The following is a 58,722-nucleotide window of genomic DNA, read 5'->3' on the forward strand; positions in this document are numbered from 1 at the left end:
CAGCGGCACTCGGTGGCACGGGGAGGGGAAGCCGGCGGGGGAGCCGCTCTGCTGCCCGCGCCGGGGATGGCCACAGGCCGCCCTTCCCGCGCCGCCTGCGGTGCCGTCGCCATGGCCACCAGGCGCGCAGCCCTTGGCGGTGTCCGCCTCCCCTGCGGCCCGGCCCGGCCCGGCCCGGCCCGGCTCTGCCTGGCCAGCCGCCGCGGGACGCGATACCTGGTGCTCCCGGCCGCCTCCGGAGCCCCCACGGGCAGGAGGAGGAGCCCTCCCCGGGCTCCGCGCCCCCTCCCCGGCAGAGGTGTGGCGTTTGAAGCGGTGCTGCGGCCGCAGCCAGGGCCGGAGCGGCTGCCGGGGACGGCGAGGGCCCGTCGGAAGGAGCAGGAGAATTATTTCCCTCACGCAGACCGCACCTTCCTCCCACGGCGACGGTCTTTTGCTTTGAGTGGTCAGTAACAGAGGTAGGGTGGCCCAAAAGAAAATCTCGACTGCCTCAAGTTCTTTGAATCCTTGGCAGATCCTCATGGACTATGTGCACATGGGAGGCACGGTATGAAATGGCTCGGTACCAAACCCACAGATTTCCTAAAGCTTTTCTTATGTGTTATTCTCTAATATTATTTATTACAGGGACACAGTCCAGAGCAACTTCCCCAGGAGAACTCTGCTGGGAGTGTTTTGGCTCTCCCCTGCCATGCCTCTCTTGAAAAATGACTATTCAGTACCCAGTAGCCAGCACAGAGCACAAATGTGACATTGCCCATAATGCTTTATGCGGCAGAAGTGTGTCTCCTTATCAAAATCAGAAATTCGTCCTTATGAACAAATTAGCTTCCTTTCACACATGCCGTGGCATCTATAAAAACCTCTTCATTGAAGTAGTTAAGTCAAAATCTCACAAGTTTTCAGAGGATTAATAATTGTACGAACTAAAGTCTAAAAAGTTTATCATACCTACATGTTTTCTATAACATGCCCTTCGGACAAATTAGTTTTTCCTACTATCTACATATTGGGTTTGCACAGCAAGATTTTGGTAGCGGAGGGGGTGCTGCAAGGGGTGGCTTCTAGAAGCTGAGAAGCTGATAGAAGCTTCCCCCATGTCCAATAGAGCCAATGCCAGACAGCTCCAAAACAGTCCCACCAAGGCCGAGGCCAAAGGTGACAGTGGCAGCGCCTCTGGGATAACATATTTAAGAAGGGTTAAAAACTGCTGGGCAACAGCAGCTGGAGAAAGGAGTGAGAACATGTGAGAGCAACAACTGTGCAGACACCGAGGTCAGTGAAGAAGGAGGGGCAGGAGGTGCTCCAGGCACCGGAGCAGATTCCCCTGCAGGCCGTGGGGCAGCCCGTGGTGAGGCAGCTGTGCCCCTGCAGCCCACGGAGGGTAACGGGGGAGCAGATCTACACCTGCAGCCCAGGGAGGAGCCCTCGCAGGAGCAGGTGGATGCACCCAAAGGAGTCTGTGACCCCGTGGGAAGCCCACGCTGGAGCAGGCTCCTGGCAGGAGCTGTGGCCCCGTGGAGAGAGGAACCCATGCTGGAGCAGGTTTGCTGGCAGGACTTGTGACCCTGTGGGGGACCCACACTGGAGCAGTTCATAAAGAGCTGCAGCCTGTGGGAAGGACTCATGCTGGAGAAGTTAATGGAAAATTATCTTCAGTGGGAGGGACCCCACGCTGGGGAAGGGGAAGAGTGTGAGGAGTCCTCCCTCTGTGAAGGAGCAGCAAAGACAATGTGTGATGAACTGACCACAACTCCCATTCCCCAACCCTCTGCATTGCTGGAGGGCAGGAGGTAGAGAAATCCTGAGTGAAGTTAAGCCTGGGAAGAAGGGAGGGGTGGGGGGAAGGTGTTTTAAGATTTAGTTTTTATTTTCCCATTATCCTACTCTGATTTGATTTCTAATAAATTAAACTGATTTCCCCAAGTCAAGTCTGTTTTGGCCTTGACAGTAATTGGTAAATTATCTCTCCCTGTCCTTATCTCAACCCATGAACTTTAGTTATATTTTCTCTCCAGCTGAAGAGGGGGAGTGATAGAGCACCTTTGGTGGGCACCTGGCGTCCAGCCAGGGTCAATCCTCCACAATGTAGTATTTCACTATGTATTCAAGAAGAAAAACTTTACACCTTCTCAAAGTGTTACGCCATTTCCTTGAACTATGACAAGAGGGTGATTTGAACTATTAGCACTAGTGCTTTTAACTGAACATTTCTGCAAAGCTGTTACCAACTCCAAATACATTTAATATCTAGGCTTTTTTAGTTATTTGCAAGTGTTCTAGCTAAAAATGTTTGGTTTTTCCAACCTCTTTTGTGATACAGAAAATACGCCTACTCAGGATTTTTTAAGTGAAATAATTTTATTAACTACAACTATTCACAACAATTATTTGGATTATAAATACTGGCAAGCCTAACTTCAGTTATTGTAGATAAATTCAAGTTTTCAGTCACTATGTTTCAATACCATTTTCAGTTCTGACACCCAGTCCGGATCATCTTCCTCAAAGTCCCTAAAAATAAATGCAAAAATGTTATTTTGCAAAGCAAAATACAACTTCATTTATCAAATCTTTATTTGCTTTTTTCCCCTGAAATTACCCTACAACTAGAAGAAATTATGTTAAAAATATCAACACGAGACATATTTTCTGCACCACTGTGATTAAGGAAGCAATAGATGCTCTCTTTTCAATTTATTCAAATAAGTTTTATCAAAAGCAAAAATAAATACATACACTAAGAGACTGCAGATGTGTTGATATTAACAGCTTGCAGCTGAACTGCAGTAATACATGCCCGAGCAGTTCATCTCCAAGTGCCACAAAAGAACCTGACATAACCCGAGATTCTGAGAATCCAAGAACCACCCCCAAAACATACAGACATCTGTAAAATACAGTATTTCTGTTCAGAATGTGTTGATGTACACTCTGCTCTTTCAAAACTAGAAGCGGGTCACTGACAGAACACAGAAGTTAAAAAGTTTCTACAAGTATGTCTCAATAAATAGGTACACCAAAGTGATTTTATTCCACTATGCGTGAAAGATGAGCAAAAATAACACAGAAATACAGTAAACATAACACTAGACAAGCAGATTTGCCACTGGTTATCTGATTTCAACTTCAGTGTACAAAGATGTTTCATGCAAGGTTTTGCACTTTGCTGTGGATCTAATTTCACCTCCTGCTTTAATTTTTGCAGTCATCAGCAAATTATTAGCATATCTGCTCATAACAAGCAACCTGTTTAATCTCAACACCATCAATAACTATAAATATAGCAACAAAAACCTGTAAAATATCAAATGCTAGTAGATGTTAACGTCATTATGTAAGAGAGGGATGGATTTAAATGCTGAGAAAAACATTTTTTTTCAGGAGAATGTCTTTTTGGAAGAATCACTTTGAGAACCAAAGAAAACAAAAATACGAGGATGTCATTTGGACATACGTGTCATCTTCATCAGATCGAGGCTCAAGTCTCTCAGAATCTATAACAGCTTCATGTTCACCATCTACTTCATCAGATGCTTCCGTTTCATGAGAAAGTGGACCTCTAAATATATTTTTGGAAGCTTTGAAAGTGTAAAAATGAAAGTGTCATCAAAATCCTTTAATTTTAAAAATAAAGTTACTAAAAATATAAATACAATATAGCCTTTCTAATTTGTCTCCAGATCTCAGCAGATTCCACTACAAGCTGTTACCTATTTTAAGTGGGGAGATAAATTAATAACGCAACTGAAGCGCAGAACAAGTATTTGTGACTGTGGCTGTGCAGCTCTATAGCCTCCAGTTACCTTTTGCTGTGCCACCTTACCATGCTGTCTTCAAAACAGGGCACCACCGACGTAGTGAAGGTGCATTTACCTGATGGGGCTACAGCCTATTTACTGCACCTCCCTCACGCTTACAGCAGGCTGCTTAGCAGGATGGAGACTGCATGGCTCTGCAGTCGCTGCCTTTTTGTTACAACCTCATTCAGCTACTGAGCTGCAAGTGAAAGTTCTTCATAAAGAGATGTAGTGGAGATGTAAAATCGTTCATGAATTCTCAGCTCACATTTCTGTAATCCCACATTTCATCTGGCAAACTTTAAAAAAACAAAACAGCCTGTTGTGACATGAACTCAAGTGCACAAGCTCTATACATAGGGGCTATGTATGTAAAAAAGTCTTTATTAATAAACCCGTTTGCAAAAATATTTACCCACAAAGTGGGGATTTACCTGGTTTATAAATTGTGTATGTTTTAAATGCTAAGCTGACATCTGCGTTACTGAGAATGTTCATCAGGGTCTGAGGAGTTTCCTTGTTCCACTGCTTACGTGGCTTATTTTCACTGTAGTTTATAACACAGCCACCTAGGTATAAAATCATTAATAAATACTAAGACAAAATTCCATTAGCAGTGTGGATTACAAAGATCACATTCAAGAGAGAAATAGAGGAAGAAAAGAATCCAGATATTTCCATCTTTAGCACTGCTAACATCTCAACACGCTGAAGTTGATGCTATCAGCATTAAGAGGAAAGAAAATTACAGAAGGCCACAGTGGAGCCTTCTGCTATCAGGGAGCCGGCAGAAACGGGCTGAGGGGCATGGGGTGTCCGAGCCTCTGTAAACTTATTTGGTGGCTCTATAAATCTCACAAAACAGAGCCTGTGGCCATTTTTGTGCCTTTTAATAGCAGGGCACCTAAATACATCTGTTCTTCTGCTCTCTTCCTTTGCCCTGCATATAATTATCATGTAATGCTCCTATCACAGCTTGGGAATTTTCAGACTACTCATATCTTGATTATTTATTTCAATAGCTTCTATCACATTTACTTAGAATACATATCCATAATCACATGAAATAATTCTAACAGTCACATACAGTGCGGGGCATTCTAAAATTGAAACATTTTTCAGAAGAAACTCCATGTTAAGTGTTATAATTAAAAGCTGTTGATGTGGAAAAAAAATCTCTGCCTCCTATCTGAGGTACATCATTAATAGTTCTTGTCATTGGCATTATCTGTGTGTTAAATAACAACAGAATTAGAGGTACAGATGTTACATGCTCCCAATAGTATGCTGTACTTGACAGGCAGCTGCATTCTGCATCAAACAAATTCCTCAGTGTTACCCCCACAAATGGCATATTAAGAGGAGGGATAGTAGGATAATTTCTTAGCAATGATTATAATTTTAGGGTTGCTAATGTTATCTGTAACTTTCATCACTCTTCAGTCCTGTCACACAAGAACACTAAGAAATTCTCTTCAGCACAGTGGACTTTTGAGTGTTAATAAAATATTTTAAAATTATTTTTACATAATATTAAATATGCCCTGTAAAGGGTTTTTTGCTTTAAAAATCTGTAAAGAACCACTGGTATTTCTTGAATTAAACCACATTTAATTAAATCTTACTTTTAGCCTCTTCAGATGTAAAACTGGAAGAAAGTAAGGATGCATTTTCCAGGACATCCACTACAGTATTGGAAATCCTCTTTTCCCATTGCCTCCTATGGGGACGTGGCAAATTAGTAATTCCTGGGAGGATGTCAGAAGTTTCTACTGTAATTGCAACAACAACAACAACAAAAGATGATAATCAGCATCTAACTTCATTCTCTGTCCATGCAAACTAGTTCTAAGCATAAAACACTTCACTAACAGTGATGTTTGATTCTGTGGGTGCAAGTCTGAACTTGGTAAGAGTACCCCATACATTTACTCTATACCAAATGTTTTCAGTCATTTTTTAACACTTTGGCCAAGATTTTTTTTTTTTTTAAATCTCAGATGAACCATATATATATATATAATCAATATAATTACAGAAGTAACAGGCAGTGGCATGGTTTTCTATAGGTACAGACTTGTATACTCTACCTGTTTAAATGGCTGGATCATTGATATTTAGATATCTCTAGAGAGAAGGAAATGCATCGGCCTTAAAACGATAAAACTTACCCTCTTCATCAGATTTCCTTTGTTCCTTTGTGCTTTCACTCAAATCCTTAGTAATATTTTTCTTTTCTAAGGGGCTAGGCTTGCTTTCATCTTTACTTTGCTTTAAAACAATAAAGACTGCGTTAATCATTATCCTTCTTGTTGAGAAAAAAAAAAAAAAGCAGTAATATTAAAGTCATTAAATATTTTAGTTTTGCTATTAAATGGCTAGCCTAAAGACCTGAAAACTAGACTACTGACACCATGAAGCCAATTGCAATTGCACTGTATCTATTACTGCACTGCATTTCACACTGCATGCCCTTTTATGACAATCTGGTTTTGAAGCTAAGCACATATGTGGTTACTTGATGCAATTTGTGGTTTTATTTTTTTACATTTAAGGACAATAGCAATATAAAGATAAATGAGTTATATTCCAGGGAAAACAAGATGCACCCAAATATAAGCTGCTCAGATTGACAGGTCTATTAAGAGGGGGGAAAAAAAAAAAGCCCTACTGGCAACATGTTTTGAAAAATATACTGAGTATGGCTGAGCCAGGCTGCGTACCATGTACCCACAGGTGACTTCTTGGCCACCTGTGACTTAATTCTCCTCACCTGAAATCTCACATGGGCCCTAAAACCTGGTGAGAATTCAGACTAGAATGTTTCCATAGCAGCCTGTTCGAAATGTGTCCCTAGAGCAAAGAAAATGCACCAGTTTTTGCAGTATCCCAAAACTCAGAAAAACAAGAGAGGGTTTTTTTTAGGGGGTTGGGGTTTTTTTTTGACAGGGCTATATGAAAATCCACTTTGAAATGAAACTAAATGTGGGAACTATCAAAAAGTTACAGTGGTGGGAAATGCCCAGGAAAACTGCAGTTTTAACACAGATGACCTAGTAGGCTGATCTATGTTTTAGCATACTAATAATTTTCCATATGAATTTTTCTGCAATACAGAACATTCTAAATTACTGAAATACAAATACTGTATTTATATTTGAATACTTACCCTGTTTTCTTTCATATTATTTGAGCCTCCACCAGCCATGATGTTACCTGATACATTAAGGAACAGGTTCAAGAGTTAATACTTTTAGCAAACATTTGTGCTAAATTGGTATTCCAGAGGTGTGACAGCAACACCACTGAACCAAGCAATGAAAATGATGTGAAAGCTTCTTCACACTTCTACCAACGTAGCTCATTCTCAGCAGGGAGTCCCTCTACTATTCAGTTCCAAATGTGTACAACTTTTGGTGTAGCTACATTTATGCAGAAGAAGAAGATCCAACATTCTCTCTAAAGATTAAATAATGAAAATAACTTGCTTCACCATATTCTGGGAAAGAAAGCACTGTCATATTTAAAATATATGCAACAGCTAAAATTTTTGCTAATTTTAAAATTCAGAGGTTTAATTCTAGCACAAGTCGTAAGACTAACAATGCATGTATTGTAGCTCTGCACTGTACTTCTCATGCTGGAATATAATTTACACCCTTCAGGCATTTTTCCATTCAGGTTCAACAATATTAGATTTTGAAATAATTAAAAATAGATTTGAACATATAATACTAATGTTTTATTGCTGTATTTAAGATCTTACAATGCCCAGTCATTTTGTCATTCCTTAGATGAAGAAAAATGTTGCTGACTTACCCTCTGGTCTTGCTGCATTGCCTTCATGTTTTGTGGTTTCCTTCAACACCTGCTCAAACTCATTTGTCATCTGGAATGTGTATGAAGAGATGCAAGTACCGCACCATTTTAAACTTTCACAAGTTACTGTATATGTTATTTGTTAAAAGCAGACAGCACAGAAAAGCACTGTTACGGCTAACAGCTAACAATATCTAATTTTAGCAGCACCATGTCAATAGTCAACTTCTATTTTCAAAACAAACCCTCCTAAAAACTCAGTTTTCTGAGAAGTCTAGAACTGTATTTATGGCTTTTAGAGTAGAACCTACACAACACTGCATTCATATTATTATACACTAACAAACTACAGAAGAAACTGATTTAGTGTCTAAAATGTGGTTACTACTGTTTAAATCTAGAGGCAAAGAATATACTGTACCTCAGAAGGCAAACAATTTTTGATAAGTTTGGTTAAGCACCCTCTTGCAAGAATAGTACTGGCTGATGGACGATTCTTGGGATTTCTCTTAAACATCTGTTTTATTAAATAATGAAGTTCATAGGAATAGTGAGATGGTAGTGGATTGTAGGACCCTTTGCATATCTTAAGGATGAGATGTTTCCAGCTATTGGCTTGAAACTGCATTAAAAAGAAATGAACATTAGAGCATGGAATTTAAGTGTAAGGTAGAAAGAAGCTGACAGAATTTAAGAGCAACTTTAACATTTTTTTATATAAAAATGCATGGTATGTATCTGTGTAGGCTCACTATTACCATATTGATTTGGCTCCCAGTTTGACCATTTCAGGGCTATAACTCAGGTGTGGAATAATGACCCTAAGTGAACACATCAGTAACTTTCCTTTTATGTTTTGCACAGCTATTACATAGGCATTTATATATGTTAACAATGACAGAAATATAATTTGCTGAGAATGAAAACATCACAGTTTGTATAAAAAGTTTGACTAAAACCAGATCATTAATGGACACTGCAAATAATAACCAGTACAACTGGAAATGAGGCGGGAGTTACTCCTATAAATTTAGGATTGTTCAAATTTTATTTTTGTAGGAATAGAGCATTGTGAAAATTTGGATCACCTTAGCGTCCTTCACTTCATATACTTGAGATCAGAATCAAACTGCAAGAGTGAAACTGTAAGCCAGGAAAGATGCAGACTTTGATTAAAAAAAAAAAAAAAATTTAAAAAATCCATCTACATGAAATGGCTGAAGTTGTTACTTTCCTCAGCTGCCTGTTAACCAGTCTTCAGTCAGGAATTACTGCTTCCAAGCAGAAGTCATCGGACGACTGCAGTATCAGCAGGGACAGTTATAACCACGGCTGGCAACAGCCTGAGCAAAAACAGCTGAGGATTCCTATCTCCGTGCAGATTTTTCTTACAGTACACCCCACTGGCTTGGCTCCAGAGTGCCAAGCATCTACAGCATGCAGCACCTTTTATATCACCTCTGATAGATTATGTAATAACATATGTGACCATCGCATAAAACCACATACATAACATTTCACTGCTGCTAAAAAGGAAGACTCCTCTCCTTGGTATCCCAGCTCTGAGCACTGCCTGAATAGCTGTGACACTGCCAAAGCCTTGCCACAGACCTACTTAGGCTAACACACACCTGTGAGCAGACTCCTTTATCACACAGTCACGTACAGTATAAACTTCTAAACTCTTATACTGCCTGTCAGTTGCAGCTGCAGAGAAGCTTTTGCTGATACACCGATTTCAATGTATAGTATTAGCTCAATGAAAGGAAACTGCTGCTTATAAAAAACTAAGACAAAATGACCTTAAATTAGCATAATCTCATTGTCTTGCAAAACAAACGTATGCTGATAAGGGCTCTAGTGTTAGCCATGTGTATATAGAAGCCAGAGGAAGTTAACACATAAGCAGCATAGCATCAACATTGTAAAAGTGTCCCAGAAATGACAGAAAGACAGAACTATCCATCAGGGTTCCCGCTACACCAACAGCAGGATACTGCTTGGACAGTGACTTCTTTGATTTGAAGAATAAGCAAATAGGTAAATCACTGATGTGAGGTACAAAACTGCTTATTGCTCACTATATTTTGCTATACTCGCACACAGTATATACTCATTAGCAACGATTTTGCATGTCCTTGCCTCCATCTTCTGTGATCATCTCGATCCTGTAAAACACAATGCTCATCGCAACATCCCTGCAGATATCTGGAACCAGCCTGTCACCTGCTGGACTACTTAGTAAGCCCCACATCACCTCTCTGATACTGAGGAAAATTAACCAAGAAGGAAAAAAAGAACTGTTTCCTAAGAATTTAGAAAACTGAGTGTTTTACAGAAGGGTCCAGTACATCCCAAGAGCTGCTGAAAAACAGAAGGCATAAAATGAAGGAGGGTGAGAAGGATGGAGTAACGCTTCCCTTATTCAGGAGCAGCAGCAAAAACGTCAGTCAAATATATAATTGACTGTGAATACATCAAACTACAGCTAACTGCTAATTAAATTTTAAGGAATTCCAAAACTTTTCTGATAGCAATAAAGCTATACTTACTGGATGTCTAAGAGTGCACAGCTCATATAGAATACATCCCAGAGACCATATATCACTGTCGGTATAGAGAAAGATGAGACATTTTGAGACAAAAAATACAATTTAATATCCTGCCTAGAAAAAGTAAAATTATATTATGTATACATAACTGAACAAACTAAAAGTGAATATAAGTAACCATAAAAGACAATACAATTATGTGTTTAACCTCTCCAGTGGAAATGATCTTATTTTCTCCCACTCTGATGTAAAAAAGGATGAATATCATACAGTTGTAGTTGGCTTTTTATTCTCAGAATGTCTCCTAAGCAATTTGCTGCAGTAATCTTTATACTTCCCCACTTCAAAGTCTTGTATTCCATGTCCCTTAGCATCACATGGCAGACACACAATCCTAATTCTGGGAGTTGGAATTCTGGCCTTGCCAATGAGAATTCTCTCACTGAGAATGAAAACATCAACTTCTGCTACCTGCAGAAGAAGCAACAGATGCCCTTCTTGCAAGAGGAACAGAAAAAACTTAAGCACTAGAAGGTTTCTTCTCTCCTCTGAAAATGAGTCACTTGGTTCAGGTACAACTAGGGTCACAGAACAGATCTACGGGAGGAGATGTAAAATGACTTAGTATTTTGGAGTCTGGAAGGAAGCTGTAAACACCATACTACCCAGATGCTCTCTGAAGTTCTTGCATAAGGACCAGAATAACTGGGCTCTGTAAATTTAAGTAATCGGTTCTGTAGCCATTATCTCTGCATTATCAGGGCTGGCAAGAGCTTAAAAAATAAGACCAGCCAAAAGACAGAAACACGTAGATATGTATGGGCATGCATACATATATACACGTGTGTATGTCTGTATGTATATGTTTACTCTCCCAAGTCTGCTCACCAGTTTTCAAACCTTTAAGACTAAAAGTAATGTACACTCAGTTACCTAAGTAAAGAGAAATTTAGGCCATTTTATCTTAAAAAACCCTGTAATTACCTCTTTCTAAATATTCCTCAGCTCAGTATCTTCTCCAAACCAAATACAGATAAGCAACAAGGACAGATTGAGACAATAAAAAGACGTACATCAGTCAGGCATTATTTGTGACCACTGAAAACACGACTACCTTTTGTTGTTGTATGGCATGCTTTCCCATATTTCTGGAGGTACGTAATAAGGAGTTCCCACATATGTGCAAGCATATGACACTGGACTATTGAAACAACAGAGAAGAAATGCCAGATGAAAGGTAATTATTTAAGAGATCTGTACTATTTATCAGTGATAAAATAAAACTTTACACCACTGAGATCAGTGGAGATATCCACATACTGTGCAAGAAGGCGTGCAGATCCAAAATCTCCCAGTTTGACTTTTCCATTTTGAGTGAGGAAAACATTCTGCATTTCAAGAGAAGGACAGATTTACATACTTACATATTCTTCTAGGAAACATTTCTGTAGTTTGTATATACCGAAAACACAGTGATAATCACTTCTGCTATTTTATCTTTCTATTTCCTTTCACTTGCTTCTCCTAATACTTCTACCAAAAAAAAGTGAAGAACTATGTTGTTTTTAAAGAGAGGTGGAAAGGTTATATGGGCCTAAAGCCCCAGCATCAGTAGCAGAGGAAGAATGAGAGCTCAGAAATTACTTAATCTCTATGCTGTACTCAAACTACTTAAATCACACACAAGCAATTGGTGCTACCAGCAGTGTGGATATAAAGGGTATAGCTATACTTAGACGATGTTTACACCCACAGCATTACATCATTCCATATACTCAAAAGTTTCATTTACCTAATATTCTTAAACCTAAATGAAAAGAACACCATGTAGCAGTAACAGGAAATTATGAAAGGGAGTTGAACTTTTGCATGCAGAAGAGAGTTTATTAATGGCAACGAAACTTGCTCTGCTCACCTTGGATTTGATATCCCTGTGCAACACACGTTTATCATGAATGTGCTTCACACCCAGGCACATCTGCACAAACCAGTGAAGAATCTGAAAAGAGTTACTAGGAGTTATAACAGCTCAATGCTGTATGCAATAAATACTTTACTAATAGATAGAAAAACGTTAAGAAAGAGAAAAAGAAACCATGTTCAGAGTATCTGGGAGTTAAAAGTAACTTTAGTGTAATGGCCTCCAGTCAGCATGAAAGACCGAATTCTTTAAGATAAAGCATATTTTAACATGGCAGAAGGAATGTTTGCTGCCTGTGTCTAGAAAACCCTAATGATATACAACAATAAGGAAGCTAGGGAGTCACTACATGGCACTTTATAAGCATGCCAATTACGCTTTCATAGTAAACTAGCAAATTAAAATACCAAAAAACCACACCGAGATAACATACTGTTTCTAAAAGAAATGTATTCTTTTTAAAAGTACAAAATAAAGTTTTTAGAGATGCTTGGCCAATCCAAATATTAGATGAGGTGAGGATTCTGGTCTTTTCATTTTAACTAAGATGATGCTTCTAACTGTGACAGGAAGTTGTTTTCAGTCACTACAATGTCACTTTGGACTGTCTCCTAAGTAATTTTATAGCCTCTGTGACTAAAGGAGTTAATGCCTGATGAATGATTTAAACAATTAATCGCTACATAACACGTAGGCATTTAGTTTCCTGGCTAGTTTCATTTATCTCACCAGAGTGCTTTATTTACTTTTCATTTGCGGTATCTCTTACTGTGCTTTAAATTCTGCAGGCTGAAGTATGTGTTAAATTCTTACTTAATTTCATTAAATTTATGCATGCAAACCTGACTGTACTTTTCACATAGCCTGCACAGATACAGATGCAGACAGCAGTTTCTTTCTTATCCCTTTCAGTCCAACTTTCATCTTCTTTGCTGGAAACTATCAAAGAAATAATGCTTCTATTTTATCTATAACTGACTTTGTTTCATTTAAGGTACTTTAAGGTGTTTGTATATCTGTAATTTGTTTTATGTGGTGTAGGGTGCTTTAGTTTACATGAAAAAGGATTCCTAAGTCCTTGGTTCAAAACAATGTCTTTTCTTACCGTATCTTCAGGAAACAACTTTCCTCTTTGGTGTTTAATCTTTTGCATTAGATCTCCATCATCACAATATTCCATCACTATATACAGATGTCCATCAGCTAAATTTTAAGTAATTTAAGAATAAACAGTCATTTTATTAGCAAGATAAGTATATTATTGTTACTATAAAGCTCTGACTGCATGCTATGTATTATGTATTATAATAAACATGCATTTTGTTTATAACACTATTATAAACAGACACAAAAAGTAATCTTGATCCCTCAGGAGCATGCAATTTTAAACAAAATAAAGATAATCTAAGTTTTTGTATTTACCTTCAAATGATTCTTTATAGGCAACGATATTTGGATGTTTCATTTTAGCCAAAAGAACTGCTTCCTTCCTAGAGTTCTCTACATCAGATGAAGACTGAAAATTTTAAGTACACTTATATAAATGTCGCACTCACGGATTTTCATATATACACATGATGCACCTCACTTTCCAAAATGAAAGTATTTTTAAGAATTGTTCTTCAGCTATTTTAAAAAGTCATTTAGAAACTTGAAAACTCACATAATTTTTTAATCTATGGTTTATTACTAGTTGAAAATGTCATTGGATTTTTTGGGGTGTTTGGTTTGTTTTGTTTTTTTAATTTGAGAGGATATTTTCCTTCTTCAATTAATAATTTTTTTCTATTTTAACAATGCAGAACCTATGTAACAAAGCAGCATGCCCTGACTTTGGAACAGCTGACAGTCTATATTGCATGAACTCGTATAAAAGCAGGTATTAACAGAGCTTCAGCCTCAATAAGGCTGGTGCCTTGCATTTTGTGATTTTTTTGTTAGCTAAGTGCAGAGAAGGTAACCTGCATAACATTACCACCAATAATATGATGCCAATTTCCTCATTAGGTATTGAAGATTAAATCTGTGTTCTAGGGAAAACAATGGGAATCCAGCCTGGGGCATCAGGAGAACAGGCCTTTAATTCTAAGTGTCTTCCCTATGTGCCACACCTTCCAAAACGTAACCAGACACCTTCCGAAACAGATCAGATTTTGCTACTTTACTTATTATCAACATGAACTCAGTCATAATTATGTAGATACCATGCAACTGTCATAATAACAAAGCTCTCAGCAAAAGTGTTCAGCGTTTCGAAAATATATCCAGAACTATGATTTTTTAAGATATTTTTAAAGTGGTGGATGAGAAGATGTACATGTCACGCTTACCATTGGAAGTCTTATCTCCTTCATTGCATACTTCTGGTCACTGATTTTATGATGAACTAGGAGAGCTCTGCCAAAGGATCCCTCTCCTAGTACTCTCAACACTCTGTATTCTTCCATTCTTTATAAGCCTAGGTTAAACACTTATCTTCAAACACTGACTTTCACAGGATGATCTTCTAAACTTTGTCATGACCTTGATTCATTTTTTGAAATTTGTTGTTAATATAATCTGCATGAGAAAAAAAAACCACCAAATAACGAGAACAACTGATGTGGGTACCTAGAACTCTTCAGCATTACCATAAACACAATCCCAACCGCTGTTACTGTGATTTTGCTGAAAATGAGGCCTTCGGGAAGTTTAACTCAAAATACCATAGTGTATCTCTGCCTTTTTAAATTTTGAATATTAAAGCTCTTTGAAAATGTATCTTCATTACCAGCATTTCTGCAGGTGGTTTCATAATGCTCATAACATAACTTTGAAAACAAAATTCACAGGCACAATAATATAAAAAATAAGCTTCAAGCTTCCAGTGACAATTCTCACCTAAACCAGCGTAAGCACAGGATCAAAATTGAGAGTTACTGGTGTTCATGTACGAAGACCTCATTAACTTGCAGGATAGGATAGGATAGGATAGGATAGGATAGGATAGGATAGGATAGGATAGCATAGCATAGAATAGAATAGAATAGAATAGGAATAGAATAGAATAGAATAGAATAGAATAGAATAGAATAGAATAGAATAGAATAGAATAGAATAGAATAGAATTTCAGTTGGATGGGACCCACAACAATCATCTAGTCCAACTGCCTGACCACTTCAGAGCTGACCAGAAGCTAAAGCATGTTCTTAAGGGCATTGTTCAAATACCTCAAACACAGACAGGCTTGGGGCATCAACCACCTCTCTAGGAAGCTGTCCTAGTGTTTGACCACCCTCTCAGCAAAGAAATGCTGCCTGATGTCCAGTCTAAACCTCCCCCGAGACAGCTTTGAACCAAACACATCACTGGATTTACAGACTATGTGCTTTCTTCAAAGCGCTGGTATTTTAAAGCTAGTTATCTGTGATTCAAACATTGCTTTATGTGTGCACTGTATTTTAATGGGCCAACGAGTTGTTTTCAGAAGGCACCTCGAGGCTTGTTTCTGCAACAATAAAATACCGATTTACTCAGAGGCTGGAAAACCAACACGCTCATTAATTTACTTGAAAACTCTGAAGGCACTTAAGTGGCGACTGAGGATGGTGTTTTTCAGGGCAACGGGCACACTCCCTGTGTGCTTCACGTTAACAAGAGTTACACCTCCCCTGAGGAGGGGAAGCCGAAGCCCGCCCCCAGTCCCTCAGGCACTCAGCGCGGGAGGCGGTACTCACCTCAGAGGGCCGCCTAAACCGTCAGGGCCTCCACTCGGCCTGTGGAAAGGCCCTCGGCCAGGCCCGGCGCTTGCTTCCAGCCGGGCCGGGCAGCGCCGCCAGCCTCCCCACGGCGGCCTGGGCTGAGGACAGGGGGGATCGGGAAGGAACACGGTGCTGATTCAGAGGACGGGCGGGACCAGGGGGCGCGGGCGGGGCTTTGCCCCGCCCGCGCCCCCTGGTCCCGCCCGTCCTCTGAGGCCGCGCTGCGTGGAGTCATGGCGGTGCGGCCTCTTCCGTAGAGGCTTTCCCGCAGACTGTTCCTCAGAACATCGCTAATTGCACTTATACCTGGTGTTTATTAACAATAAACAGCCCCACACACACACTTCGCCCAGCACCTCGCGAGGGGAGACCTGCTAATACTTGGAGAACATCTTTAGACTCCACGCTGCACAAGAAGTCAGGATGTAAGACCCCGTTAACAGTTTTGCAATCGGTTCCTTCACTGTAGCGAGAGACTAATTTGTGGGGAGCTTGGCACTAGTGAGTGAAAAACTTAAACTACAAAATAACTAACAAAAGATAAAGGAAGTGTTTCAGGACAAGCAAGAACAGCTAAATCTGCTTGCAAATTATAGAAGTCTTAGGCAATGAGGGTGGCAGAATGATTTCCACCATTTTGTTTTTCATGCTGGAAAAAGCATTTCCACTTTACAGACTTCTAGGTTAAAATTTTTATTTTATTTTATTTTTTTTTTTAAATCCATGCAGCCCCAGTCAGTGCCCATGACAGGGCAGAAGCAGCACAACACAGATGCTCCAATCAGCTTATGATCTACAAGATGCAGCAGAGTTAGATCCTATTTCCAGAGAACCAAAGCTGCCTGCCTAGACCGTGTCCAAACTGGGACTTGCTTGATCCTACATTACTCTTCATAGTACATGTGGACTTGCTTATTAGTCAGAAGGAGGGTTTCACAGGGTTTCCCTCAGATAAGAGTACACTTAATCAAACTTTTATTAGATGCAAAGATCACATCTGTTCTGCAGACATGATTTAGCTGAAGTCTGAATGCAATGTTGAGTTACAGTTCATATAAACTCCACCTACTGAAGATACGGAAACAGCTTCTGCTGAATGAGGAAAATTTCAGTGTCTGCTCTGACAGTTCTTCCAAGAACAGACTGAAATATCTGAATCTACCATTAGTTTCCCTCCTAAAGTCCGTAAATAAACAAACACAACTCAGTTGATTAGTTTAATAAGGCTACCATATTACAGACTACTGCAAACCAACATTAGAATAGTTACATAGTAATTAGTGTATCAGATCTCATCTAAGGGAGATTATTCAGTCATGAATAAACCCAATAGCTAAGGGATTAGAAATATTAAATTATTTTGTTGAAATAACCCATAAGAATGGATACAACTGTTCAAACTTGGTATACACCTTACTAGCTGCCTTCTGTCTTCAAAACTAATTGTTGCTGTAGTAAACACTGCCCTGTTGGAATGCCTACGTTAATTTCTTAAACTAAAAGGTAGATCATGCAGTTCTAAAGAATCTATAGGAATTGCAACAGGAAAACAGTAGATTAGCAATATACAATCAAACTGTTTTAGGAAGTGTTAAACCTAGTCCTTAATTCAATATTTAAGGAATCATTTAACATAAAGTTACTAATGTTTTGTGAGTACTGAAACAGACCAGGTTTACCACAATTTTGAAAAAAGGCAGAAGCTTATAAATTCATAAATTTAGTAATTCAGGCAAGTTAAGCCATCCATGCAAGTTTTAGGTAGCTCCTCTCTCAAAAGTTGCTAAAAACCAAACACCCACCCAACGTTAAAAAAATCCAGTCTTTAACCACATCTCATTAATGCTGGTTTTCACTCTTCTATGTCAGCACTTGTTTCTTTGAGCGTATTGCTCTGGTTGAGGATAAATGCAGTGGCTTTTGATTCCAATTCTCCCAGCTGTTCAAATGAAAGGACACATGGATCTTGGTCTTTAACAGAGTCCGACAGCTTGCACATCTTCTCCCGAAGGCGTTGAGAGTATCGCAAAGGGGTTACAATTTTCAGGTCTTTGGCACTGGAGTCATTTGCCTCATGATGCATCTTAACACTTAGGAAGATAGGAAAAATAAGTCAGTAAACATAGGCACACCATCATACAGATTACCTCTGTTACATCTATCAGAAATGGCAAGTCATAATTCCTGTTCAAATCTGATTCCCATATCTAAAGGAAACAGGCCCATTCCCATTCATACAGTTAAAACTAGATGTACAATCCTTTTCTTGGGCAAAAGATTTTAGTCTGGAGAACCTCCTGAAAATAGTTTCCAGAAGGAAAATTCCACCCTGTTTCATCAGGGGGAAACTGTTCTTCCTGCTATGAGGGAGAGCAGACAGCTGCCAGGAGCCCAGCTTCAACAGATGCCAAAACTGAGCACAACTTTCTGAAGTCTGATATCTTAGAAGAAACCTTATGGCAAAAAAATTGATTTAGGTGTTATCTGTTCTGTAGATTACTACACAGAATTTTTGCCTCAAGATACAATCAAGATAACCTTCACAGAACAGTTACATCTTGCTCACTTCTCCTGTTTTGTACAACATACAACCACAACTATATTTGAAAAAAGGAGGACTGGAGACAACTACTTTCTCTTTACCTAGCTGAGTGTGGAACTGCTACTGCTATGCAGGGTCTGGGAGGGGATCTTAAGCATGGAATTTATACCTCTGCCAAAGAGGTTTAATGACTCTGTAGTGAGGCATTCAAAAAGCAAAGCACTGAGTAAATAGAGAAACTTATTTAAAAAAATCCTTCTGAAGGAAGTAAGAGGAAGCAATCCTACAAAACTAAGATCTTGAGAGATTTTAGCTAAGTGTTCATAAGTGCAGTGCCTCCCAGTTTCAGCAGGGCACAAACATTGCTGTTACCCCAGACCCTACAAACTTTCCATTGTTATCTAAAGAAATCTTACCATTCCAAGTATGATGTCATCGATGGATTGTGTCTCATTAAATAAGATGTATCGTTCCCCTCAGGAGAATTAACTGCTTGGGCTGTATCTTTTACCCCATCCTCATTCTGCTCTTCTCTTTCACATTTTCCTTTCTTTTTTGTACGTACTTTAGTCTTGTGCTTTTTATTCTTTTTTAGCAAGATCTCATCTCTTGGTTTTAGGTTTAAATCCACTTCTTTTTTTATCAATTCACTGCTAGTCTCCACCTCCTTGTCATTACTGTCTGCTTTTTGGTCATCAGAGCTGAGATCCTTGAAGGCCTCCTGAACCTTCTCTACAGATGAATTTGATTCTTTGTTGACTTCTACTACCTCACTTAAATGAGCTTCTTTCACAGTTTCCCCTAAAATTGAAATATTGAATAAAGTACAGATGTGATTAATTACAACAAAAGAAAAGATAATGTTTTAGAGAGATCTCTAAAGTCTTAAAGCTTTATATGAGAATGAAAGTTAAGTATGTGTTGAGTCTGAGCCACAGAAACTTAAGTTACTAATAATTTTACCCACCTTCAAGAACCTGCAACCTGAAAATTCAGGCTAAGTACATACTGAGAAGTCATTCTCTTTCTTCCCAAGCGCAGCAGCTCTGAACAAGTATTTCAGTCATTATCTGGGATCAAATACTTGTCAGGTTATATTATATTGAACAGGAATGTATATGACTACTTTGCTTGAAAAACTGCAATATTTACTGCCTTTAATTGACACTATGCCATAACACAACTATGCATCTGCTATTGAAGGAGTTTGTGTCAGAGGCAACTGATTCCTAGCTCAAGAACTTTATTTACTCTTTGATTATCAGGCTAAAATAGCTGGACGACATTGCTTTGATAGAGTTTAAGTAGAAAGTTTGAATATGAAAGTATCTCCACTACTCATTTTCAGTTGTGGGCATGTTAAAAAAATTAGTTTAGTCAAAGTCATTTGGAAAGACAACTGAGTACAAAATAATCACAGATAAGTTTCCATTAAATAGAATTTAATATAGGCACAACAGTTAGCTCGTGTTGCCTGTCAAGGCAGACATTTAACTAGAATACATTACTCCAACTTACCATCCTCAGACTTAAAAAGGCTTTCAGTATTTTTCATAGTATTTATTAGTGTGTGGCGTAGTTCATCTTTAGGCTGGAAAAAAATTTGTATTTTTTTAGAAAAACAATTCCAGAGTTAATCATAATTTCATCTTCTTTGGTGTAACAGTTAAAGCAGTACAGACCACATGATGTTCACATTACAAACCCTTTATTTAATGTTGTTCAGCGACATGTCAGAACAAGTGAACGCTGTATTCTCTGTATTTGGTGCACTAAGGCTGTATTTGATGTCCTGAAACCTTGTTGATATTAAAGCACAGGAATTAAGTCCATCAATAAATATAAAAATAAGTTCCGTTTGGGGTTTCTAGTGATACTGTAAGTCTCAATCCTTAATTTCTTCTAGGCAGAACATCATATGAAAATTTGATGATCCTAAACCTTTCATCTTGGAAGTAGTATCTACAGTGGTTATGGAGCAAACCAAATCCAGTTTATGTTCAGGTGGGTCACATGGCTCTCTTACTCTAGAAAGGACTTATGAAATACAACTATTTCTGTTTTCCATATACTGTATTAGCCTGCCTTTATATTTAATCTCAAACTTCAAGACAAGCTGCTCACCATTGCTCCTGCCAAAATGGCCTCCTCATAGACAGCAATAAGCTTTTCAAGAGGGCTCATCTGTTCAAGACGAATACAGCAGATCCAATATTTCGCAAGCTTTTTAGCCCCAGGAATGCTCTGTGTCAGATCATCCAACATGGCACGTACTTCATCACCTTGACATCCCTGAAGTCAACACAAGAGCAGAGATTTAAATGCAGTGAACATTTTGAGGTGCTGTATTTTAGCTGGTTTTGAACTAGAAAGCAAGGGTTTTTCTTTTTTGGAAAGTAACGCTGAAATTTGAAAATGGCAGGTATTTCCAACTGAACTATGATCTTGTATAAGTGAATGACAGTTCTTTTACCCTTCCAAATTAGATTTATACAGTATTGTAAGTAGAAGGGATAGTAGAAAGCATAGACATCTTTAGAACTACTTTAAACCCAACTTTTTCAGAAGTCCAGGCAAGTTTCTACAAATGCAAACTTGTTTTAAAATAACTACTTCATAGCTACTTTCCTTACATTATAGCTTTTCTACTTTATTATGTTACCATTATTGCCTAATCTTACTGGGTAGTTCAGTAAGTTAGTGAAGCTTAAGGAAGAACTAATTTCTTCAGGTATTGACAAAAAGCTATACTATTGCTTAACTTGGGGAGCTATTAGTCCTCTGCATCTGATTCACAGGTCCAGCACACCCATAGGACTTGCATGTTGTAGCAACCTGTATGATTAGAACTTGGTAGGCAAGGAACTGAATACCTGTTCAGTTAACTGCAGACATTCCGAGAGAGTCTTGTTGACCTTTTCACTATGTAATACATGCTCTAAAGAATCACCAGAAGAGAGTTCATGTTCTTCATTTTTAGACTGGGGTCCCAGAAGCACAGATATAGGAGGTCTCCTCATTACTTTTCCTCTAGATACCCTCCATTCATCCAGGCGAGCTCTGCATTTAAGAATATTATTAGCTGAAGTGACAGATTTTTTTTTTTTTTTTTTTTTTTTTTTACACTGAACAACACTAACTAGGGTAAGGCATACAAATATGTACTTTCCAGATAATCCTTGAGTCCTCAGGCTTTAATCCTAAAAGGAACACAGCTGCCATTCAGACTTGCATGGACATTTCAGAACAATGCATATCTATCTGCTTTAGGTTTCTATCAGGTCAGAACACTTTAATCTCTCAACTTCCAGCAACAAGAGACTTAAGCTACAGACCATTTTTTTCAAGAGAGGGTAAAAAAATGCTTTGATTTATTCATCTGTGCCACCTCTCTTCCCTAATCCCACTTCAAACCAGAAAACTAGAAGCCATCTCTAAAGACAGAAAGCATGGAAAGCAGCCCAGAACAAACCTATTGCACAGCTTTTAAAACCTGAAAGTGATGCATGTGTACTTCAGTCTTAATTTATGTTTAATTTCAACCCCAACCCACTAAATCACCAATTTTTAGTAAGTGTGACTTTCTATAAGGAACTCTACCAAGAATACTAAATAACTTCTAAGTGATGAATCTTCACCCCATCATTTAAGCTGCATTCACCAAGTTGAAAAAAACATAATTGACAAGTTCTCTCCTTCAGTCCATAAACATGCTCACTCCTATATACATCCTACAGTGGTTTGTTTTGTTTTTTTTTTTTTAAGCAGTGGCATGCACATACAATTCACTTACAGGATTATCTGTCATGATTAAGGCTGTCACGACCCTTGCCTAAAAGCCAAACAGCTCAAGCAATATACGTTTTTACTTTATAAGTAAAGGGGGCTTACAGCACAGGGCAAGCTGTAAGCCTGAAGAGCTGCTACAATTCTTCCAAATCCTGATTTCTCAACATTAAGTCTACAATTTTAGTCTGCTATCCTTAGGCATAAAGTTCAAACACTCAGTTTTCTTATTTTTCAATGCATCTACAGCAAAAAATAGATATTCTTGGAAATAAGGTCTAAATACCTCCCAAGGTCAAGCTATAACAGTAACTCAGTTACCTCCTCTCTTCTGCTGACTCTTTTGGCAGAACAGATTTTCTGTTGCCATTAGTTTTAGAATCCTGTCCTGACTTTGTACCAGGAACAACAGAAATTGGTTTTGATGGAGCTTCTGTTCTTGCATCTTCATAAAAATCTGCACATTTTTTCATTCTTAGTACTCTGTGGTCAGAATTGTTAGAAGTAGCCTTCAGTGGCTGTGGTGCCCTTCCACCAATCATTTTCTGGACTGTTACTTTCTTTGGTGCTACAGCAGATGTTGCTTGCCATTTCTTCAGACAGGACTGTGAGTTAAGAGCAGCTTTGTCAGATGGTTTGCTCTGGAATGGGAGGACACCAGTTGGTTTTACAGAATTAGGGTTGTTTGTGACTTTGATGGTCTTCTGAACTACACCACAGCTGCTCATGGATAAGGAACTTGGTGCTGGTTTGGTGGCAGAAGGAAGAATCTTCTTGTCTGTCAAAGAACTATTTTCTCCCTCATTTTTTGGTGCTTTTCGGAAGGAGTTTATCTTGGATTGGATAACTTTGCCACGATACGTACCAAGCGCTGGTTTCTTTGGTAGGCTAATACTTGAATTTTGTTTATCTCCAATCAACTGCTTCTTTTTTATGCTTTTTATTTGCAAGAAAGACTTGGTAATTGACACACGCTGAGATTTTATTTCAGTAACTTCATCCTTGGAAGCACAATCTTCAGGATTATAGTTTGTCCCTGATATGGAATTTGTCAGTCTGATTGTGGAAGAGTTTAAAATAACATTTTTTTTGGAGGTTCTGCTTAGTTGGCCCCATGACAGTTTATTGGAATTCTCTTTATTTTCCTGAAATCAAAAGCATATCCACGGAGATGTTAGAAGTACATTCATGCTGCATGTTACTTACTTCCAAAGAGGCTTTCACTCACTTACAGGACTAAAGTGTTTAACAGTAAATTCCACTTTAAAAGTATCTACAAGAGTAATGTATATATACCGAGTAGAATATTTGTCATCTATTACAGCAGAATTCACATTAAAAAAGTCAAATAAGGATTCTTTAAACTCTGCTTTAGAAGTAAAAAGGCTTAACCTGAGGGCTACACTCTTCTTACAGAAACACCACTCTCAAAACAACTGCTGGCTTTTAACTGCCAAAATCCCCTTCTAAGAGTCATAAAGTAGAAGTGTGCTTTAGGATGTATATAGTCAAAAGCAGCAGTATCTCAGTTTGCATACCCCATCACTTAATGGCAGCACTATTTCTCTACTTAGTGTGGATAGCCTACTAACACAAGGTAGTAAAGCCTTTAATCGGGTATTAGGATATGTTTCCAGAAGAGGGAGATTTTTCTTCTTACTAATGAGTTGTAGGATGCCATAGTTAAGAATGGACATGCATGTTTTATATGGGCTTACTACTCCGTGGAACTCTCAACCATGTGTTCTTAGCATAACCCTAGCCAAGAGTCCACAAGAAGCAGGACCTAGTCTTTTCTGCCAAAGATGCTGCTCTACAGCAACTAATTCAACGTTGTCCAAGCAGCAGCTTATGGAAGAGGGAAAGATCCAAAGGCAGGGAAAAAAAAGTGAATGACACATGGAAGTCTGCAGAAGCTGATATTCTCCTTTGAAGAAGATGTCCTTGAACTGTAAGAAAACTACACTGCACTCAATTCCTGGTCTGTCATTCAGCCTTAGAAGTTAGATTTGAGCAAGCCAATAACTAGAGCTTCTTGGGTACAAGGGCTGTTATTTCAGGAAGGTATGCAGTTTAGCTCAAATTTAAAGTCACATGAGACATTAACACAGACCAAAATATCTCCCTTCAGGAAATTTCTAAAAACACTTTGTTCTCATTCTTGGAATTTTTCCCCACACTACTCAGTTTTGAAGTTTTAAGGGTTTTGCTTTCCTCAAAGAATACTATGTGCCTCAGATCTTTGAGTACCCAAACTCAAAACCATCTAACATGAACACAGGTCTGTGTCTAGGTTTTTTCCCCTCATCTTTACCTGAGAGCAGGCATGGAGAAGAATCTGTATGTCACTATTTCTAAACAGAACAACCATGTGCATCTTAATTCTGGAAAAGTGACACAAAGTGTTATAGGGAAGACATTCCCTTGAACTCTGATGAGGTATTAGCATCTACTGACTATATTAGATTTGCCACCATCGCAACTGAAAAAAAAAGCCACACACATGCAACAGCTACTGTTGTTTGGAAAAAACAAAAAAACTAACAGAGTACAGTAGAAGAATTGTACTCTGTTAGAGGACAGAAGACCTTGCTCAGATTGTAGATAACTTTCCCCAAAGACTATCAAAAGAGTTCTGGGAGTCCTAAAAAAGTTGTTAAAATGTAATCATTATTTCAGCAATAACAGTATTCTCTTTAACACCCATTCCAATCAGGTACAAACTGAGTATCAATATGATCCATTACATACAGTAACGCAACAGCTCTCCAAGGAGCATATAATAAGCAGTCACTGAATGAAGTTTTAACAAACTGCACCTCTTTATCTGCAAGCTTCTTGTGCTCTGGAAATCGTATACCGTAAATACGGCTTGAGTGGAATGTTGTAGCCAGAGAAACAGAGTGCCATCAGTATTTGAATACAGTCAAAAACTTACCATTTCTGGCTTTGAAGATATTGAGAGCTGTATTTTGGCTTGCAGTTTATTGCTAGTTGCTCTCCTGGTTTTGCTACGGCTTAAAAAAAAAAAAAAGGCATTTTAAGTTATAGAATCATTTAAGAAGGAAGAGACCTTTAAGATCAAGTCCAATGATAAACATAACACTGCCAAGTCTACCACTAAACCATGTCCTTATGTGGCACATCTAAAGGTCTTTTAAATACCTCAGGGACAGCGATTCAACCACTTCTCTGGGCAGCCCGTTCCAGTGCTTCGTAACCTTTTCAGTGAAGAAGTTTGTCATAATAACCAATCTGAATCTCCCCTGGCACGACTTGAGGCAATTTCCTCTCATCCTATCACTTGTTACTTGGGGGGTAGGGGGGTGGGGAGGGGAAAGGCAGACACCCAACTCACTACAACCTCCTTTCAGGTGGTCAACAGTGTAGAACAGCAATAACTCCGCATCAGCTGCAAACTAAAAGCATTCATCATCCCCACATACATGATGGCTCTAAACAATGAGCTAAACAAAGACCATGAAAACCTCTGGAATTTAATAGCTGGAGAATAAACTGAGAGCAAGAAAAAGTAAAGTAGATCAAATGCTAAATTGAGAGTATTGCTACAATGAAAGTAGTTGGCACTGATTTTTTTTTAACACAAGATAGTTCTCTACAACACAAAAGCACTTGCCTTTTCCTGCTACACAGAACAAGTCTTTGACAGATTTATCCTTGTCATTTATGTGTATTTTATATTCAAAGGTCATTGTTCAGTTAGATTTGTACTACCAAGTGGTTCTGTACTACTGACACAGGCCCATGCTACCTCGAGTATACAAAATGTCAAGCAAGACTTCCTTCCCATTTAGATTGGAACAAATTTGAGATTGAAATTTACCATTTGCAAAAACATTGCTACACCATGAACTAATGTTAAGAGTTAGAACCTTCTGTACTCCTTCACACCACTGTCATCTCTAGAGAAACTCCTGTTATTAGGTTTTATACTACATGTCTAGACTTTAGAGTGGAAGATTTAAATACAAGTCAATAAAAAGAAGCACTACAAATTGTTGATAAGTGCCCACATGCTCTTTACAGAACATTATGCCTACATGCTCTTTACAGAACATTATGCCTACGTGATGAACATCACATGTTCTGGGTTTTATAACAGTATATTTGTTTATAGCATAAAATAATGAATTAATAACAACAAAACCACAATGAAGCTTGATCAGGTGGATTGTGAACACATGTAGCATAGCCTGAGTAGAAAGAAGAGAAAAAAATTTTATTTGCAGAAGGAAGGTTATAGAGGCAAAGTGGCATCTGAAATAAGAGCTCTGCCATGAAGGTATCCTGTCCTGTCTCAGTCTCTAGAGGAGCACATAATATCGTCCATGAATCGGATCTATTATGCATTTGGTTAACAAAAACTTTCAGTATTTGCTGACAATAAAAGGACTTTAGGAAATTCATGTGGTCACCAGTCTTGTTGTGTGGTCTCACTTTTTGGTTGAGGTTCTCTGCAAGAACAGCTATTTGTCTCTTCCATCAAATATAGACCTTTCTAAAGGAGTATAATCCATAGCAGATACACTACCTGATCGATGCCTGGTTTTCTTGACTGAGCACACCAGAAAAAGTCTTTTTTCTTGATAGATATTCTTCAACTTTTTGTCGTCTTTGTTCTAGTGAGTTTAAAAAAGACTTATTAAGTTTTCAGCTAAAACAGTAATTCCAAATTTTGTCACTTAGAAAAAAAGGCAATTAAAATAGCATCAAGACATTATGAAACAGACACTGTAGATATAATAAAATGTTAATATTAAAGATTTTCTTAGTTTTAGACATTCATTTCTTGAGAAAGACTATATTCAAGGAGTGGTTGAATGCAATTTCACAGCTATACAAGATGACTATTTTGCTGCATTAGGCTAAAAGAAACACGATTTTGCAATGGGAAGAAGTCAAGCTTACTCTTCCGGGTGCCTGTGCAGTATTTCGCATACTTGGCGCGTTGGTTCAGCAAGCACACTTTTCACTTGTGACAGTAGTAAGATATGTCTAGCACATGTGAAAAACACCATGCACGTGAACCCAACTGACCATCTGCAAAATCATTTGCTTCCCTTCCATTGTCATCTGCACAAATGTTGGGACCAACAGCAGCGTTAATAACAGCACAAGATGATCGCATCCTCACAGTCAGTCTAGACAGTTAAGACTCCAAGTCTTACAATTGTTTCACATGCAGTGGAGTGTTAAGCAAGAAGTTAAAGCATAATCTTTGACTCAGAACAATTCCTTCATGGCATTGCACCATCATCCATCAGACAGGCTTATTCAGCAGTGGAAGTCTTCAATGCACTCACATATAGAACCCAACTTCTGTCCCTCCTAGGCCGGCATAAATCCCCTTTTGAATCTCTTTGCACATGTTCTTTATCTTTCCTATTTTGACTTGCCCATTGTTCTTGATTCATGCTTCAGAAATCTCTGCAAGGTCCAACAACATGTCCCCTCAACACCGAGATATTTCTGTATTACAGAAGTTGAGACTGTAGGAATTGCTAAAACATTATTGCTTTTGAGGACCTGAACGTTAATCCTTGATTAGGCACTTGATTGCACACACTCCGTAAAGGTGAAGAGGTGTACAGAGATGTGTGTACCTTCCAAGAGATGCTGCACAACAGCAAACTCAGCGTGCATCCTAGAGCCTCCCAGGCACCTTCCGCTCCAGAAACTCGGGTCTTACAGCACAGCCCCATTAAAACAATTCAGTTCGTTTAACTTGCAGAAGCCAAACCGTTCAAAAAGTAACAAACTGAAGAGCGCAGGCGTAGATACGAGCATTCGCTTGTTTCGACAGAATGGTCTGAAGTTGATGCGTGCCTTTTGTCACGAAGAAAGGCTTTCACTTCAGAAGCCCTGCCGAGGGGGCAGGGGGAGCAGAAAGCACCGGCCCCAGCCCTTCGAGGGGAAGGTGAAGTCTCACAGACCCGCTCACACCCACCGGTCAGAAGCTCTAAGGCCACGGGCGCTGCTGCCAGGACCTGCCCAGTCTCCGACCCCGGCTGAGGCTCTTGCCCTTATCTCCCGCTTCCCGGGGAGAGCGACCAGCTCCGCTGTCCCACCAGCTCCTGCCCTACCCTCCGCGGCCTAGCCCGGAGCTACGCGGGTCGATAACGACAGGCAGCCTCGGCTTGACACGACCGGGAGAGGAGAGCGGCTCGGCCCCTTGGGTGTCTCCCGGCGCCCCCCCGCCCCGCAGCCTTACCTCGGTACTCCGGCTCGGACCTGCGGCTGGCCGAGAGCTGTAAGGGAGGCCGCGCCGCCATGCCGCTGGCGGGGAATGGCTCCCACGGGCCGTTTGAATCACCCGCCGCACCGCGCCTCCCTGATTGGGCCAGCCGCGGCGCTTGAACTGGCCAATGGCGAGCGGGGGGGGCGGGGCCGGCTGCGCCCGGTGCGGCGGCCGCGCCGGCAGGGGGCGCGCGGGGGCGGGCGCGGAGCGGCGAGGGGCGGGGCGGGGCGGGGCGGGGCGGGCCTCCTGCTGCGGCGGGAAGATGGCGGCCGCTCCTTGGGCCGCCGCTAGGGGGCGCCGGGCGGCTGGGCATGGGGCCTGGTCTGCCGGCGGCCGCGGGCGGGGAGCGGCGGCTGCGGCCTGGTCTGCCGGCGGCAGCGGGGACGGGGAAGGGGCTGCGCGCCTGCCATGGACAGGTTCGCGTGGACCAGCGGGTTGCTAGAGCTGGGGGAGACGCTGGTGGTCCAGCAGCGCGGCGTGCGCCTCTGCGACGGGGAGGAGAAGGTGACGGGAGCGGCCCCGCGCGGGGCCTGGGCGGCGCGGCGGGGCCCGGGGGGCCGGGGCCGGGCTGGGGGAGGGGGGAAAGGGCACGGCCGTGGGCCCGAGCCAAGGGGGGCGGCAGGGGACGGGACTATGGGCGGTATCGGGCGAGAGGAGGGCTATGGAGGGGCCTGGGCTGCAGGCGCAGCATCGGTCAGAGGTGCGGGAGGACGAGTGTATTTTGCTCCGGGGTCTGGCAGGGTCTGACTCTGTGAGGTTGCCAGGGAGGATCTGGGCTTTGTGGGACCGAGAAAGGCCTTGGACGGTGTGTGCCGCATGGAGGGAGGGTTGGCATCCCCACAGGGCGTGTGTAGCTGGTGTCACTGGCATGAAACTTGATGTCCCCTGCTTGGGCTGTCAACTTCTTGTGTCGGGGGCTAAGCGCTCCCCCGCGCTGCTCTGCGCAGCGGGCCGTGCTCTTTGGCTTTGGTGCCATGTACAGGCCGTGCCATGCAATTCACACTTGAGTCATCCTGGTAGCTGTAAAATACTCTTTAGCTCTGGGCGTGAAGGGTGCTCTCTTGCCCCCTGTTCTCTCTTGAGCCTATTCAGTTATTGCTTTGCAACACGGCTGGAGTAACTCTTGATCTCTCCTCATTTCTCCTCACCAGAATAGGTGCATGTCCTCCTAAAAAGCTGCAAAAATGTGCCCCCAGTTTTACAAGTAGGGACCAATTTGGTAACACAGATTTTTCCAAATACTGATGGCTGTCTGATAACTTTTCAACAATAGAATGGATAGAAGTGGTACCCCTGTGTGATAGGCCCTAAGATTTCAGACTGCGTAGCATCTGCTGCTTTGCGTTTCTGCATAACTTTTACTTTCTTGTCAGCAAATAGTGTTCTACAGCCAATAGCCCTGTTTAAAACATGGTATTTGGGAATGCCTGTGTATCTTGCACAGCATATGGAGGGAGGATCCTTCAGGATTTCCTGGGGGAAAGTTTATACAGTTGAAAAAGGAAGTTTGTGTATATCCATCTAATCTTTTTATACTAATTTTCTCCATTGTTTCCTAAACTCCATTTATTGTGTTTTCTGAAAAAAAGAAAGCATTCTCAAAATATTGGCTTGTTGAATTTGATTGCTATGTTGTGGTAATGTGTAATGTTTCCAAGACCAGTATTTATGCAATTTATTGCTTAAATTTGTTATTGATCTGTTTTATTTTTTCCTGTTTAGGTGAAATTTGATAGTGGAGTATTACTGCTTAGTACCCACAGACTAATCTGGAGGGATCAGAAGAATCATGTAAGTCCCACTTTTGTCTCTTTTATGTCATTCCATTATAAATTCCATAATAAAAAAAAGGTAGCTTGCAGTGAAAAGGCAGCACACAGATTTTCCTTTCCTTTGTGTGTGTTTCGTCTTACAAGTTTAGTCCATTTTTTCGCTCACAATGGAAAGTTATGTACAAGGAATGTTCTCTCACCCAATTCTGCTTTAATAAATGATCATGCAAAGTTGAGGAAGGATGGGAATGAATCATATGAATTTTCCTTTTCTGTGGCACAGAAATGGAGGAGAAAAGAGTCTGGTATTGTGCACTAAAAACAGTTGGTTTTGAGACGTGTCAGGCAAATCATAATGTGAAGTCCTCTCCCATGCTCCTTGTCTAGTGAGACCTTTTCTTCCTCACTGTGTTTTCAAGTCCCAAGTTTCCCTGTCATCTGCTCACAGAATGTAATCCCAGACCATGATTTGCTAATAGAATGTGTTTGTGGCAGTATTATTTTGTACAGGTTTTACCTTCCCAACTGCATGTTCTTGTGCTGAACCACCCCTTCAATAACCTAAAATATTTGTACTGCTGTGGCGAATTAATTCAAGGTTTAAGTGGCAGTGATATTGCTGCTGAAAGCTTCGTGTCATCAAACCACACCCTGAGATTGCGGGCTAGAAATGGGAGGGAAAGACTACAAACACATACGAAGCTCTAAGCACAGACTGTGACAAGGTGCACCACTTTGCAGCTGCAATTGATGGAGAAGTCCTCCTCAGAACAAAGTTGGATTATGCTCATTTTAGACACAACCTTTTAGAAATTTAGCCCTGGAAGCCAAAGTTTAGAGCATGTTCAAATGACAACTTTTCAAAGGCCTATTATATTCCACTGGACTAGCTTTGCATAAGGTTAGGTGAAGCACCTCTTGTAACCAAAGGCCATTCCCTACCAAATAGCATGTTCTTGCTCCAAAACAGAGAGCTACCAAAAGATAAGGTCACCAAGGATGTTATTAATTTGGCAAAACGATATGGGGTTTTTTTAGGGATTGTTTGCAGGAACAGCAGAACTATTTTTAGTACAAATTTTTCAAAATGTTTTGAGAGCTGGTCCCCAGGGTGGGGTTACTGTTAAACAAGTCAGGGGCTGATTGTCTAAACCATGAGCTATTCTATAGAAATTAACTTTGTTTTTGGCACAGTCAGCATAAGATAATTTAGCTGTGCTAAAATATCTGTGTTAATGACTTTTTATTTCTTCGTCAGCACCTCTTCGTGAGAGGTGGGTATGTACTGCAATATGCACTGCTTCTAATCTTCTTACTTAGACTTTTTGCTTGCTTGGAGTAACATTAAGCATCATGGTTTATCAAGTCTTATGTCCATATCTGTGTTCTGTCCTTCCCAACAGAAGGATGACATTTTTGTCTCTTTCCCATGACTTCTTCCCCTGCTCCTAGGCCACATGCTTTCTTGTACTCTTCCAAGATCATTGAATTTGTTAAATCAGCAGAGAAGAACCTTGGAGAATAAGAAAAAGAGTTTTATTTTAACACATTAATTTAACTCAGCAAAGATTCTGTCAAGCTTCAGGCTTGATTAACAGAAGGGACAGAAACATGCGGCCAGGAGATTGGCAAAAATTACCCAGTTCTGATCAGGGGGATATAAATATAAGTAACTTTGTTAGTGTGGTAAATAAAGCTGATTCTTTTTCAAGCTGTTCGGACTGAAACATGGGGAGTACAGTGCCTTTTGCATTTTCATAGTGAGTTGTTGGCTAAGCTCAACGGTGACGTAACATCAGCCTTAGAAACTTTAGTAAGATTACCTAGAACAAACTTGTAAAGAGAGTCCCCTTTCATTGTGTCAGCAAACTTTAGTAATAAACGGAGCACTTGTCATTAGGTTAATGTAGCAAACCTTTTTGCAAAAACAGACATCTGTGTTTTACAACTGCTGTTGTTACATACATCTGCAGTTGAACAGTATAGAAAATAGTCATTTCCAAAGGGAAAAAACCCCATCTTTTAAGTTTGTTACATAGGTAGATTTTTAGAACATCTTAAATTGTAAAATCATGCATAATGTGAGCATGAGACATTAGGAAAAAATACCCAAATAAACTTTCAGCATTTTTAACACACCTTTCTTTTTGTATCCTTTCCTCTTGCTTCTCTCACAAGGCGTGATTCTAAGTCCTTGTGTTTACAATAAGTTCGTAACTTTCTGGCTGTGTGCTAAATGAATCAATCATTTTGGCAGTGTACATACTATATATAGTTGGACTCTTTTGTCATTTTCAAAAACTTTTTTTAACAGAAGTATCGCTTTGTCTATATTTAAAGTGTCTAAAGCTATGTGGGGATTTTACAAACAGTAACTGTTCTGTGTAACGGCTGTAGAATCTGGAGCCCTAGATGAAATCTCAATAGCTTGTATTAAGCATTTTTAGAACAGGAAGTACAATCCATGTTTTTTCCCAATGAGAGATTTACTGATTAGTCAGAGTTCCTGCATGTATACTTTCCTAATCTCCAACTTCATGAGGATTTAATTATTCCATGCAAAGATGAAAAATTCTGGTAGAAGGCCCCCTAACAGTGTTCATTGTACCCTGGTGTTAGGGGCGCCCTTGTGGCAGATGGAAGAGAGAGGTTCAAAGAGGGAGAGTAACCTGTGTTTCTTGTATTCTGGGTGACTGTGTCAGCCACAGGGGCATTGTGCGGAAGACATTCACTAAAGGATATTCACCAAAACAAGACCAGGTACCTAATTAGATGCTTTGAATTGCTCCCTTGAGCAATTTCTGTCTAAAATGCATGTAGAAAGGGTTTAGCCTGGGTAGGTTAGTCTCCCACAGATGGATACAGTCTTGATTCTTACTCTGCTTTGTTTTGTCTAAAGCACAGTCCAATGAATTTGTGTTGAGATGCATCAACTGCTGGATTAAGTCCTTGGGTGTGGGATACATGGAGAAATTCCTGTTTCACTCTGAGGATAGTCTGGTATTTCACATGTTCAAACACTCAAGACTGGTGGTTTTGGATATTGTTTTAGCTTTCAAAGTAACATCAATGCAAAAATGTTAAAAACCTATGAGCATTGTTCATCTACAGGGATAAGATGTAGTAGTGTGGAAATTTTAGTGTTTAAATTTTGAACTTAGATACTAAAATTTGTTAAATTCCTGAGTCCTTCTATGAAACTAGCTTGAAGTGTCTAAAGTTGAACAACTGACACTTAAGTTTGGGTTTTTTTGATAATCTAGAAGTCAGTTTCAACTTTGTATTAAGTTTTCCACTCATATTTTTCTTTAATAGATGGTTTCTATTGTTACAATACCATCATATTTCATATGGAGTGCCTCAGGGAACACCCTTGGAAATCCATATGGTTTGTGAAATGAGGAAAGAGACTGCACTTGGTTTTAGAGAATGGATTGTCAGGATATGGCTTTAACTTCACTTGTGTTTGCATCGATTATTCCAGGAGTGCTGCATTGCTATACCTCTGTCTCAGATTGTCTTTATTGAAGAGCAAGCAGCTGGGATAGGAAAAAGGTAAGGTGATAGTCACTGTCTTTTTCAGATGGTTAGTTTGCCTATGCATGTTATGTGAGGTGCCCAAGATTACATGTTAATTTATGGTAGGTTCCATTTGCAGTCCATGTTTCGAGATTGACAGCTACAAGGACCTGCTTTCCTCACTTGAGGTCCAATGTGTAAGAGAGTCATGACAAAGCAGTGTTTGATGTGATTTGTTAAATAACTGTCTTGTAATCACTAAACAAGGATGTGTTTAGTTTGCTATTTTCATTTGATTAGTCATAAATTACAACAGTGATTTTGCTGGATCTGAACTTGAAAGCTAATTTTAGTCTTTTGTGCTGCAGAACTGGTTGAGGATAGAAACTCTGCCAGATCCTGTATTATACAACTTTTCATGACCATGTGATTGATTTTTAACTTGGAAATGCTAGCGACGGTTAGGAGGAGCTCAAGTGTTTCCACTCACTTGAATAACTAATTCAGTATAGTATAAGTATAAAGAAGTTTCACAAGGAAAAAAAAAAATCAACTGGAGAAATACATAGGTAGTTGACATCTGCTTGCAGCCTGCAGTCAGATGGGTAAGGTATAATATGCTGGGAGTATCAAGAAAAAATCAGGTAATTCACTATTGCTGGAGAAGTCAACTGAGTAAAAATGAAAGGGGAATGGCAAACTTGCAGTCATGCTGTGATAGCAGTCTGTTATGTTTCTAAAATACTGCTATCTCAAGGTTTGTTTTGGTCATAGGTGTCATTTTAGACTGTTATTTCCATGCATGGTACTTTGAATGTTGGTTTTGGACAAATACACATACAATGTTTGCAAGTGACATATACAAGTGGCTTAGATTAAACATCATATTGAGACCTTTTGTTTTCCTGTGACAAAGACAGTGTATTTTGGCAGTAGTTATTGAAAGTCAAAAGCCAAATCAAATGACTACTTGACTGTTATTTTTTTTATCTTAACTAAAAGATTTTTCAGAAATTAGCTTGAAATATTAACATTTATTATGTTTATTTCTTAGGAAATCATGATGGGTACATTTTAAAATTGTGAGATGTTGCTGTTTTAGAATTTATAGTAGTTTTTATGCAAGCTCTAATATAATATAGAGTGAAAATACCTAAATATTGATGCACAAATGTAAGACATTATTTAATGTACTTTAGCTCTTAGTTGAGATAAAGTTAATAGAGATTTTGATTAAATGGTTAACTTTGTAGAAATAATTTTTTTTAGATATTACAGAAAGCTGCCTCTTCCCTTTAACTTTTTCTTAGTGCCAAAATAGTAGCTCATCTTCATCCTGCTTCTTCAAACAAAGAGCCTGGTCCATTCCAAAGCAGCAAATATTCCTACGTCAAACTTTCTTTCAAAGAGCATGGGCAGATTGAGGTAAGTTTTGTACTATGCAAGCCCATCACATCAGATCTTTGGACGTGTTTTTCTTCCTCTTGCTGCGTTAGGGATAATTTTCCATGATCTTTTCATGTTTACTTTTGAGGTGGAGCTTTTTCAATACATCCTTTTTGAAGACAAACACTATGAGCTTTCAGGGTTCTATTCTTTGGTTAAATAATGCAAATAGAGTTCCAAAAATGTCAAGAGGCATTACTAGGCTTTGTCCTTATTTTAGTACTTTAATATATTCTTATACTTCCTTTTTTTAATCTTTTAAATTGAACACAGGATTTTCCAAAATGACGTCTCTGGAATCTGTTAAATGTTTAACAGAGTAGAAGACATTTCTTTGTAGCTAACCCTCTACTGAACAGGAATCAAGCAACTTATTCCTTAGTCATCTCTCTCATGTTATTGCTGAACACATTTTGTTGTTTCAGAGATTTGTTTCATTTTATGTTTTATAAATCTTTACGTTTTTTACCTACACCAAATCTCAAAGGCTTTGAGCATTCTGAAAAAATATATTTTTACAAGAAGGCCTATGCTAAAAAAACAAAAGAAATTGCACTCTGTAAAGAAATTTCATAGTATAAGACTCTCACTTAAAGAGACTGAGAACTTTATCTTTGAACAACGAAAAAAGCTGTATCTATTCACTGCAGAAAATCAGATTTTTCAACTTGAATTAGTTATATAAGACTTATAAATGCAAGTGCTTGATCAGACTCACTTTCATTTCTTTGTGAGCAGTTTTCATCTTAGAATGAGTGTAGATTTATGCCTAGTTGTTGCAGTTGTTTTGCCTAATCATAACCTTAATTATTTTAATGTTCACGTCTGAAAATCAAACTTACTATGCTTATTCATTATTGGGCATATCAATTACACTCCAGATATTTTCTTTATGACTTCACAATGCTTTCTTGTGAACTCTGAACAGCCATAAGAATGGAGTAGATTTTCTTTCTGGATTTTGATCAGTGGAATACACCTACTGTTAACTAATTAACTAATGCCACGTTCTGATATTGACAGTAAATAAATGCAATTGATCTGTGTGTTTGTCTTTATATTGTTAATTAACAGCTCAACAGTAATTGGATTGTTCGTTTCCTTCCTTTTAAAAGCATGCTTTTGAGCAAACCTCAACGTTTTTACTTTAGCATGTTTGGGAACATTTTGAATATCTGAAAAAAATGTTTTATGATAGAAGTACTCATGCAAATTTAAATAGTAACTACATGGCTCCTCTTCTAGTGTGTATATTTCTGAAGACTGAGCATTAAGAATTTCCAGATGATTAATGTTATACTGTGGATGTGTACATGTTACCATGTGGATGTGTAGATGTTACCATGTTTTGTCTTACAGTGAAGCTTTTTTCATCTACCACCAAGATGCTAAAAACACCGAGAGGTACTCTGCACAGTTTATGAAATGTTTGTTGTCATCTTTAATATTTGCAGTTCTATAGACGATTATCAGAAGAAATCACACAAAGGAGATGGGAGAACATGCCTACTGGTCAGACCATTCAAGTTAACAAGGATCCACAGGTATGTGCAGAGTTTCTGAGCAGAATCTGTATGTAATGTCTTGTTTCCACTTCTTGCTGCCCCCATATACTGCATCTGGCATGCCTCTCTAACAAACACTATGGGCACATGGCGGAACTCAGCTTTACTTTGCCTGTTTCTTCACTGGCATAAATGCGCTTCTCCTTTGTAGTTTTCACCCAATACAGAGCACTGTGGCCTCTTCGTTGAGTGGGTTTAGACTTGATAATGAGCTCCGTTTTATTTATATAGTCAGACACAGACACACTATTATGCAAAAATTATATATATTTGCATATAATTTTATTCAACATGAGAGATCTAATGAACCTGAAAGACTTTTGTTCTTAATTGTGATTTCTGTTTCATTTTTAATGTCTGGAAGTCAAATATATAATATGCAACTTTTATATAACTCTTTGGAACCTATATATGTTTGATTTAAATGTATATTCTAAATGGAGGTTGTTGTGGAGTTGTTATGGAGTATCTCTTTGTCATATGTCAGATTACTGCCTTTATCTGTGTGCATACTTCTAGTTTATAAACTCTGACAAACATGTAGATGTTTATGTATACAAATATGTTGAATATATGAATATATTGAACATACAGTATTATATGAATGAAATAGGATGAAGATTGTTAAACATCAAATCAGATATGTCCTCCTTTGTAAATGTATTATCTATAAACATTGTTGTATTTGGACTAATGGGGAGGCCTGAAGTCTCAAGAGTTACTTAATGAAAATGCCTTACCTCCTTATTCTTAAGTCATAGGAAATAATTAACACCAGTGCTAAGCTTTGCAGTCAGAGATTTGAGGGTTCGTCATCACCTCCATTCTCATACTTCTCAGCAGGGTAAATTAGACTGCACTTAGCATTGTGTTTCTGAGGCTATATTTACTTCAGGCTAGATTTCTTGAGGTAATCATGTTTAGATACACTCACCATTTCCAGAGTTCTAGTATAGATGTTCACATGGACTTGGAAGGCTTTAATTAAGATGAGCTGGAATGCTCTATTTACTTCAGGCTAGATTTCTTGAGGTAATCATGTTTAGATACACTCACCATTTCCAGAGTTCTAGTATAGATGTTCACATGGACTTGGAAGGCTTTAATTAAGATGAGCTGGAATGCTCAGACTGGATCAGGCTATTAAGCATCTTCATATTAATAGCTTCAGTATAATTATTTTATTATCTGTCTACTACAACAAATTCCCACATGCTTTACACTTAATGTTTATTTTTTTACGCTGGTTTAAAAAATACTTCCAAAAAATATATGAAATATTGTATGTATGATATCAGCTCTTTGGGGGAATGTTTCCTGTCTTCCAATGTTAAGGTTTTTCATGGTGCAGCGGATGAGAAAACTTAGCATTTCCTATTTTGATTCCTTTCATTATTTTCTTTTGCAGGCAGGAAGAATAAGGGCTGTAGGAATTGTAGGGATCGAAAGGAAGTTAGAGGAAAAAAGAAAAGAGACTGACAAAAACATTTCCGAGGTAAATATTACTAAAGTTTCAAGGTCAACCACCTGTCTGAGCCATTTCTGTTCATTCACGCTTTCTTTAAGGGGCAGCTTGGTTTTGTTGAGAAGTCTGAACTGATTAAGAGTGTGTAATTTACAGTTATTTACTTTGTTTAACTGGCTTTTCAGTATATGTAAAGGTACTTCCTCTAAACAGTTCCTTTCAAGAAGACTGTTCTCTGAAACTAATGGTGTATATTTACAAAATTAGTTTTGGTAGAATTAGAAATCTGAGTTCAGCAGCTTTTCATCAAGGGAAACAGAACACAAAGGCATCAGCAGAAAGAAACTGTCACAAGTTGGGTTTTTTTCCCTTCTTTTTTACAGCTAATTTTGGTTTCAATTGAAAATTTAATATATAGTAAAAAGAATACACTGATCTAAGTGTCTGCACATAATTCTGGTGGTTAGGTTTTCATCTTATAATACTCATGTTAGATTTAGGCTTATAATTACAGTAAAATGTTCTGCAGTCCAGGTATTGGCAAGATGTTAGAAGTATCTTTGCAAAATACCTGGGCTAGAGACAATCCTTTTCCCCAGAAAGGCGCAATAGTTGAATTCCATATATCCATACTGATGTACAACAGAGGCAGTTAATTTCTTCATTACGTACCTGGGAGCAATAGCGTCAAAAATAGTCTGGTTCTCTCTTGGTAGTAGAGATTAACACAGAAGTACTGATGAACTACATGCAACAGATTTGTTCTTGTGGCAAAGCTTTACGCAATTCATCGTGCCACAATAAAAAAGACATTCACTGCTCTGATACATAAGAAAATTATAGTACCTTTGCAAGCTGCACGCTGTTTCAGATACCAGATACTTTCTGTTTATGAGGAACATAATGAATGAAGTTCTGCTTGTAGCTCAAAAAGTATTGTGATTACATACATGTGTACATAGTTCAAAAGGTATTGTCTGGTTATTTTTTCCCTTAGTAGCTTTGTCAGAGAGTGAAAGAAAGCCATTTATACATGTTGTATGAACGGAGGAAAACCATGACTTGTAAAATCCTGCCTTCCTCCAGCTTTAAATGTTATAAATGACTTAATTTAAAAAATAGTGCTCTGGCTTCCAGGAAAAGGCTTCCTGCATCTGCTGTTCACTGCTGATAAGAATCCAGTTCTTTAGCCTTTTGTTTATCTGAGGAAGTTCCTGTTAGGTGTGTGCACATTCCCCTTTGTTTCCAGGCCTGCCCTCCGTGAGTCAGGCGGAGGAGGAGTTAGACTCAGAATGCTGTTTATTTAGCTAAATCAAGGGTTCTTTTGATGAATGATGTTTTCATGCAGGTTATAGAGATTAGAAATAAGCTGGGAAAAGCCTTGTTAGAAAACGTTTTGTTGATATCATATACAAGTACAGTAGAAGGACTTTGATTTACACTAGAGATTGGGAAATCTATTGTAAATTACTGATTTGGCAGATAAGGAAGGAGAAAGAAATATTCCAAAGAGAAGCTTTTGTTCCGATAGTGGTATATTATTGTTATACGGTGGTATATTTTCTTTTCTTCCCTTGGACCTAGCTTTGTCCATTTAATTTTGGATACCTAATTTAGGTACCAAGTGTTAAGAGGCTAGGCTTCTCCAGTTAGTGGAGAAACAGAGGCACGGTTAGGAAGGATTCAGTTGAAAAGCAAGCCTTGTCCTTTCCTGGAGGCATCTCTTTCTCTTCTTGGCATGTTGAATCTCAGACCAATAAGCTTCTATGTAAGGTGCCTAAATGTAGGTGGGAGCAATTGGGTCTTCCTGTGCAGATTCTGCTAAAATGTCTCTTTCTAGTAGGGGGTTAGTCAGAATAAGCTAGGAATCACATAGAAGAAATGGCCAGAAGCTGTAGGCAAGATGTACCTCTCAGCATTTGACATGCTAACTGAACAGCCTTCTTTCCTTGTAGCTGGAGGGATTGGGTGCTGCCGTCAGGCAAGCTTTAGCTGAAAAGGTTCAGGAATTTTTCTCATATCTGTTCAAAAAAAGGCTGTCTGAAAAGGCTGACCACCTGGACATGCTGTCATGTGTTTGAGAGAAGTGGATGAGAAGGTTGAATATGTGTTGCTGAGGATGGGAGAAAGAAGAGTTGCTTTTTAATGTAGTTGCAAACTTTTAAAATTATTTTTTTTAATGCTAGTTGGTTATCATTACTAAAACTTTTTGAATTTCAGTATACCTTCAGCTTTTTAAAAAGTTTTATTTAAACCTAAAAATGCCCTTTGTGGGTTGTTGTAGAATTGTATTTGAGAACGTAGCAGTTCACTAAGCTTAACAGTCTTGATAGAATTGTGGTCCTATGATGGATGTACAGTTTATTATATATTTTTTGTGGAAACAAAATAAAAGGTTTCTCAGACTAGAAAAACATAATTTTGTATGAATAATTTTTTCCCTTGCGCTAGCAAGTAATTTGGTTTTTAGGTCCAACAACTAGAGTTTTCAGAGGGTGCTTTTTGTTTCACTTTTAATTTATTTAAATCTGATAATTTGTCTTTTACACCTTATTTCATTCATTTTTTAACTGTTTTTTTGTTTATTATGGTAGTGCCACTGTTCCTATGTATGCAATACTTAAAAGAAGGTTTTAAGTGGACTGTCTCTTCAGTTAAATGGAGGTTTTTGTCTCTTCAGTTACGTATTCATGTGAAAGCATATACCTTCTTTCTTGTCATTTGCAGTGCCTGTTTCTTACTAACTTTGTCACATCTACTGGTTAAATTATTTTGTCAGGAGGAGTACTTTTGTAGCTTTACAGCTGGCTTGCTGCTGTCCAGAAACAATAGGTCTTGACTGAGGGTTAAATGTTGGAAGAAAACCTACCATCACCACCAAGAAACCTTCCCCCATCTTTTAGGAGAGCATAATAAACTTGGACAGTTTAATCTTTTCTGGGCCTCAGTATCTCATTGTTCCTTCCTATCATGTGGACTTCATAAATCATATTGAACTAGTGTTCACATACTAAAGTGTGTGATTGTTTTCTTCATTCTTTGTTGTTTATGGATTGTATAATTTTAAGGCCTGACATAAAACAGATATATCAACCAAGTATATATAATATCTCACACTGTAGCATACTAGTCTAAAGGGACAGCTGCTTTTACGTAGCTTGGATAGGTGAACAAAGGCAGCTCACTGTATCCATTAAGCCAAAGGCTCTAATTATACTGATGTGCAATGTTTGCTTTTGATTTCAGGCTTTTGAGGATCTTAGCAAACTGATGGAAAAGGTATGGCATGTGTCACTTATCCAAGTAGACTTACACTTATTTTCTTAGTTTTAAGCATATTTTTCTCTGTTGAGCTGAAAGTTGACTTATCTGTGTGTCTTTCTTGATAGGCTAAGGAAATGGTGGAGTTATCCAAGTCAATAGCTAATAAGATTAAAGAAAAACAAGGTGACATCACTGAGGATGAGGTAAATGAATTTTGTTTTTAAAGTCAACAGAAACGTTCCTATGAAAAGGAAAAACCTATCTGTTTAATACATGTAATGTTAATAAAGAACACTTCATGGTTGGTTTTTTTTGTGTTTTAATTCTATGTAGATTAAAAGTGACTTACTTATTTAGGGTTAGCTTTTCTTTTGACCCTGTCTTAAAAGCCAAGATTTTACTGCTTTTGTGTAAATTTTTGTATTTTGACCTCATACATGTCAAAATTAAATTGTATTAAGTCTTGCCTTCTCTTCACTAGTTAATTTACGTTATTGGTAGCAAACTGAATGGATTTATTCACCAAAACTGTCTTACAGTAATGAAATAAAAGACTTTTAAACCCCAGAATCATTCACTAGCTGATGTACTTTTAAATTTATTTATTTATTTGTTTAGACTATTAGGTTCAAGTCCTATCTCCTAAGTATGGGTATAGCTAATCCAGTTACTAGGGAAACCTACGGATCTGGTACACATTACCACATGCAACTGGCAAAGCAACTCGCTGGAATACTGCAGACACCATTAGAGGTAAAGTACCTAATTTTGCACCAGCATTTTCTGTGCGTTGCTGAATTTTGATGTAAATGTGTTTTGACTGTAGTACTGTGCCTCTTTTTAACGTCTCAGATTTAGCAGCACAACCTCATATTCAGTGTTAAATATAAGTAAGAATTTTACATTGGAGTAATGGCATCTCAACTTCTAATTTGTGAAATATCAGTGATATTTAGAAAAATCATACAAGCAGTCTTTCTTCTATTTGAACAGTCCTTTATTTATCTTTGCTGCAGAATATTATTTTTTAAAGAAAAAGTGAAACAGCACTGACTTTGAAAATATAAGTAGTCAGTCTTTAAGCTGCTTAAAAATTATATATTTGGTAAACATAGCATAGAGTTATTACATAGATTACCCACCTTAGTTGTATCTCATATTTAAATTTATCTGAAGCTATTAAAGAATTCAGGATTCTCACCAAAAAGTTAGATTTCATGTTGCAACTTACATGTGCTTTCCTAGTAGACACATAGCCTTATAGTACAATATTTTTTTGAAAGCTGTGTGCTACGTACTTTGATTGGAATGGAAAATGGAGTGTGTCTGAAAAGTAAAAATGGTAAATTGATTGCTAAATTTAGTATATTCAAATTCCTTGTTCCTGTGGTGTATTCTCTGCTTTAAAATCAAAGTAATTCAGAGTCCTTGGATGTAGTATCAGTGTTCTGCATTTTACAATTGTTAGATAAAGATATAATACAACTTATCTCTCATGATAGAAATACGTGGTATTGCCTGGGTAGTTTTTTTACTTAAAGCTCATCATTTAGCTCCTCTGTTTTACTTGTTTAATTGGTCAAGTGCAAGTTGAGATACCGTGTTTACTAGATTAATGCTATTTCTCTTACCAGTCTTGTGCTTAACACAGGAGCGAGGAGGGATCATGTCACTCACAGAAGTGTACTGTCTGGTAAATCGCGCCCGAGGATTAGAGGTGAGAAATTGGTTTTATTAAGTATTTTATAAAATGTACTTCATTGATAAGGTAATGAAAAAAAGGGTAAAAATGTTCCCTACCAATTGCTTACCCTACCTGTCTAACCGCATGAGGTGATCAACCCTTTATTAAAGTTAAGGCTTTTACCTTTTTCTTTTCTCCTTCTTCATGTAACGTTTATGTATCTTTTGTGAGTTGTCATTATGTACGCTGCTTTTGTAATGCCATATAAAAGGGAAAATCCATCCTTACCTGGAAAGAAAACTGAAAGGATACAGAATACTAAAGAATGGTGAATGTGTTTTTTTAAAAAATACATAAATTCTTTCTGTAAACAAGGCAAAAAGTATTATAGAATGCATAGTAAAGGAACAGAAAACATAGAAGCCAAGAAAATAGACGGCACAATAGCAAGGAAGAAAATTAACAATATTGTGCAGGCTGTTGTATTTTATAGCTGTAGTTACTAAAACTGTTTTGATGTTATGCTGTATACTTGAAATACAAGCTGTGAATAAATATGTTTTACTATTTTAATAGTTGCTGTCACCAGAAGATTTAGTAAATGCTTGTAAGATGCTGGAGTCACTGAAATTACCACTCAGGTAAGACCTTTACAGATGTATTTATAAAACATGGCACTCGCAAGTCAGACCATGGTGTTTGGATGACTTAATATTTTACCTGCAGTAGATGTTTTTGTTTTTTTAAATGGAGTCATCCTTTCGTTAAAGGGTGTTGCTGTATGCACCAAGATCCACTCTACATTAAAATATGAATTTTTAACCATGGTTCACTTTGTTAGGAGGACAATATTATTTTCACTTCCAATATAGTTTCTTCAGACTGGGAAAAGTGTTTAACTAAGCACAGACGTATGCCCTGCTCTTTTCAGTCTCTTCAGATTTTGAAGATGCTTTTAACATTAGGTTCATCTCGCAGAGCATTTATTTTTTCTTTTGTAATGTGGTTATAGGTGTGGATGCATTAGAAATGTGACCATAGGTGATGTGCACAGGGTTTTTAGTTACTTTGACTCTTTCTTTTGATTTTAGGCTTCGGATATTTGACAGTGGTGTGATGGTGATTGAACTCCAGTCTCATAATGAAGAGGAAATGGTAGCTTCTGCTTTAGAGACAGTAAGTGTACTTCATTTCCTTCAGTGTTCTGACTGTGCTGTGGAAATTTAAACACATTAGGTATAAAAACTTGAGGTACAGGATTTCCTTTTGAAGTTTTGAAATACAAAATATTCCACTTCCAAATCTTCTAACAGTAATACTTAAATAGCACTTTTCATCTTCAAAGTGCTGTGCAGGCAATAATTGTAGTCATTGCTTTCTCCTTAAGGAATAAATCACTTTTCCATCTCTTTTCAAACTTCATTAACCTTTAACCTTCTTCCAAACCTTTTGCGCTGTAGGATGAAATTCATGGCATGTATTAAGCACTTAATTTAACAGAAGTGGACTTCAGACACTGTACACATTGTGCTTGAAGGCAGTGAAAGTAGCTTTTAAATGTTGATATAGATGGTTGTTTGGTTTGGGTTTATTTCATAAAATAGCACATTGTATGTGTAGCATCTTGTACGCAGATTGCTGCCATGAGGAGTGCTCAGTTGGAAAGCAGTGTTTATAGAATTAAGCTAGCTTCATCAGGAAAAAAAAAGTATAAATTGCTCAGTGTGGTAAACCTTCATGGTCTTGCTACCTCTGGACTCTTTAAACTCCTGCTATTCCATCATTTGATGAATTTTCCTGTGTCTTTTTCAGTGGGATGTATTTTTTGGTTTTCATAAAGCTGATTCAGTGTATCCAAAGTTAAACATCAGAGTCAAAGAGGACTTTGACTTGGACAGTCAAGAAAAAGTAGAGCTACCCCAGACACCTCACATGAGTTAGAGATCCATGGGTTAGACTCTTCAGTGCATTTTACATGATTGTTACCATATAGCTTTCTTTCATCAAAAAGATTTTTAGATAAGAGAAATGTATATAGCTGTCTAAAAGATTCCAGCCTAAACTGTCAGAACTAAAATACTTAAATCTTTCAATATATATTAATCTTTTCAGTTTATTTTCTTACATTTACAGAAAAATACGTAGTCTGTTTTACCTTTTTTCCTGATAATTTTTGGTTTCTAATTAATTTCTTGCCTTCAGTAAGAGTGCTTATCTCTTTGAGAAGAAAGGAAAAACCTTTTCTTGATAACAAATGAGGTCAACTGCAAAAAGCAACAGATGGTGGATTTATTACCAAAATGCCTTTTTTCTTTTATTTTTGTAATATGAGACTTTGACTCCATAGAAAAATGTAAGAGGGAGGCTTTGAATGAAGAAGGCTAGCCCATAAGGGAAAGGGAAGTTTGAGATCAGACTTGAGGCCAAAAGCACCCTGTACTTAATGTATAATGTACAGTAACATGAAACTTCTGAGAAGTGAAAGGAAGTCACAGAGTTTCAAACAGGGGAGAGATGTGGTTTTGAAGGGCTGATGAAGACGGGAAATGACATGGAAGTCAAAGGAACCCAAAGTCACCCTTGATGAGAGGAGTGGTTTGGGAGGGAAAGATAATTAATCACCCGTATGCATATTAGATTGTATAGCTGACTTCCATTACTCAGATTTGATCACTTAGCTTCAAGTTAGAACTAATTTAATCTGAGTTTCTGTAAAAAGACTGCAGCTGAGAATGATGCCGAATAGAGCCCTCCTCACCCAGTTATGTGGGAAGCAGGAAATGGCAACTGCATCTGGATTTACACATTTGCTTGAATCTGAAGTGATGGAGAAATAGAAGATTAATAACACTTAGGGTGATAAAACTTACTTATCTGAAAAATTCAATACAGTAATAAGTTTAGACTTCATATCTGATATTTTAAGCATCCAAATGTCCAACCTGTGTGAGAAGGTTTCATTTTAGCATGTACTAACTAGCGTCATTGAGACAATGGGGCCAAAGTTTTGAGTCCCAAGACTGAACCTATCTTTTATGTCAATTGAAAGGTGATGGTGGCTTTTATTGATCCCTCTACTATGCTGTAATATAGGGTGGAGAACTAAGGTTTGGGGATTTTTCTGTAGGCAGTGGGGATATTTTAAGTCCCAATAAACTCAAATTCTCCACTTCCATCTGAGATGACTTAATTTCTAAATTGATGACCTGCCCTGAACAGGTCTTTTATTTCCTCAATTAGGCTTCACTGTTTACAGAATCACTTAGTATCATTGTGCTGTGTAAATAACCGCTTGTGACAGCATACTGCTGTCTGAGCTATTCTAATTTTTTGACCCATTTTGTCCCACAGCATCTTTTAAAAAAATCCAAAAAAAAAGGGTACCATGTGATTTTTTTACAGATTTAACTCTTTGCTACGTTCCTTTTTTATACTTGGCAATTTTCCCAGGACACAGAAGAGGTATTTTTAAGGGGAAAGACTCATAATTATTTGCACCTTTTAAAATACAAACAAACTAGTTGTCTTCACAGGGTATTTGCTACCAATTTATTATTTCACAAGGCTAGACCTGATTCCATAGCTGAGAGTACTTCATTGTTCTTCTAATGCCCTAGTTTGTTTATTTGTGTATTTGTTTTTTGACAGGTATCTGAAAAGGGTTCTCTCACAGCTGACGAGTTTGCTAAGCTGGTGGGGATGTCTGTTCTCTTAGCCAAAGAAAGGTAAGTAATAATTGCTGTGTTCAATATCTTTGTTATTGTGTTGTACTCAAGTAATAGAGCATGTCGTCTTTTGCTTTCTCTAGGCTGCTTCTTGCTGAAAAGATGGGCCATCTTTGCAGAGATGATTCAGTGGAAGGCTTGAGATTCTACCCAAATTTGTTTATGACACAAAGCTAATGTATTTTGTGTACAATTTGTTATGTAACAGTTGAACAAGAGAGCAGAGGGCAGAACCCTTCCAACAACTGACTTTAAAATTTTTATTCTGTTAGTCAACTGCAAGAGTGATGAACATTGCAATGCTTTACAGTTCTCAGGTATTTCAAGTGCTGACTCCTCTTACGTGGAACTGAAAGGAAATAGGAATTACTAAGTCAGAAGCATGTTAATTGTCTCACGCTGGCTGACTCAAGGTTCAGTTTTTATTTGATGTGCTCTGTAGTTTCTCATTTCAAGAGAAATCAGATGAAGATTCCACACAAGTGAAAGTGGAGAGAATATCCCTGTAGTCTGCCATGAGGGTTGGCACCCAGAAGACAGGTTACTGCATACTCCAGTTTGTTTATGTCTAGAGCAACAAAGCAGACAGATGTATCCGTAGTGATAAGAAAAATTACTTTGGTGTGTACTGAGGTATAAGGAACAAACCAGTGTAGAATAACCCCTTCTCCCTAAAGTGATGAACAGTTTTCTAAGAGACGATCGTGGGGTTCTTGTACGTTGAAACAGAATGAACCTGCTGCAGGAGAGATTTAACATATGTTATGTGAATCTAGAAAAAACACTGTTTATTTTGTCATGTCTTATGCAAATATCTCAGATAGAAGCATTGTTAGCACCAACTTCCTCCCTTCTCTTTCCTTGCCATCTTCCTTCCTGTCTCATTACGTTGCACTTTGGGTGCCCTTTCTCTGTCCTTGCTTGACGTAGAGAGTGGAGTAGCAGCCTCCTGTCACTCCACCAGACTCTGTGCTTTAATATGCTTGGGTTTTGTCATGTACTTCTAATGAAAGATCATTTGTTTGTTTCATCGGCCTATTACCTGTTTTGGAGAGACAGTTCATTTGCTTATATCTCATATGCAAAAATTAATATGCTTTCAGTATTGAAGGGAGGAAGAAGACTATCACCCTTGTGTTTAATAGTCATGAGGTATCATATTGTTTGGTATTCCTCACCCTATGTTCACACTGAATGCAATTTGATAGTCTCAGTTTTCATAACTCCAGTGGAGTTGTTACATTACTTGAAGATCTGTTGTCATAGTAATAATGGTAAGTGGATGTTTATGATCCACGTCACTTAAATTTTTGGCATTTTGAAGTAATCAGTTTTAATAAATAACAAAACTCCTTCAAGGTATGGTCAAGGATAACATATAAGTAACTGCATTGTGATTGTAATGGCCAGATTGACATTACGAAAAAGGAGAAGGTGGCTTTTAAGAGCCTGAATATGTTTTCAGAACTATTTCAGTGTTAGTGTAGCTTAAACAAGGGTTAAGAGCCTGTCAATAAGGAGTTCAGTGCAGAGATCCCTACAGTGATGATGGTTTTGGTTCATAGGATGCTCACTTAGATCCAGGGAATTATGTCCTCTTATCCTTGTCATGACCAAACTTTTATGCAGTGCTTTCTTTAGGGCAGTTTTCCTCTGTTTCACGAAGGTGCTAAAACTAATGTATTTGACACAGCTGAAGGAGCTGGTTCCACACTATTCTTACTGTGTTAACCATCTAGTATCATCGATCAGGAGCCTTACAGCTTGCTGCTTTTCTTCATCCTCCTAACAACCCACAGAGATCTGTGTGAGGTATGCTAAGCATCACGCATCTAAGGAGGGACTGAAAAGTGAGAAATTCAGAAACAAAAAGCTGTTTTGTGACAACTGTTTCTTTTGCCTGATACCCAAACCTGTCAAGGGAGACCAGTGGTTTGTGGGCCTGAACCTCTCCCCACAAGGGGGCATGTCTTCTGCAGAAAGAAGAAAACCAGAAAGGAAATGCCAAGTGGAAACTCCCAGCCTTCGTTGCTCCAGCCCCCTGGGTATTTCATTATCTTAATTAAGCAATAACAGTACAGCCTATTTAGAATGATGGCACCTTCTCAAGCTTTTCTTTCCCAAGATTTTCCCTTGACTTTTTTTTTTTTAATCTACAGGGAAGAAATCTGTAGGGTAAATTGTATAGCTGGTTTAGAATTTAAACATACACATGAGAAGATGACTACTAGAAACTAATAAAAATGAAAAGATTTTCTTAAATAGACTGTTCTGTCGTCTTTTTTCTTCCTAAATGTTTTGGGCAGCTTTAAAATCTTTACACATCAAAATCTTGTGATTCAGTGGGGCAGGTTTTTAAAGCCCTTCATATTTTAGCTGTCTCATTTTGTACCTAAAAGGGTATAAGTTAGTTTTGATTTAACATTGAAAGGTAGAATTAAATGTAATAAGAATGCCCTGGTTCTGTTGCTGACCCTGCAGCCTGTGACCCATCCCAGCAAGAATCACCAAACTCTGCATGTCTATACAAGCACCAGTTTCATGAGGGAACCAGGCTGAGTCCGAGCCATGCATACATCCCGTGCTAGCGTTGGAAAGGCATTTGGCACCTTTGAACGTGAAGCTGAAAAACAGAACTCATATGTCAGATACAATTCTGAGAGCCAGCTGTTGGGCAAACAAATGGAGTGACGTGTTTACAAGTGCGTGGTGTCATGGCAATACCTCACACTGTCCTAAACTGTCATTGCTCAGTCCCTTGGTACTACCAGCAAAAGAACCTATTGTCTGTATTGAAGCAGGATTATAGGAGAGAGGAAAATACAGCAGTTGCCATTCTCATGGATCATTCTAGTTTAATACAGAAGGTACCTATGTGAACCTTTCATGTTTGGATTATTCCTAGAACATTTGTATCGTGATACATGAACATTATCTCATTTTGCCAGGGCTGCCCAATTATACAGTCCTTTGAACAGAGGTTTGTAACAGAGGTTTGTTCAAAAAAGGCTTGGTTTTTTATGGAGCAGTCTTAAATGATGATTATGTTTTTCATTTGAAAAAACAGGCCTTTTTATACCTCTGACAGGAAAAGAATGCTGCTCGGGGATCTGTACGTCTGTTCCATTTCTCATTTGCCTTTGTTTTCAGGGAAATTATATTCAGCCTATGGAAACATGGATCTAATCTGAACTGTATTTCTGAAGTTCAAACGTTATTTTTCTCTGAAAGAGAAATATGTATGTATGTGTTTTTGGAAGTCTTCAGAAATGTATCTTTAATAATCACGGCTGGCTGCATAATGATTAGCAAAACTCTAATGCTCAGTTCTTCTAACGGGACTTTTAGTTTGTCCAAAGGGCCTAACTCTGCTTTTTGGGAGTGTTGTCACTGAATTCATGATAACAGTAGTGGAAGACAGCAGGACCCTGTTCCTGACAGTAGAAGTTCTTGCTTCCTCAAGCCTGGGAACTGGACAGTTCTCTCAAAATACACACTGTAAAGGCAGGAATGGCTGATTCAAAATTATTTGTAGTTTTGATATGAAATCATTGTTTTCTTTGGGATGAACCCCCTCCAATGTTTTTTTTTTTTCAGAGCTAGATTCACAAATCTGACGATTGCATTGTTTATCTTATTCCAGCAGTTCCCATTTCATCCTAATTCTCATTGCTTCAGGCATTCATGTGAAATGCGAGACACTCTGGTTCCAGGTCATCTTCTGTTGGGAAGACTTCAACTATCATTTTGTTTTCCCAAGAATGAGCTGCAGGTACTCATGCTATGAGTACATTCTGGGCACGTCTGTTGGCAACATTCATCTTTATTTTAAGGAAATACTTAAATACTTTTTGGAGCAGAGGTCCAAGTGTTATGTCTGACAGGTAGCTGTCCTGGCCAGCAGGCTTGAGAGTAATTTTTCTTTGTGGTTTAGAATTAAAGTATTACACAAATATTTTAAAAACCACAAAAACTTCAGGAGTGAGGAAACCTCAGTTTCAGAAAAACCCATAGCCTGCTAGTTAGCACACACTCCTGAGAGGTAGACTTGACAGAAACCATCCTGCTTCATATCCCTGCTCCAGACCAAAGACCAGGTAGGGTTCTGGTCTCCTGCTTTCCCACTGGACTGTGAATGCTGTGACTTCAGATTCCCACTGATGAAATTGAACCCTGCTCTGCCATGCTTACAGCAGTGATGGATACCACATTCAAGGTAAAAGGAGTTGGTACTGCTGGAATAGTCGCAGAACTTTTGTGAATGTATTCCTCCTCTGAGCATAAGGCTCAAACTATTTAGACATTTTGCATTGTTTTCTTCAATTCAAAGTATTCTCTGTACTTGGAGGGTTTCACTTAATTTTGATGATAATTCATCATCTGCTATCTCAGTAAGTAAAGAAGGGGACTGATATAATCTAAATGCTGTTTCACTGTATTTTTGAAGTCAACAGTCAAACAAATCAATGCTCCTGTGTCCCTCGCTTCATACATGCAGAACAATCCCAGAAACTCGAAGACAGGACTTTTTATTTTCTTTTAATCAAAAAATTTGCAGGAGGATGCATGCTGTGTGAAGCACTCTCTTTTTGCAAAAAAAATAAAGGCAGCACAGTTGCACAGAATAATTTTCTGTCTGTTGCTGGTATGGCATTTGTACTCTGGCTATTTCATGATTCGCTTCATGTAGATAGAATTCTTTTCAAATGTTGCCTAAATATAACAGGATTTGACACAGTATATGAGAAACGTCTGTTCTTTCAGCCAGACTCAGCAGTTTGTGTGTGGCATAATTCCCCTGAGTTTCACTACACATGGGATGGAGAATTTGAGGTGTGTCCCTAAATTGCAAAGATACTTTGGTTTGATCCACCCATTAAATGAGAATGGCAAAACTCCCACCGACTTCAAACCCAACCTTTGTCACAATTATCAAATGCTGACTAGTTAACAGTTCTGAAAAGAGGTGTATTGGGTATGGCTGAGCTCTGACAGCAAGAAGGAAGAGTTTAAAAGATGTTCTGGAATAAGATCACAAAATGTTTTGGTCTCTTCAGTAGAAATACCAAACTTGGCACAACAGTTGTAAAGTGGCTATTTCTGATCTTTCTGCATTCCTATTGTTTTTCCACAGTGTTTTGGGAAAGCCAGAGATAAGGATTTTTTTTTTTTCCTCTGGGACTCCAATCTATTTATAGGTTACAAGGCCAGATGAGACTAGTACAACCATCTCGCTTGACCTCTTGGGCAACAGGAGCTGTAGGACTTCCCTTACTTAATTTGTGTTTGAAGTAGAACTCCTTTCAGGAACAACAAAAGATTGCAACTTTTGGGAAATCCCACCGCAGCTTTTGGCAAATTACTCCAATGACGATTACCTGTTGTAAAAATGTTTTCGGTGTATGTAATCAGTTTGTTTAGCTTCAGTTTCTAGCTAATAGACCTTATATTTAATAAGCCCTCTATTAAGGGTGAGTTCTCTTCATACCAGGTGTCTTGGAATGTAACTGTTTCTTAAACAGATAAATCATTTGGAGCCCTTCTGCCTATCACATTGTCCTATTTTTTGCTCTTTCCAAGGTCTTCTGTAGTTACCTAATAGCCACCCTAAATTGTGAATACCAGCACTGGACCCATAAAAGCTATTGCAAAAGTACTAATTGCAGAGGTAATTTGTTTCCCCAGTTTTTATACTGCCAGCCATCGCATGCAGACAGCATGCCGACGCTATCAAACATGTGCTTGAAGCTATGTTTGTGCTCAGTTCACTGCCCATCGACATAGCTCAGATGCAAATGTGACTTACATGTCTGACTTCTGCTGGACTCTCATTCCTGTGGGTCTCTTAAGACAGAGGGAAAGTGGGGTTTGAGGGTGGTCTCCTGTAAAACTGCACAGGGCTAAATGCACTGCAGCCTGGTTTCCCGGTGGGTGTCCAAAGCTAGACTTTTCCTAAGCACAGTATAAAAACTGTAAGCCTGAACCACACTGGGGTTATTAACCAACAGCATAGATGGAAAGACTCAGGGCTTCATCTGATTAAGCTGGCCCTGCAACTTCCCCGGCAGCTTACAGATGCGTTCCTGCTTCCTCAGGGGTTGTGCTTCATGCTATGGTTGTGTGATTATTTCTCATAGCGACAGATTAATTTCACTTAATCATCTCTTTATTTTGATAAGATATCAATGATAACTACTCTCTCCCCAATTTTATTTTCCTCATAGCGATTTGATGGAGGCCATATTTCTTGCGCTTGGTCATAATACTTTCAGGTGGGATAGTGGCAAAAGACTTGTAAAAGTAAGGTGACATTTTTCTCTGCTCAAAACCTGAGCAGCAGCATGAACTAATTGATGTGACAACTGGGAGCTCAAGATTAGCTAACAACTCAGTATGATCCCCAGGTCTTTGTAATGAGTATCCCAGAGGGAGCTGCAATTCCTATAAAGCATGTCCTGCAATCTTTTTTCCTAGATATGTAATTTTATGGGAGCTATATTAAAATATGTATTGTTTGCTAAAGCCTAGCTTCCTCAGAGGTTGCTCAGTGGTAGTAACCTGTCTTCAGGATTTACCATTCTCCCAGTTTGTGTGTTATCTGAAAACCTGAGTGGTGATGATGTTATGTCCTCTTTCAGGTCCCTGATAAAAGTTTGGAATTGCTAAAGCCTAACTCATGTTTAAATCTTTAGGTAAATATGTACTGCATGAAGACGACACATTAAAAGGACATCTTGAGGCCAATTTGTCAATATTTAATCCTTGTAATGCACGTTGTGCTAATTTTGCAGAAGTGTCCTTGGTGGAAATGTCAGGGGTTACCAAATCAAATGTTCTATGGAAATGTAAAGTATTATTACATTTTAACATTGCTACTTCTACTCATCAAACTTGTAACTTTATCTAAGTGAGTTTATAATTTTCCACCAACCTTTGTCAAGTAGCATTGGTGACAGTACTCTCCCTTTTTATTACCAGCTTTTCCATGCCTGTGTCTGGAATCAGGGTAAGGCTGATGGTCTGTATCAGCCAGGGCTGCTCTCACTTTACAGGCCAACCAAACCAATAAAACCCCACACACGAGTATTCATCTAGTGGTCTGAAAGCTCCACAGCATCTCCAGACTAACTGATTGGAAGAATAATATTACAAATTGTCAGATGGAAGTTTATGCAGAACTGCTGATTTTAAGTTCTTTAACTGTAGCTGCTCTTATTTTAACTTCTCAAGCTTGCACTGGAACATAACGTATTTTGTTACCATCCTGGAATATGGCTCTATCATCTGTTTTCCACCCCAAAACAGAACAGAAATATTTATTGAACATCTGTGTTTCTTTTGCATTCCAACTGACAAGTCAAATTTTTCACATAGCAGTAAAATAGCTACTATTAATTTCAAAGATATATTAAAATCTGAAAAATCCTTATTACTTGACATCACTGGCTGCAGATCTCATCTTCTTTTAAATTCTTTACCAGTTTTATGCTTCCAATTTCTACCAAATCGTGACAATTTTACATTTTTTTCTACTTATTTTTATTAATTTAGATGTCCTCTGGAGTTAAATTATTAGTATTCTTGTCAGTTCTCCAGTCAAGACTGCAGTGTTTTCAGCCAGTGCAACCTTTTTTTTTTTTTTTTGATAGCTTGAAAAATTTTCTCAAACAATGCAGAGGTATCATTTCCAAAAGGACATGTTTCAGTTTCTCCCTGTTTTCAGCTTTCTGAAGTTTCCCCCTAAACCACCCAATATTTATATTACTCTTTTGGCCCTTACCTTGTTCATCCATAACAGATGACTAGCTTGTCTCCCAGCCAGCACTACTTTGGGGGTTTCACTATTAATTATTCTTTTCCAGTGCAGATGCAGGCAAATAGAGATTTCTCTTGCTTGCATGCTTCTCCTTCTGAGTCAGGATATTATTATTGCTCCTGTCAGGAAGCTTGAGGTCATTTTAATATCAGCAAGGGGAGACTTCTAGCATATTTTGCACAGATACAAGTCACACACAATGTTACATCTCTCCCCTCAGTGCAGAGCAGAGAAGGAATTTGGTAGCCAGCCATTCTACTTTCACACCTGGTGGTCTGTAGACAATATGTGCTACTACATAATCTTGATTTTATGCCACCAGAAGAAAAAAAGACATTTTATTTCTGACCCAACTGTGCTGGCAGAGGGGAAAGAGGCACAAACCAGCACACCACCTTATGCCTACTGAAAACCACTAACACAGTCAATCTGGTGGTGGTGCCCTTCAGATAAATACCCTTAATTTGGTTTGGGTAAAATCAGGCAGATCTGTTTCAGCTTGTGGCTGGAGTCACCATGGCTGCTCTGGCCTGGCTAAGCAGGGGGCAGCTGCCCCATGGCCTCTGACACCACCCACCACCACACGTGCAAGTGTGTTCTCCACAGCAGCCAGCAGCTGGGAAAGAATATCCTGTTTGTAGACGTCAGGATGTTTTTCCCTACCTGACCTTTCTGTCACAGCTGCCTGTAACATTTTTGCAATGTCGGCCACCAGCAGCTAGCTGGGTCTGCGCTCAGGTGGGATCTGTCTGCATGCTCCCCACTTACTGCAACGGCGGCTGGTGCTACAGATCAGCAATTAAAGGTCACTTTCTCTTGGTATCCTTCGGTGTCTAAATTCATTTTGTTCTCAGCGTTATAGTTGTGGGCTAAATGAGTATTTGTCTGCTCCCTCTTTCTTCTGTCCCTTCTGTTATTAGTTTCTCACCCTCCAGGGAGACCAGCTTTAATGGCAAGGAACCCAGCATTTCATCCGCCGCTAGCCAGATGCCTCAGAGACCAGCTCTGCTGAAGTATTTTAATGAAAAATATGTTCCTGATGAAATTTGGGCCGCACGTTAACAAAGACAGATCTTGGTCCTTAGCATCACAGCAGGTGTGTTATGTGCAAACATAATCCAGTGTGCTTCAAAGGGTTTAATAATGTACCCTGTGTATTTATCCTGTGCTCATCCTCCTGTTATCTGGGGTCTTTACAATTTCATTCATGTAATCATAGGGGTGACTTGTGTTTTTTAACCACTATTTTTTGGACACTGTCCTCTTTTGGAAATGTTGACACAAAGGCGAGATGGGTCTAAAAGAAGGCATGGAGGGGGAGTGCAGAGACCTGAGCTGCAGTCTCCGTTTTGTTTCTGGCTTTACAATTTGAGCATAATCTCAGCAAATCAGTTTACTCTGGCAGAAAAATGAAGACAAAGCCTTTTTTATCAGGAGTGGGAAACAAAAAGACCAAAGATCAGTCATAACTCAAAATCCTCCAAGGCCATTGGATCAAAGGCACCATAATAAGTGCAAAATACTGCAATACGAGTAAAACAGCTTTCCACATGTTCCAGACTCTTTCCTGCTGTGTGGATTCCTTTATTTTCTCCTCTGCATTACCATGGAAGAATGACATTTTTTTCTTAGTGATTAAATTTTTAAGAAGTTGTGTTCATAAAGGAAAAAAAAGCCTGGCAAAACACTCACCAATATGATTTTTCATATGTTAAATGTAGGCAGACAGAGAAACTGGAGTTTCAGTCCTGGGACTTCAGCAGACCTTCTGGAGCAGAGAGCCATTTGGTGCACACTTCCTCTCCTCTGAGCTTCCCCATCACTTGTAATCTTACAGCATTATTCTCTTCATTACCATATGTGATTTATTACCTGTTTCATTCAAACCAAACCCAGTACAACGGCACATCCACTTGTGTCAGCTGGTACCTTACATCATCAATAAGAAAGGAGTTTCTGGCACAACTGTGTACCTGTGCACATTAGCTCCTCCACAGCAGCACTGCCTGGAGCCAAATCCTTGGTGCCAAACGAGTCACACAGACCAGGACTGGGCATGAGAAGCTCCTCGGCATTCAAAGGAATCATAGAATGGTTTGGGTTGGAAGGGTCCTTAAAGATCACCTAGTGCAACCCCCCTGCTGTGGGCAGGGACACCTCTGCTAGATCAGGCTGCTCAAAGCCCCATCCAACCTGGCCTTAAACACTGCCAGGGAGGGGGCAGCCACAACTTCTCTGGGCAAACTGTGCCAGTGCCTCACCACCCTCAGTGTAAAAAATTTCTCATGTCCAATCTAAATCCACCCTCTTTCAGTTTAAAACCATTGCCCCTTGTCCTGTCACTACAGGTCCTAGTAAAATATCTATCTCTGTCTTTCCTGTAAGCCCCCTTAGTATATTGAAAGGAAGGGCTGAGCTACATCACTGCGAGACATAGAACAGATCACGGAGCCGCATCTTCCACAGTAAGTGTCTGACAGTGAAATGCGGTGAATTTCACTTACTAGACTATACACACATCTGTATCCCTTCTATGAAACATCAAACATAGGTCAAAATCTTACAGACATCAAAAAAGCAGAGTTTAAAAAGCTGTATACACCTGTATTAAAAACAAAACAAGAGATTAGGAATTCAGACTGTTCAAATTAAAATGTTAAAAAACAGCCTGGAAAATCTTTATGATACATAAATAATTCACTTTTTACTGTCCAGGATACAGTCCGAGTGCCTCAGCAAGTGTTTATCTTGCCTTCCAGAAGGTTTCTGACAGTACTCCAGATGGCAGTGTGCCTGTGAAGCGTTAACCACCGCAGACCCCAGCCAGCATATGGAAAAGGGGTTTTGTGCAGGTTGATCAGAGCTGAGTGACAGCGGGAAGGCAGGGGATGAGCGGGGCTAGGGAGGGCAGCAACCCTAATCGGCAGCTCAGGCTCAGCATTCATGTGGGGCAGAGATACTCATGCTGTGTGGAAGTTGTGTTTTCTTGGTGATACACATAATGAAAGTTAACTAGAAGCAAGATTTTGGTTTGGTTTTTTTTGTTTTGGACACCACAAGTTGACAACTACTTCCTCAGGCCTTTGTGTTGCACCCATGCTTATTCTAGATGGATTAGGGAAAACAGGAAGATTCTTTATACATGACACGATTTAAATGCCCCTTGAAAACCTTCTGTGGCTTTGTGGGTGTGTGGGTATCCATCAGTCTGTATTGAAATCACGGACTCCTTGTCAGGGAAATAAATTTAACCATGGTTTGTAATAAGTGGATGAGTCTGTTGCATAAAAACAGATGGAAAGGGTTTTTTTAAAGAAGTCTCTCTGCAAAAGGAGAGTTTTATCCTGTCACAAGAGTGCCTGAATACTACCCACAAACACTGTCACAACAAATACCCATGCATACACATCCTCTGGCTGCAGGTGGGCACGTTAAGCAGCCGATGCTTCTTCTCTTCACTGCCGATGAGACTGATGCCTCGTCTTCACTGTGGCAAGCTGACTCCGGAGAGCAGCCTCTATCTATCTGCCCGCTGCTCTCTTTGAGAGACAACCAACACCAACACCGGGCCCCAACGTGCACGCTTGTGCATGGTCAGAGGCACAACACCCAGCAGCGGGGGACTGATTTTGCGGCGAGGACTCTCTACTGACGGTTAAGGAGGCTTGTGGAGAGGTGCAAGAGGTGGAGACAACCACGCATCTGTGGAGAAACAGCAGCCTGGGCAGGTCTGAAGGCCCGGCTGCCTGCCGGGTGTCGCCTCGACTCGCACCGCGGCTCTCCAGCTTCTTCGTGACCCGAGGAAAGTCCTCGGCCGCTCACCCCGGGGCCATACGTGAGGAGAACCGTTGGGAGGCCGGGGTACGGCGGAGCCCTCACCGCCACTGGCCGCCGGCTGAGCCCGGGGAGCATTCCGCGGAGGATCCCGGCGCCTCCCTCCCCGCCCTCGCACCCTCGGCGGGCTGCCGTGACCGCGTCCCTCGCGGGGGCCCCTCTCCCTCCGGGGCCGCCGCACCCCGGCGGCGGGCGGGCGTGTGAGGGCGGTG

General features: G+C 39.2%; 3 protein-coding genes across 4 annotated transcripts; 1 reads left to right on the top strand and 2 right to left on the bottom strand.

Moving 5' to 3' along the window:
• Window positions 1-2,402: 2,402 nt before the first annotated feature.
• NEK3 (NIMA related kinase 3) lies at window positions 2,403-15,909 on the bottom strand. The gene is made up of 16 exons (XM_074931732.1): window positions 15,810-15,909; window positions 14,423-14,651; window positions 13,515-13,608; window positions 13,198-13,295; window positions 12,087-12,170; window positions 11,492-11,559; window positions 11,286-11,372; window positions 10,172-10,226; window positions 8,041-8,241; window positions 7,620-7,689; window positions 6,970-7,016; window positions 5,972-6,071; window positions 5,426-5,572; window positions 4,235-4,369; window positions 3,458-3,581; window positions 2,403-2,514 (listed from the first exon to the last, which is right to left on the bottom strand). The coding sequence occupies exons 2-16, from the start codon at window positions 14,537-14,539 to the stop codon at window positions 2,448-2,450; spliced, it is 1,494 nt and encodes a 497-aa protein (XP_074787833.1). The 5' UTR covers window positions 14,540-14,651; window positions 15,810-15,909; the 3' UTR covers window positions 2,403-2,447.
• Window positions 15,910-17,508: 1,599 nt separating this feature from the next.
• Window positions 17,509-28,454, bottom strand: CKAP2 (cytoskeleton associated protein 2). The gene is made up of 9 exons (XM_074931746.1): window positions 28,394-28,454; window positions 26,714-26,801; window positions 25,100-25,178; window positions 22,483-23,306; window positions 21,249-21,435; window positions 20,500-20,667; window positions 19,894-19,966; window positions 18,792-19,176; window positions 17,509-17,923 (listed from the first exon to the last, which is right to left on the bottom strand). The coding sequence occupies exons 1-9, from the start codon at window positions 28,452-28,454 to the stop codon at window positions 17,686-17,688; spliced, it is 2,103 nt and encodes a 700-aa protein (XP_074787847.1). The 3' UTR covers window positions 17,509-17,685.
• Window positions 28,455-28,724: 270 nt separating this feature from the next.
• VPS36 (vacuolar protein sorting 36 homolog) lies at window positions 28,725-49,111 on the top strand. 2 transcript variants are annotated; one of them, XM_074913630.1, is made up of 14 exons: window positions 28,725-28,924; window positions 30,143-30,211; window positions 33,677-33,747; window positions 35,022-35,136; window positions 36,612-36,701; window positions 38,131-38,217; window positions 41,434-41,466; window positions 41,577-41,654; window positions 42,070-42,204; window positions 43,103-43,168; window positions 43,712-43,776; window positions 44,227-44,311; window positions 46,784-46,860; window positions 46,944-49,111. In XM_074913630.1, the coding sequence occupies exons 1-14, from the start codon at window positions 28,829-28,831 to the stop codon at window positions 47,035-47,037; spliced, it is 1,161 nt and encodes a 386-aa protein (XP_074769731.1). In that variant the 5' UTR covers window positions 28,725-28,828; the 3' UTR covers window positions 47,038-49,111. The 2 variants fall into 2 exon arrangements, with proteins under 2 accessions (XP_074769731.1, XP_074769741.1); XM_074913640.1 differs by having other exon boundaries at window positions 28,725-28,897.
• Window positions 49,112-58,722: the final 9,611 nt, after the last annotated feature.

This window comes from Athene noctua, chromosome 1, assembly GCF_965140245.1.
Source record: "Athene noctua chromosome 1, bAthNoc1.hap1.1, whole genome shotgun sequence".
NCBI classification, from domain to species: Eukaryota; Metazoa; Chordata; class Aves; order Strigiformes; family Strigidae; genus Athene; species Athene noctua.

Excerpts from the sequence above, each read along its gene's own strand:
- VPS36 (XM_074913630.1), top strand. The coding sequence starts at position 28,829 with ATGGACAGGTTCGCGTGGACCAGCGGGTTGCTAGAGCTGGGGGAGACG. Across the intron at positions 30,212-33,676 it reads GGAGGGATCAGAAGAATCAT|GAGTGCTGCATTGCTATACC; the intron begins GTAAGTCCCACT and ends CGATTATTCCAG. Across the intron at positions 41,467-41,576 it reads TTAGCAAACTGATGGAAAAG|GCTAAGGAAATGGTGGAGTT; the intron begins GTATGGCATGTG and ends CTTTCTTGATAG.
- CKAP2 (XM_074931746.1), bottom strand. The coding sequence starts at position 28,454 with ATGGCGGCGCGGCCTCCCTTACAGCTCTCGGCCAGCCGCAGGTCCGAG. Across the intron at positions 20,668-21,248 it reads GTCTGCAGTTAACTGAACAG|GGATGTCAAGGTGATGAAGT; the intron begins GTATTCAGTTCC and ends TGTTGACTTCAG. Across the intron at positions 19,967-20,499 it reads CCATTTTGGCAGGAGCAATG|CCTAAAGATGAACTACGCCA; the intron begins GTGAGCAGCTTG and ends ATTTTTTTCCAG.
- NEK3 (XM_074931732.1), bottom strand. The coding sequence starts at position 14,539 with ATGGAAGAATACAGAGTGTTGAGAGTACTAGGAGAGGGATCCTTTGGC. Across the intron at positions 13,296-13,514 it reads CTATAAAGAATCATTTGAAG|CTGATGGACATCTGTATATA; the intron begins GTAAATACAAAA and ends CTTAAAATTTAG. Across the intron at positions 11,560-12,086 it reads ACAGGGATATCAAATCCAAG|AATGTTTTCCTCACTCAAAA; the intron begins GTGAGCAGAGCA and ends CTTGAAATGCAG.